General features: G+C 39.7%; 1 non-coding gene across 1 annotated transcript; it reads left to right on the forward strand.

Moving 5' to 3' along the window:
- The first annotated feature begins 40,361 nt into the window (after positions 1 to 40,361).
- Positions 40,362 to 40,425, forward strand: LOC113835567. The gene has a single exon (XR_003485213.1). It is a non-coding gene; the product is annotated as a small nucleolar RNA SNORD62 (small nucleolar RNA).
- The last annotated feature ends 31,664 nt before the right edge of the window (positions 40,426 to 72,089 follow it).

Below are 72,089 nucleotides of genomic sequence, written 5' to 3' on the forward strand. Positions count from 1 at the left end.
CAAGAGAACTGTTTTAGAAAAATCATGATCCAGGTTGAGTTGTATAGGCCTACGATTTCAGGTGTTTGGGAGGCCAGGACTAAAGGATCTTACATTAAAGATCAGAGTGGGCAATGGGCAAATACATTTTTTGGAAAAGAGCTTGTTATGTATGTATCTCAGTGATGGGTGTGTTTTGCCTCAATACCAAAAGGCAAAAAGAAACCATATAGTTGAAAGAATCTTGGTTTTACATGCAATGCATCATATTATAAATCCCATCCCCTCTACTCATTAGCAGTGAGATCTTTGGCAGATAGATCCCTAGTATGTCTTAGGTTTGTCAGTAGTAAAACATAGGTTTTGATATGGGAGGTACAGATTCTCATGAGAATTAAGTGACACAATAGTAAATATAAACTAAAACCATACAATCAATAAAGTACAAATGTACATTGATTCGTGCTATAAATTCAGACTTAAGTTATGAGCATAATATTAAGATAGTCATGTTAACAGTGAATTTTTTTCCACTTGGAGATTTTTATTCTTGTTTCATAATATTACCCATAAAGCTGATGTCCCACTGAAAGCACACACTAGTACTTGGCCATACTCTGCAAAACAGTTTTTGATAATCCCCCAAACAGTGAGCAGAATAGCCCCAAAGGAATACCCTCTCTTTATTTAAAAAAAAATGGCTGGAGGAAAAAACTCTGCCTGATTCTGTTCACAAAACAAAACAAAACAAAAAATGTTGCAACATAATCCTGGAGTAGTTGGAAAGGACACAGCTAGCTTAGGATTTATGTCTGGTCTTTAAACTCTGGAATAAGCTGAATTGTGTAAACATTTTGGCACAGTGTGCAGGGAGGGAAATGCATTACTCTTGGCATTATTAACAGGTGGTGTGGGAATAAGCAGCTATGGAGAGTTCACGCTGCTGTGTCAGCAGAAGAAAATGTATTTTATAGGCTTAAAGGGATAGAGGAGGGCCAGCAAGAGCCCACAGGTCTCATGCATGAAGATGGCTGACAAATACTTTCCAGCTGTCACAACTGCACATGGGGTCTCATGATTTCTTGTAGTGTTATGAATGTAAACGGTATTCAATTAACTGTTTCAAACACAGAAAGACTGCTTCTAAATGAGAGCAATTTCTCAGTGCCTGACATGCCTGCAACCTCTGTTGTTTTCTGTGTTGCTCTATCTCAGGAGAGAGATCACCTCTGTTCTAACAACACTCGCCTGTGCTCAGAAAATATAAAAATAGAGATACAAGAAGTGTGTTCTCTTCAAGAAGCAGAACAGGCATCACCTTCTAAAAGGCTGAGCCTCAGTCAAGATTTAGTCTGTCCAAATAGCATCTCAACCTGTACATCGGCCCCCTTCTCACCTGGCACCAGACTCCCAACCATTAGCAAGTAGCATGAGAGAGAAAGAGCTTAATAATGCTCAGGAGGATGCAGCTAGGAAGACAACACTGCATGGAGGACCATCGAGAATGATGGAAGCTCTCCTTCTGAGAGTACCTTCCAAAATCCAAGGGGTCCTGGCTGGTTATATAACATGTTTTAAGAATGAGCAAAAGGAAATGTGCCCTGGGTATTAGGGCAGGTTAGCTGGGAGACCAATCATCACTCACCTCTTCTTCCAGTTGATTCAGATGGTGCTTGTGCCTCTAGGGGCTGCTGCTCTTGCAGGGGATGTTTGACCAGGGGGACGATGATGGGTTCAGTGGGTTTGGGTGGCAGAGTGGGTCTTGTTGGTTACAGTGTCCAATGGGTGTGGACAGTGGTGGAGCAGCCTGCCAGCAGGACTGTTACCTACTAGCACAGCTGTAGAGCCTCCCTGGGACCTAGCTAGGCCCTATGCATGTGAGAGACAGTTGTGTAGCTTGGTCTATCTGCGGGTCCCCTGACAGCAGGACCAGGATGTATCCCTGGTGCATGAGCTAGCTTATGGGAACCCATTCCCTAAGGTGGGATGCTATGCTCACCCTTAATGCAGAGGGGAGGGACTTGGTTCTGCCTCAACTTAATGGGTCAGGTTTTGTTGACTCCCCATGAGAGCCCTTAACCTTTGGGTGGAATGGATGGGGGGGTGGGCTGGTGTGGAAGGCAAGTGGGGATGGGAGGGAGAGCTGTGGTTGGAACATAAAATGAAATTAAAATAAATAAAATGGGGAAAAAAAGGAATGAGTAAAAGGAAATTGTGATCTTCTAGAAAGGAGAGCCACATGCTAGAAATTATGGTCTTGGTGACAACAGAACATGACATGACACTCTCCCCTGTAGTTGAAAGAGCTGTAGTGAAGACAGATGTTGTGGGTCCTGTATATAAGTGAAGCTCTGAGTTGTGGGATTAGGGCCCTTGGAACCCCAGCCATCCAATGGTTCCTCCAGGAACTCCGATGGCCCCAGCCAAGCTGGGGATGTGTTTCCACGGTTCCTGTTCCTCCATTACTCCAAGGGAAGGATGAAAGGTAAGCTTTTCATTAAGATGACCCGTGACCCACACAGCTCACTCCGTATGGAAGTCATAAGATCTTGTTTCAAAGATTCATCTCCTGGCACTGAGAGACAGTGGAGGCCCCATAGCTGTTTGCCATTCTGTTTAACAACACTTTAATGCTTGACAGTCTCTAGGCTGTAAACTCTGAGCAGTTCAGTCTGGAGTTAAGAATATCAACTTTGAAATGTAAGAAACCTGAGTTCAGGTTCCAGTCTTATGTCTGCCAAGAGCCATGGGATTTTGGAGAAGATCCGTAACATCTCTGCAAAGTTATTTCCATAGCTCTCTACTCACAGAGTTTTCTTGGGATTGAGTGAGATAATTTATATGAAACACTTAGCAAATAATAAATGGTGGGTGAGTACCATTTTTAAAGTTCTTGGTCTCTGCAGGGAAATGATTCTTAAATGCTTGTCATGACCTTATGAAGATAAGCAGGCCACAGTCTATGGGCAAACAGGTTACCATTCCTATGTTTATAAATTAATTAGTTAATTAGGGGTATTTTTTAGATAAGGTCTCACATAGCCCATACTGTCCTCAAACCCATTATGTAGCCAACACTGGCCTTGAACCCCTGATCTTCTTGCTTTCACTTCATAAGTGTTAGGATTACAGGCATGTATCTCCACACCTGGCTAGTCTCTAGTCTCATTACTATAGAAGTTAGAAGGGGGATGGTGCAAGAAGCACCTAGTTAACTCAAATTGCTTTCCTCTGACCTACATCCCAGGCCTAGGCCAGATATCCTGACTTATTAGCATTTATGACAGCTGAACAGAGCGGAGACTATATCCTCATTAGGCAATTGAAATTACTATCTCCAAGTTTCTAACAGCATGTTTTGGGGATAGCATAGGACCTGCCAACACACATCTGTGTTTTTCAAATGAGAATTATTCTGTTGGCAGGGGGGAAAACCAAGCTCTTGTAACCAGGAAATATGATTATAGCATTCAAAGTTGTCATTTAATGTGTTTTAATACTCAGTCTATTCTTCAGCATCCAGAAATTCTACACCACGGTGATGAGCGAATGAGGTCAATTTGTATCTGTTGTCATTACATTAGGGATATAATATATTTGCCTTGGCTCATCTGGGCATTGAGATGGTGTGTGAAAGCCCAAACCAAAACTTTAACCACAAATATAACTTTGAAGCCTCCCCCAGATTCCCACTAACTGCCATGTGGTTAGCCTCACTGTTGGTACCCAGATCCCTGCCTGCCATGTGTTTACCCACATTGGAGTCTGGGCTCCTTCAGTAACAAGGAAGATTAGAGCCATTTCTATGTAATGTCAAAGCTACCATTCTAATTAAATCAGGAGACCAAATTGATTTTCTCATAAGATATCAGGCAATTATGTGATTTTTGTTTTTCAAAACAAAAGAGGCTTAGTTGGCCTCTCAGAGATTCCCTGAACATTCTAGTCTTGAAGACCTAGTAAGACAATGTCATGAAGCGCTTTACCCAGTACATGGTAAGCTGTTATGATTAATCTTTCCGCCAAAAACGGAAAGCCCCACTGACTGCCATGTGTGTGCCAGCCGCCCGCCTGAGTTAGGGTCAGTTTTAGTGGTCATTAGATAGAACTCAAAACCTAAGTTTTTTGTTTATTTGTTTTTTTTTTTTTTTTTGGTTTTTCAAGACAGGGTTTCTCTGTGTAGCTTTAGAGCCTATCCTGGCACTCGCTCTGGAGACCAGGCTGGCCTCAGACTCACAGAGATCCACCTGCCTCTGCCTCCCGAGTGCTGGGATTAAAGGCGAGTGCCACCAATGCCTGGCAAAACCCGAGTTTTTAAACCTTTATTTTAGCATCTACAACTTCTCAGGATCAATGTTCTGACCCTTCCTTTGCACCTCCAGATGCCAAAACACCTGTCACTTAAAAGTACTATTAGTGTTAAAGCCACTCAATAACGGTACTACTAGTAATAAAGATGAAACAATTGATTAATTCAATGTTTCCCTTTTCAAACTGTTTAATATTATGCATCCTACTCCTAGCTTATCCTAACAACTGACACTTACATGTTTATGCCCATTGTCATTCTGTGTTTCTTGATGTTTGGTTTACTTCAGTTCAGTCTCTGTTAATCACTTCTTTTGTGTATCACACTCCCATAGCTGAGGTCTCAGGCAATAGACAATACTTAAGGACTATGGAGAAACTGCCCTTCTGAACCTACATGAAAGATGTGGGACTGGGAAAGTAGGCCATGCTTACTGATGGGGGAAGTACTTCTGTGTATGTTTATCTTATTGATTGTTAAATAAAGTTCTGTTTGGCCAATGAAACAGCAAGTTAGACAGGACTAGGAGTCAAAGAGGATTCTGGGAAATGTAGTAGAGAAGTGGTGTTCTAGGCAGGAAGTGACATAGCAAGGAGACTCATGAGCAAGGAGAAAAAGGAAGTGTCCCCCTTTCCCCTTCCTCCTCCAGCGGCGCCATGTGAGCCACCGGCAAGAGAGGGTGCCAATGAAAGGCATCCTCTATAAGATAAGTCTTATAAAATATATAGATTTATGATAATTGAAACTGAGCTAACAGATGAGAATCCTAGTCATTGGCCAAGCAGCATTGTACCTAATACAAATCTTTCTGTGTATTAATTTGGGCCCTAACTCAGGCAGGCGGCTGGCACACACATGGCAGTCAGTGGGGCTTTCCGTTTTTGGCGGAAAGATTAATCATAACAGCTTACCATGTACTGGGTAAAGCGCTTCATGACATTGTCTTACTAGGTCTTCAAGACTAGAATGTTCAGGGAATCTCTGAGAGGCCAATTAAGCCCTTTTAAAATCCATGCCCAATTTAGCTACTCAACCTCATCTCATGTAAGAATTCATGAAGCATTACTTCAATTAGGCTGCTTTGAGCAAACAAGAATACTTTTTCAAAGGGTAAGCTGAGGGCCAGTTGCTATAACAACTATAAACCACATGTTAAGTTACAGGGTTCCAATGTAGAGAGTTAAGGAAGACGGTCACTGCACTAGGTTTGCTTTGCATGATAACCATTGACCTGGCTTTTGAACAGAAGATCTTCAGGGACAACTTGGACCTTGAAGTTAAAAGACTATGATACTGACATTCTTTAAAATATCCATGATCCTAGACTTCAAGCAAATGTTGTGATCCCCTGGAGCCCTGAATCCTCATCTATAAAATGGGTTGGTACTCCTTAATAACCATGCATATGATAGGGACAGTTTGGAAATTAGTGAGTTGATGCATAAGAGTACAAACATAGCCTTTCATGAGACTGTGTGCATTTTGTGGTTTCCAATATCATGGAAACTAGTTTAAGGTCTACTTTTCTTTTAGACATTTCTAGATATGTCAAGTATTCTATAGGGCATGAATAAAACATGTATAAATAGGAAGATGTTTAATATAAAGCATTTCATAAATAATATATAGCTCTATAATATGATACTAGTCTTGAATTAAAATTGCTAATTAGCAGTACAATTAGATGGCTGTGAAATTAGGTCCTATAGTTGCTGTGTAATGGGGCTTGGTAACATTTTTCTTTCTTTACATCAGTATCCTATAGCTCAGATGGTTATATTATAATTAATTATAAATGTTGAGAGAAGAAGCATACTCTGTGGTGGATTTTCCTTATGAAATTTTTGTACACAGGCTTTATCTTTTTCAGGTTCACTCTCCACAGTGGACAGAAGCATTTAAGCAATGGTCAAAGGCAGAGTGCTTTTACTGTCATTGGTGAGGCTGAAGTCTGGCTCACCTTTTAGTTGCTCAGACTAATTTCCTGGAATCTGAGGCTACCTACAGATAAGTAATAGTTGGGTTTTATTAAGGCAAGTTCCTGGAGCTCTGTTGCCTCAGGATCTTTCAGTGGCCTCTGGCTCATTCTTCTGTGAGTTTGGCTGTGGTATGAAGTATATATATGATGAGACTGGGGTGTGGTCTTCTAGTGAAAGCTCTCTGTAAGGAAAAGGAAAGCTTGGGGTTGAGAAGCATCATCGCTGGAGAGATATCATATGAGATATTCCTTAAGACCCCAAAGGTCCAAGGATATGTCTCAGTGGTAGAGTACTTGTCTCTTGTGTACAAGACCTGTTGTAATTTAAAAAGTGGCATGAGAGAGAAAGATGCCATGTGACAGAGCTCATGTGGAAGAGTTTTTATTAGGGAAAAGGAAGTGTGAAAAAGGGAGGGGAGAGGGGAGACTAGCCTCTGGGGACAGGAACCACAAAAGAGAAAAGAGATGGGGGAGGGAGGGAAACAGAGAGACAGGCAGAGAAGCAGAGAGAGAGAAAGAAAGGAACAGAGAGAGGGGGAGATGGGCAGGGCCCTTTTAAAAGGGAATATAGTAAACGTGCACAGCTGAGGCTGCAGCTGACAGCATATCCTGTCAGAACCCTAAGGGCAGCCCAGTACCGATGTGTGAATACTATCCAGATCTTGCGTGTGATTCCCAGTAACAAAAGAAAAAAAAGATTAAACAGAGGAGAGAATAAACTATCTTTCCACTAACAACATGGGGTTTTAAATGAGATTACATTAGTTTCATTTTGCAGGAATATGAATGTATACATAGGTAATTATTAAGACATGGAACATGCATGTACATATATACATATATGCATGTACATATATACACACATACACATGCACGCACGCACACACACACACACACACACACAGAAATACACATGCACTTGAACACACACATTCACAAACTATCCTATTACCCCTTTGTATAGTCTCCTGGTTGACTGATGTGTCAAAGGATATCAGTATTACCATATTTAACAGAGTTCAAAAATAGTGTAAATGGTTCATACAGTAATGCTGGGCTCTTGAGAGCTTGTTTGGAGGTTCTGGCAGGGGAGCATAGCTACTCTTGTATACGCTTGACCAAAGACTGGTCCTCCTCTATTCCTGGAAGGTTGTCCTCTTCAACCCAAGTGGGCAGCTTCAGGAGGGAAGCACATGGAGCGGGTGAGGGAGGAAGGGGACATCCGCCTAGCCAGCCAGATCAGCGGAATCAACCCTGGCGATCCATGGGGTAACAGATGTCACAGCCAGATTGCCCTCACATCCAGTAGTGCTGGGCTCTTAAGTCAAATCAGGAAGTGCTGTCCACCTGACTCATTCTGGTGGTTCCAGACTAAAGGAAGCCCATTAAGGGGAAGTTCTTCTAAGAAAGAAAGAAAAGAACTTCAAGAAATGCAGAATTGAAAGACCAGCCAGAACTTTGACTGCCTGCTGTTCAGCTCACTGCTTTTTTGTGTGTATGTGTTCTTATCACTTTTGTCTCTCAGTACTGGCTCCGTTTGTATTCTGTTCATGAATATTAGTTGTGCAAATAAATGGGTTTCATAGCATTCCTTTGTATCCACACAATGTGTTTATCACATTCACACCCTCAGTTTCTTTCTCATTTCTTCTCCTTATTATTCTTCCACATCCCTAAAAAATAATACTCCATATAATCTCATGTGCTTAAACAAATTACACCTGTTTCCATCCCTACAGAATCAACTAATCTGGGCTCATAGGGGCTCACAGAGAGTGAACCAGGAAGCCTGCATAGAATTGACGTAGGCCCTTTGCTTATATGATATGGTTGTGTAGCTTGGTCCTCCTGGTGGACTCCTAACAGTAGGTCCAGGGGCTGTCTCTGACTCTTTTACTGGCTTCTGGGAACATATTCCCTCATACTGGGTTGCCTTGCCCAGCCTTAATACATGGGGAGGTGCTTAGTCTTAGAGCAACTTGATATGCCATGTTTTGTTGGTATCCATGGGAGGCCTGCCTTTTCCTGAACAGAAGTGGAGGAGGAGTGGCTTGGTGGGGGGTGAGAACAGAACAGAAAAGGGTTTAGGGGAAGGAATTAGGAGCATAGGAAGGGGGGAGAACTGTGGCTGGGATGTAATTTTTTAAAAAAGTGTAGAAAAAAACTGAATTTCTCATTAGAGAGAAAACATGCAGTATTTATCTTTCTGGGCCTGGTTTATTTTGCTTAACATGATGATTTCCAGCTGTACTCATTTTCCTGTACATGATATGCTTTTATTCTTCTATATGGCTGAATAAAGCTCCATTGTGCATCTGCATTGTATTTTCCTTATCCTTTTGAATATTGATAGGCACTTAGTCTGGTTTCATAGCTTAGTTACTATGAAATAATGAATGCTACAATGAACATGACTATAAAGGTGTATCTACAACACACTGATTCATTATTTTGGATATACACCTGGAAGTGGCATAAATGGACTCTAACACAGTTTTTCATGAATGCTGGACAAATGTTCTAACGTGGAGATATGACCAAGCCCTATGTTTTAATTTTCTGAACAAACTCTATACCTATTTCCATACTGGCTAGACTCTTTACCTCCACACCAACAATGTGTAGGGTTCCTTTTCTTCCTGCATCCTCTCTAGCTAGTTCTTATTGTGTTACACAAGTTTCAATTTCCTCACCTATAAAAGGATAGCATGATAGTACCTATTTCATGGGTCAATGCATTTGATGGGATCCATTCAGTGATACAAATATGGTGTGATTATGTTCTCAATAACAGCAACAGTTCAAATCATTCTCTCTGCTTGTTTATTCTGCTGCACTCCCAGGACCCTTCCCTTCTCCCTCCTTCTCAAAGGCAGCCACTGCTAATGGGGCTCTAATACCCCTGGTTAAAGGAGAGAAAACTGGCAGAAAATAGCATGCAGAGTGTCATAGAGGTTGTGTTATTATTTTGGAATTGGTTAGGTTGTGATTCCTTTACTGTAGCAGAAATGAACAATAAGTAGAGCTGGCCTTATCCGTCACCATCTTTTGCCTGAAATGATTTCCTCTTCACTCACGTCTTCATAGGCTGGGTCCATCTCAACATCCCATCTCAGCTGAAATGTCACCTAAGTAGAAATGCTTTCCATGATCACCCTAGCTTCACAGTCCACTGGCTTAACCAATCACCACTATACAATGTTTCTGAATTTTGTGTTTTAAAATAGTTGTCACAAGCTGAAATTATCTTGGCTGTCTCGCCTCATGATAATGTAAACCCCCTGAGAATAGAATTCTTTTCATTCTTTGTGTGCTGTATCATCTACATCTGGCCAGAGTGAGCACTAAGTACATCATGAATAAATAAAACACACAGTCTTATGCCTTCCTTCCCAGGCAGGTTTGAAGCACCCCTGATGTGTTCAATAACAGCCACTTGCCTGACTCCACACCAGTGGCAAGGTCTTAGAGGGGATTTTCCTCCTCATAGTAGTGTAAGCGTGTCATCTAATCAGACATAATCTTCATTCCTTTTCACAAGATTTAGTATTTCTAATATGAAGATGAACTTGGAAAGTATATAATGGGGATGGTCCTTGAACACTCTCCTAGGAAACTGCATGAATTCACTGTGTCATCTTGGTGAGAAGAAAATGTCCCTTGTCTTAAAGTGCTAACCAGGTTTGAATGCCCAAATAGAGTTTCAAGAAGAGTGAAAGATCCAAAAGAATATCTATAAAGTAAATGAGTTTGGTCATGGGATCCTTGAACTGGCTCCTATAAAAATCATGAATGGGAATTAACTGAGACAACCTAAGGAATGCTAAGGTAGTACCTAAATGTTGGGTCATAGTTAAGAGGAGACATCAGTAGGAGGTTTCTTCTGCATTGATGCCAAATGCAAATATATATTCATGAATGACAATAGTTCAAGACTAATTGAAATTGGGTATATCACATCAGAAAAACCATCCACAATGATCAAGTAGGCTTCATCCCAGAGATGAAAGGATGGTTCAACATACGAAAATCCATCAATGTAATCCATCATATAAACAAACTGAAAAAGAAAAATCACATGATCATCTCACTAGATGCTGAAAAAGCCTTTGACAAAATCCAACACTCCTTCAAGATAAAGGTCTTGGAGAGATCAGGGATAACAGGAACATATATAAACATAATAAAAACAATATACAGTAAACCAACAGCCAACATCCAACTAAATGGAGAGAAACTCAAAGTGATTCCTCTAAAATCAGGAACAAGATAAGGCTGTCTACTCTCTCCATCTCTCTCCAATATTGTACTTGAAGTTCTATCCAGAGCAATAAGATAACAAAAGGAGATCAAGTTGATACAAATTGGAAAGGAACTGGGATTGACATGTAAAACAAGTTTCTAATTTAAATTTAAAAAAGGAAAAAAAGACTTTTTCACATTGTTTTTGCTTACGTAATGCTTACTTCACTGCAGTAAAATGCTAATTGCTTAATTGTAAAAGAACACCATGCCCATACTTTTACACCTGAAAGAAATTAAATGTTCTCTCTGAAGAGGATGGAGCCTCTGGAACCAGACAGATTGATATCATTCTGGTCCAAGGCCACAGATCAGTCATAAGGGTTTCAGACTGAGGCTCTGTTTTGCACAAGAATGTTGGGCTGTTTACTCAGGATGATCTCCGAGCATATATTGTAAGTCAGATTTTGCTTTCGATGTTGGAGACACCAGTGTATATTCATTAGAAATATTTCTGACCATCCTGGGGCTGACAGCTTGTATAGGGAGATACTGTTGCAATGTTATATGATGAACCTACGCAAGGGCACTGCAACATAGCCAGGAGAATGACAAACCAAAGCTCTAAGGAATGATTTCACAGAGGAGGTGTTGGAGAAGTAACCATCTGTCATTTGTCAAAGGCGGCAAACTTATGAACCTATTTTTCTTGCCAAATGAATCCAGCAACAGGAGAATGTTAAATTATTTGGAGGAATGTGTGCCAGTTCTGTGCCTGCTGCAGGCTTATATACACTGTCTTTTTCTTTCTCCAGCTGCAGTGTCTCAGTCCCCCACAAGACCATATTCATCTTTTGATTGAGATGTCATTTTCTAGGAGGAAGCACTCTGGCTCCCACACAGCAAAGGCTTCACATCTGTTGTATACCTCTGTAAAGTCCTTTGTCTTCCATTGGACTGGCACACGTATGTTCTGTTTGTGTCATGCGACACACTGAGTGCTCCATCTGCACTGTCCCATCCTCTGCACTATCTATAAGGTCTTTTCACTATCTGTCCTCACAGCAGAGCAAGCAGAGGTCCAAAGAGGTGAAGTTACTCACCCTAGGATGTGGCAGAGCCAAGAGATAAAGCCAGGAACATGGCTCCATGTCAGATTTCTTATTATCTACACTGTATCCTCAAGATAGTATGTAATGTTCTCTTCTGTCTCTCATTCCAGCAGTGCCAGCTGCTCGTTCATGAAGACCACAGCTCTTTGTGCTTTGATTCTTTGGTAATTTCATACAGGTTGACAATGTAGTTATATCATATCCATTGTATACTACCCGCTAACCTCTCTTAGACCCCTCCCAATTTTATGCCCTCTCAATTTTATTTCATATAACTGACCAAGTCCAATTAATGCTACCTATATGTGCATTGTTTAGGGATATCTTAGAAGCCTGAGAAAGCTATTATGGGCCACAATCATGAAGAAAATTAACTCTTCCTCCTCCAATAGTCATCACATGCCCATAGTTCTCAGCTAGGGCTGGAGCGCCATGAACCTCTCTCCTATCCATTCTGGAGTGTTGTCTGATTTGATATTGTACAGTTCTTGTGCAGGCAACTATGACTGCTGTTAATTCATGGGTGTAATGGCTCTGTAATATCCAGAAGACACTATTTTGTAGTAGTAATACCCAACATCTGGCTCTTACAGTCTTCCAATGCCCTTTTCCATACTGTCTCCTGAGCCTTCATTGAGAGGAGTTGTGATTTAGGTGTCCCATTTATGGCTGATCACCTCATGGTCACATATACTCTGCTCTTTAATCAGTTGTGAATTTCAGTTTGCATCATAGACTGTAAATTAATCTTCTTATAAGGCAGGAAAGCTGCATTAATCTATGAACATAAGAATAAATATTTAGAGCCAGGCATGATGATGCACACCCTTAATCACAGCACTCAGAAGGCAGAGGCAGGTGACTCTGTGAGTTCAAGTCCAGTCTGCTCTACAAAGCAAGTCCCAGGACAGCCATAACCCAGAGCTACACAGGGAAACCCTGTTTTAAAAAATAATATATAGATATAGTAATCTAAAAAGTTTATTTAGAAGGTAGTTTGATATTTTGTGGAGACCATCTTACTTACAGTTATACACCAGGGCCTGGGACACAGTAGACACTTGAAGATGCTTTATTAAGTAACTGTTTCAGCTAATGTTGAAATACAACATTGTCTCATCAAAGAGCCTACCTATACTTCTACTAGTGTCTTAATTGAAACTAGAAAGTCTTCTGTTCCCAAGTATATTGAAACATGAGATTTTCTGTAACTCAGGACCCAACTCAAATGATGGGGATTAGGACTCCTAAAATACAAAACCTGAAGAAGGGAGCCGGAGAGATGGTCTAGTATTTATATATAAGAGTGTGCTATACTTGCAAAAGGCAGGAGCTTGGGTCTCAGCACCCACCTCCAGCAGCTCATAACCAACTGGAACTCCAACTCCAGAGAATCTGATACCACTTTCTGGCCTTCCCAGGTACCTGCATTCATATACACATACCTCCACACAGACACCCACACATCATTATTTAAAGAATGTATTAAAACTGGACAAATACTTGGGAACCTCTTGCTGTGGATTACCATCAAATCCACCGCAGTCTTTCTTTCCATGAGTTTTCTTCTGCTGAGGTGATTCTGTATCACAAAGTGCTATCCACCCACAACCAGGAATAGAATTGTGTTTTTTCTCTAGTTTAGACTTGTGGTTAATTCAAGATGTAGAAGCAAATTGGATGCAGAACTGGCTTTGTGTTGTTAGCCACTTTCTGCCCTGCAGCTTTGAACTCTAATGGGTTAGGGATCCTCTCCCACCAGCTGCAGCCTTCTCTTTACTATGCATCTTACATAATTTTCCTCCACCACCTCCCTTTCCCAACATGGTCTATGCATTTCTAGCCTCAGCCTCTGTTCTGATTATCAACCCTATTTGAACCTTAGCATGTTCAGTTTCTCCACAGGCACCTTTTAGGAATCAGACTGGGTAGACAAGATGTCTCTTAATGTTTTTTTTTTCCAAATGTCAAAGGTGATCACATTTCAAAATCACTGAGAGCATCATTTTGGTACATGTGGTAAAGGAAGCAATAGCAACAGTTAAATGAATCTTACAGAGCAAAACACAACTTTTCTGGAGGTTTGAGAGATTTTGTTCTTTATAAAAATTCAGCCAAGAATCATCATCTGTTACTTGGGCATGTGTGAATTCAAAATGGGTCCCTGGGGAAAAAATGAGAGATATTTGTAAAGTAATTTTGTGAGACTAAGAATAGATGTCCATTGGCTTAATATAGAGAATAAGTAGTTCTGATAATTCTATACCATTAACTGAGTGACAAAGGAATTATTAATCTATACAGAATTAATATATATTCAGATTTATTCATCCCTGAACCAGACATCAGTTATTTCCTATTTAAAAGTCAGGTAATTCACATTATCTCATCTACCTTTGACACAGTAGGTAGAAGGGGAAGGATGGGCGAGAATAATCAAAGTTCATTGGCCTCCAGTATGAAATTATCAAAAACAAAGATAGCATCATTTATTTCTAGGTGAGGCTCACCTACAGATAGGGTAGACCACTACCCAAGTCAGTTCTTTTTTGCCCCAATGCTGTTAAGTGGAACTGGCTTACTCAGGTGGCAAGCACCAAGTGAAAATTGGTCTAAATGTTCCATTTCCATTTTTCTTATCTGTCTATGAATAGGAACCTGCTTCTCTGATACATGACATGGATTTTCTGACTGCCATCCATTCCTCTGTCATCCTCTTAGGATGAAAGTCACATTAACTTTCTCACTGACATGTAGGTGGCCTACTGTTTAAGACCAGCCTTGGCCTGTGGACCTCCACCTGATCTGTCCCTCAACAATGAGGTAGTGACAACAGGTTTAACCAGGCCCTCTCCCAATACACTTTAAAAGCTGTTTTCCTTCTCAAATATGCTTGGAAAAATGGTTGAAATATATCACAAATGATGTCATGTCTCCTATGCTGTAAATCCAGAATAGCCAAGGGAACATGCAAGGAAGGGTGAGTTTTCTGTTCATGATTTGGTCAATGCTGGGAACTCCTAATAGAACTGATCTGGTCAAAGCAATGACATTGTAACGGTTTAGACTGGTGCAGATCTGTTACAGTGCAACCCTCTTCAATTTCAGGAATATTTGAGATATACTAAAGATAAATCATTACAGAAGGAAATGGGACAAGTTCCCATAGGCATTGTCTTTTGCTTATAAGAGACTGAGAGATGTAAGTGATTGACAGCTTTGCAGTGGAATGAAAAGATGATGCATAGGCCCTGCATGACCCCAACCCATAAAATACTTTCATAAAGACATTCGCATGGAATGCATTTGAGATAATTTCCCCATACAAATAGGAAACTTGTCAAATACACCTGGCTGCAACCTTTACCTTCACTGTTTTTAAGGTCTTTGTGGTTTTTTAACACTTATGTTACATACCAATCCCAGTTCCCTCTCCCTCCTGTCCTCCTACTCCTCCCAACATCTACCCTCTCCCATCCATTCCTCAGAGAGGTGAGACCTCCCATGGGGACTCATCTAAGTCTCTCACATCGTTTGGGGCAGGACCAAGGCCATCCCCCCTGTATCTAGGCTGAACAAGGTATCCCTCCATAGGGAATGGGATCCAATCTACAGATTCAATGCAATCACCATCAAAATACCAACACAATTCTTCACAGAACTTGAAAGAACAATACTCGACTTTATATGAAAAAACAAAAGACCTAGGCTAGCCAAAACAACCCTGTACAATAGAGGAACTTCCGGAGGCATAACCATCCCTGACTTCAAGCTCTACTATAGAGCAATAGTCCTGAAAACAGCTTGGTATTGGCACAAAAGCAGACAGGTAAACCAATGGAATTTAATCAAAGACCCTGATAATCCACACACCTATGAACACCTGATTTTTACAAAGAAGGTAAAATTATACAACGGAAAAAAGAAAGCATCTTCAACAAATGGTGCTGGTATAACTGGATGCTGACATGTAGAAGAATTCAGATAGATCCATATCTATCCCCATGCCTTTGTGTTTTTAAATGGAGCTTCCCTGAGTTTTCTGGAACAGTCTTCTATAGCTACCTTAGAGTGCTAAGACTTCCTTCTAATCCCTATCTCAAGAGTTCTTCAGCAGTTATTTCTGACCAGTACATCAGCGACTGCACTCATGTATTTTACAGGTTAAGATGTTCCTATACACAGGACTGCAATTTCTTCAAACACCTCTGGCAGTGAGTTGGCCAGGCTTTCTAGGCTCTGTCTATTTACATGACTATTGTTCTTCCACTCTAAGAACTTCATTGACTTCTTTCCTGTTTGCCCAAGAAATTGAGGGTGGCTTTTAGGGGAGGTCACACTGTCACTTTTAATAGTCTAAATGGTTTCAATACACTTCTGCTACTGAGGACAGTGACCCATGGTGGTCATTTTTCTCTGGAATTTTTGCAAACATTGTTCACAGTTTGAGTTTTCTTGGACTGCTAGCAAATCACCACAAAGTTGGTAGCTTAAGACAGCAAAAATTTATTGTATCACAGTACCCAAGATACAAGAACAAAAATCAGTGTGTTGCAGGGCCTCATGTCCCCTTGAGGCTGTGGGGAGTGTCCTTCCTTGTCTCTCTCTACTTCCTGTTAGTTGTGGGCATTCTGTATTTCCAGCCTTTGTCTGGTGAGTATATCATCACTCTTTGGTGTACTTGTCATCTTCTCTCTTGTCTCCTACAAAGACATTTGTCACAGGGCCCACTGAGGTAATCAGAGTGATTTCATCTCAAGATCCTTAATGTAATTAGATCTACAATATCTCCTTGTTTTCCAAATAAAGTGATGTTTACACTGACCTAGCAATGCCTTTGGGGTCATTACTCCACTCACTGAAAAAGCAGCAAATTCAAAGAGAAACAGTTATAGAATGGATATGATATCCTTGCCCGAACTTCTGAGAACTGCTTGGTTTCATTTTCTCATTAGATTTTCTTCCCTTCAAGTAAGATATCTTTATTTGACATTGTTTTCTCTATTTTGTAGTCAATAAGTTAACATTTGTGGCAGCCACTTCTCTCTCCCAATGCACAGTGAGCCTATTGTGTGGTTTTGATATGCAATGTTCCCCGCAGGCTTATGTTTTGAACACTGGCTATCCAGCAGGTGAGGCTGCTTTTAGAAGACTGTGGATCCTTTAGGAGGTGGATCCTTGCTGGCAGAAGCAGGTCATAAAAGTGGGCCTTTGAGGACCACAACCAGACCTTGATGTTGGGCTTGTACTCTCTTTCCTGGCTTATAAGGAAGTAAACAGCCTATGCTACATACCCCACTTCCCTAGAATTAAAGAAATGGGCTGTATTTAACATCCATAAAGTAACCCTTATTAAAACAAAATCTCCAAACACCAGTGCTGCCTCAGAAAGAATAAACCTTTTTTCCTTATTGCTGTTGGTGTGTTTTCTTCTTCTTCTTCTTCTTCTTCTTCTTCTTCTTCTTCTTCTTCTTCTTCTTCTTCTTCTTCTTCTTCTTCTTCTTCTCCTCCTCTTCCCTCCTCCTCCTCCTCCTCCCTCCTCCTCCTCCTCCTCCTCCTCCTTTCTTTTTCTTCCTTTTTTTTCCTTTTTTTGAGACAGAGTCTCTCTGTGTGTGTAGTCCTGGCTGTCCTGGAACTCACTCTGTAGACCAGGCTGATCTTGAACTCAGACATCCACCTGCCTCTGCCTCCCAAGTGTTGGAATTAAAGGCATGTGCCACCACTGCCCAGCTACTGTTGATATGCTTTTTAAAGTATCCATTTAAGAAAAAAATAAACCCCAGCAGTTGCGGTGCATGCCTTTAATCCCAGCTAGGCTGGCTGTCTGCATCTGGAGGCTAAGGCTGGCCATATGCAGTGGGTGGGGCCTTGTGGTTAGACTTCCTCAGGGGCAGCACCTGACCGCTTGCACACCTTTAGGGCCTTATCTCCTCTATGAGACAACATGTATAAAAATAATTTTAGGTTCTGTGGATGAAGTTTCAGGAATTCTCTCCTCTTTATACAAAAACAACAACAAAAAAAGCACACTGAATTTTCTAACAAGTTAGCTTTGACTTTGGAACCTTTGGGAAGTTTTCAATAAAAGATACTGCAAAAGAAAGTTGACCACTTAAGAAAGTGAATGTGAGACAAGACCATGAAGAATTTAACATGAGTTCAACCACTTGTAGTACACGGGAACTCTCGAACATGCCATGGTGAATAAGAAAGGCACAGCAAGGAAACGGTCAGATGCAAGTACAGGAGATTTCGAATGATGAGCTGTTTACTCGCATGGACCAATCAGGATAATCTGCTTGGTGATGATCACTGAAATAATTCAACAAAATATTAAGATGGTTCACTGTGTTAGACTTAATTCTAATGTATTTTAAAAAGAAACTTTCAATATTCCACATAGAAAGTGTTACTCATTAATCACTTAGAATTACCAGCCTTTTCAAAAACAAACAAACAAAAAAAGAGACCAGGAGGTGTTGAGTCTCCTAGAGTTGGAGTTACAGGAGTTTGTGAGCCCCCACGACATGGTACTGGGAAAAGAAACTTGGGTCCTCTGGAAGAATTAGGAAGTATTCTTAACTGCTGTGACATCTTACAGCCCTGAATTTAATTATCTACTTTAAATTATTGAGACATCGTCTGCCTTTTGTGTTCATATATGTATAAACCTAGATTTTCCCATTGTTAGGAAGATCTTGGCCTAATAATGTAGGCAGAATGTGTGGGTTTTTATTAAGTAAAACTTTCCCTGTGTTGGACTTCCTAACAATGAGAAGCCCAGCTAGTCTTAGGAGCCTTGGATGTAGCAGTAACCCCAAATGGCTAAATATTACAGGTACTTCTCCACAATATTTAAAAATTTTTCTTCTATTTTTTTCTAGCTTCCTTGATTCATTTTTAATTCTGTTTCTGAATTATGCTACTGAATATGTGCATCTCTTATGATTTAAATCTGCAAAATGGCTCTGTGTCTGTTACCTTTAAAATAAATACAAACAAAGCTGTCTTTAAAAAAACTAGATTTCTCAATAAATATATCCAACACCAAGCTCCTTATCTACTTATAACATTGGGATGCGAATGAGCCTTTGAGGTCCATATGCTTTCTAGTTATGAAAATTTTTAAATGAAATATTGCATGAAAGTTTCACTTGTGTAGGAAATATATCAAAATCTGACTGCTCTAGTTGAGATAGAGATCTAGCTCTTGAAGGCTCCACAAACCAAGTCTATCTACATGGAGGCTGACAACTGGACCACATGATACACTGTATACCACTTGGCCTTGTTTAGTTCACAATTGACTAAGTCAATCAGAGCACTGAGAACAGTGGTGTGTTCTAAATTGTAGTCAACATGCAGAGAAATCAGATCGCCTGTGAAGCTTCTAGCTTGACATTTTGTATTCCCTTGTGGAAATCTAATCATTATTAAAACATTAATATTCCATAGGCCTCAAATTTTCAGCAAGCATTTACAAAAGGGATCTTTGCTCTGAAGTAACTTAGGAGCTCTTCCTAGGTTGTCCTTGGATGTACAACAGTTCCAGCTACCATTTTAACAAGTTTACTGACTCTCCTGAATGGAAACAGTTTAAAAATATATAGCAACTGTTGCTGTGCCCTACACTGTGGAACTAGGAAAAGCATGGCAAGAGACTTCTGTAAGTAAAGCTTCTTTGAAGACACAGGACCAACTGTAATAGAGGTAAAGAGTTTTTTTTTTTTTTTTAAGAATAAGGAGGTCAGCAAGCTGGCTTAGAAAGTAAAGGTTGATAACGTGAGTTCCAGTCCCCACTATCCACTGGATGGAAGATGAGAACTGATTCTCACAAGTTGTGGTCTGACTCCATAGGCATACTGCAGAATGCATGGGGCCTCTACCCACACACAAGTAAGTAAAGGTAATTAAAATTTGTTTAAAGAATGAGGTTCATAGGATTGTGGAGGTTGAGAAAATTTGACATCTGTAGTCTGGAGACCTGAGAGTGAGGAGAGCCAGCAGTGTAAATTATAGTTCCAGTGTAGAGTTCCAGTGTAGAGACAAGAAATTACTGAAGTTCCTTCTCTCATTCCTTATGTCCACTCTTACCTTCCATTCCATCTGGTAAGCCCATGAAGGAATTGGTGCATTTGTGCTGGATTCGATGATTTAGAGAACAGATCTAATGTGTTACGCATATTTGGAGGAAACGCTATCAAAATAAAAGTTCTTGCCTTTGTCAGCAACAGGTGTATGTTAAGTACACAGTTCTTGAGCCTTTTGTTCAAAACTTATGAGTTGAATAAAGTCCATTCATGTTAGGGAAATCCCTGTGGTTGGTTTACTCTGTTTACCAACTCACCTGTTACCTTCACCCAGAAGCATCCTCACTAGGAGTAATGGTTCACCAAATATCTTGCCTTCCTATGTTCCAGAAAAATTGAAAGATTCATCGTCAAAAGGCTTAAGTAGGGAGGAAGGGCCTTAGCAGGTGACCCTGAAACATTGCCACAAACTAAAGATGAATTTACAATGTGTTCATCTAACAGTGTCTACCTTTCAGAGCTCACTCTGCATCCATGTGTTGTACATGCAGATGCTTTGATAACCTCTAGCTTCAACTTTCATGTTGCTTTCCAAAGATGCAATTGCCCAGCTGTGAAGAAATATGTGTTTTCAATCACTAATCCCGTTAGGGAAGAAAAGAATGTTCTGAAACATTTTATGATAGTCTATTGGTTTATAACACATTTGGGAAGACAGGGAAAGAAAAGTTATAAGGCCATTGTATCTCATGATTTGGCAAGAGAAATAGCATACTGTCGGCAGCCCTTTACATAGTTTCAGTGGCATAGTAAGAGAATGCCAGCGTCATGCATTCATGCACAAACAGGGTCCCAGGGCTTGGAGGTTGATCAAAGGCTGGTTTCTCTTTGGAGAAAGTTGATTATTTGGTATGGTGGGGTCCAACCAACCATTTCTCCTAAGAAGCTGCTTCAGAATATAATAGCCTAGAGGAATCTACCCCTTTGGCCGGCAAAGGCAGAGCATGGGTGGTTAATGATCATTTTTAAAAGGACTTACACTGTCCTGGTTAGTCTAAGTTTGTCTCTTGGGTGTGTGATTTGGCAAAGAGCCGTCACTCAATTTTCTCACTTGCTACAGTGATCTAATTTCCCACTGACCTAGAATATCTCTGACCCAGAGCAGACCTCAGCCCTGCAGAGAAGCAGTGAGGCTTGAAGGCAGGTGAATTAAAATATCATGTCCCTTTAATTCTGTGCTTTAATGTATATTTAGAGAAGGACTTTCCTTATTTAGTAAACACTCGGATCTGGGGGCGGGAAGGGGGGTTGGTATAAGTCATTCCTAGGCTAGTTTGTAAGAATCTGTGGCTGGCAAATTTATTTTAGCATAGATTAAATTGGAAGTCTAAAATAGAAATTATTAAGTCAATGAAGTACCTTTCAATTATGGGAAAACAGCACATGTACCTAAAAGAAAACAAGCTGAGCAAGCCAGAGGAAATAATCCAGTAAGCAGCTCCCCTCAATGACCTCTGTATCAGCTCTCGCCTCCAGGATCCTGCCCTCCTGGAGTTCTGTTCTGATTTCCTCCAATGATGGACTGTGATCTGGAAGTGTAAGCCAAATAAATCCTTTCCTCCCCAACTTGCTTTTTGGTCATGATGGTCTGTCACAGCAAAAGAAACCTTGACTAGGACTGTTGGAACTCCAAAGCTGAGTGCCTAGCTCACAACGAAGAAGCCGAAGGACATTTTACAAAGCATCTGGCCTTGAGAAGCTCTCAGGGTAGCTTTCACCATTTTGTGTTGGTTACGAGCAACTGGTATTTGAGAAGAGTTAACTAACTCGTCTGGTGATGCGGCAGTGGCGGGGCTGTAAATAGCATGTTACACAGAAGACACTGACATTTGACACTGGAGAGTGTAATGTATCCCTATCCCCATGCCCATCCGCTCATGGTGTACATATATAAAGATGAGTTCTTATTGCTATGTTTCCTGTTTCCCTTCATGCTTTGTTCACATTAGACAACTTTCTTGGATTGTAGCTCACCAACACCACTTTGTTGTTTTTATTTTTATGGACGAGCATGTGCCTGTTTATTTGTGTGTGTGCCACATGCATGAAAGTACCCAAGGGGAGCAAAAGAGGGTGTCAGGTTTCCCTGGAACTAGAGTTACAAGAAGTTATGAACACCCCAATGTGGTTGCTGGAATTCAAACCTGAGCCCTGTGCAAGAGCACATCAAGTATTCTTAACTATTGAGTCATCTCTCTACCTCTCTCTAGCCACCTTTTTTTTTTTCCGAGACAGAGTTTCTCTGTATTGCTTTGGAGGTTGTCCTAGGACTCTCTCTGTACACCAGGCTGGGCTGAAACTCACAGAGATCTGCCTGTCTTTGCCTCCCGAGTGCTGAGATTAAAGGCGTGAGCCATCAACACCCGGCTCTAGCCACCTTTTTAAAAGATTGTTTTGGGCTAGTTATTTGAGAATTTTATAAAAGTTTTGATCATTTTAATACCACCTCCCCATCTCTCCGAAGGTCTCCTTCCCTGTACACCCGACTTAGTGTTCATTTTTTTTTCTTTTATTTAAACCATTAAGGCCAATTTGTGCTTCCCAAATATTCTTGAGTGTGTGGCCTTCCCTGGACTATGTATGCTTGATGCATCATAGGCTACACCTTAGAGAAAAATTGATTCATTCTCTCCTTGAAGCTACCAATTACCAATGTAGCTCCTTGGCTCAGGGTAGGATTTTGTGTCCATCTCCTGTCTCCCTGCTGGGATGTGGTCTGGCTTGGGCTTGCACAGGTCTTGTGCATATTATCACAACTGCTGTGGGTTCATATTGCAGCTGCCCTGCTGTGTCCAGACACTGTTCCTTGTAACATCCCCCATCTCTGGCTCTTGTGCTCCTTCCACTCCCATCTCTGGCCATGATTTCTGAGCCTTGGGAGGAGAAAGTGAGAATATAGATTTTATTTAGAGCTCTGCATTCCACAGTCTCTTGTTCTCTGACCCTTGGGCAGTTGTGAGTCTCTGTGTTAATTACCATCTGTAACTAGAAGCCTCTCTGATGAGGCTTGAGAGATGCATTAATCTGTGGCTACAAAGCTAAGTGCTTAGAGGATGGTTTAACACTGTACCCATTTAGCACCTCTAATGCCAAGAAGCTATGCTGCTAAAAAATGCCTCAAATAAAGATAGCCTTCCTGAACTATGTTTAATCTATGACCACCCATTATATACAGTTCTGTGGTTTCTTGATTCAATGACTATAACAAGTGCCTGACATTTTATTTGCTTGGGATGTTCTTTGGTTAGCATAGGTAATTCTCTCTCTCTCTCTCTCTCTCTCTCTCTCTCTCTCTCTCTCTCTCTCTCTCTCTGTGTGTGTGTGTGTGTGTGTGTGTGTCTGTCTGTCTGTCTGTCTGTCTGTCTCTGTCTCTGTCTCTCTTGTTTTTGTTTGTTTGTTTGTTTTTTGAGATAAAGTTTCTCTGTGTAGATTTGTAGACCAGGCTGGCCTCAAACTCACAGAGATTCGCCTGCCTCTGCCTCCCAAGTGCTAGGATTAAAGGCTTGCACCACCACCTCCTGGCTAATTATTTCTTACCAAACACATCCTTTTGTACCAATGTGATAAAAGAATAGTTCTGGTTTCAGAGGAGAGCATTTAATTTATTGCCTCTCCACCCAGGGTTACCTTTCTTTCTGCTCATAATCCTTACAAAGTAAAGCCACTAGTTCAGCCTGATTCAGTGATCACGCATGGCCTCTCTTTGGTTCCATTATCCTCCATACTTGGGCTCACGAAGATATGATCAGCCCCAGGGATTGAATATAAGATTCTCCAAAATCATCCTTCAGTACACAACAGACCCAACTGAAATATTTGTAATCAAAGAAGCATATTCTTATGGTGATTTGATGGTTTGGTTTGTTTGCTTGCTTGTTCATTTGTTTGTTTTTCTTATGTGTGTTCAGATTTCTTGTTTGTTTGACATTTCGGTCTTTTGCTTAGTTTCTTTGAATTTTTCCAATTTTCCAGGCAGTTACCATTTCTACATTTTTGTGGATAAGTTGAGTGTCTTATTTGTTATTACTCCAGAGAAGGAAGTGAGTTTGATATTGTTTATGTGTGAAATTGGCCAAAATATCAGTTCCATACCAGATTGAGAAGACTGAAGAAGGGGCATGGAAATGAGAGAGACAAACTGAGAGAGAGAGAATTTGCTGTTGATTTGGTGCATGTAAGATCCTTTGGACACCGAGTCATTCAGAGATAAATGAGTTAGCTGCCATCAGAGGCAGTGAGTCTCCATTCTCCATGTGGATTTAGGCTTATTCAATCACTGGATAAGTTATAAAGACTATCAAAGAATCGTTGGATTAAGAATATCTTATTCTTTCCAGATTTCATAATGAAATACCAATACTTAAGGGCAATATACCCTAACCCATGGGTGTTGGACAGTGTCTCCATCCTGGATGTTAGGGCTCCAAAGGGAGAGAGACATAGGAGAGACATCTCTATGCACAACAATTTTTGTAAATTTGGTTAGACAACAAAGAAAAAATGATTTGAATTCTGTAGCTTGATCTAATGACCTGTATTCTGTAATTGCTTGATTGCAACAAGATCTGTTTGTAGGAAGAGCCTAATTAGAATTCTGTGAAGCTCATCTTTCATCTTCAAAATCATACTTGTCTCTATAACCAAAAGTATGTCCATAATGTTTTTTTTTTGTACTAACATAGGGGGTGTTTCTTAATGAGTTAGCAGAGGAGGCCACCAACAAAGAACACCCAAGAACTTAGAAAAAGAAGGTGAAGCAGGTACTGAAATACCGCAACCACACAAACCCCAGTCCTCAGATGCTCTTGGGTAGAGCAGCACGGAACAACCTTGCATACCACTTGTCAAAGTGCCATCTGTGATTATAACAGAAGGTACCAACTTCATTCATATTGGAAAGTGATCGAAGCAAAAGCCTATGGTCATTTCTATATGCATATCTTCAGCATGGCAATAATTTTAGAATGGAAATCAAACAGGCAAACTAAAGTCTTCATATGTTACAAATGAAGTAACTGGCAGATAACATGACATGAGGAAAACATGGGAATATGTATAGGATAAACAGCACAATTGAAACCATGACTCTCCATCATGCTTTTAATTGACTGTATGGTGTGGCTAGGACACTTCTCTGAGAGCCAAAGAGCCTCAATTTGGGTTCCAGCTGTGACAGAAAAGGCCAAGCAGGTACCTCTACATCTCCTTTGTAAAACAGGGCAAGTGAGCTAAATGCTTAGGACTCTGCCTGTTTCTCCTCATTACCCAGGATAATATTTTAAACATCTGTTTGAAGCAGGGATTAATCATCTTGCCTTTGTTGTTCTTAACCTGTAACAAAATATCACAGACAGTTTAGTCTGCTGAACTATTTCAAGGATTGCAGGAAATCTTACAAAATTTCATCTGCCAATTTAGCACAATTTCTGAAGTTACAAATGCATTAAAATCTGTATGGTGGTGAGTTAGAACCTATTGTCACAAAACAATTATCTACACATCCCATTGTATACCTTTGGGGGTAATTATACCTATACCCTAGAACAAATGGATTTCCTCATAATATAAAATGAATCACAAGTGGCGTTATGTATTAGTCAGCTTGGACTACTGTGCAATAACAAAATAGCACAGACTGTGGGGCTTAAACCAACAGAAATTTGTTCTCTCTATACTGGAGGCTAGACTTCAAGGACCAGAGTGTTGGTAGATTTAGTTTCTTCTGACACCTCCCTCATTGGCTTGCAGACTGCCATCTTCTTACTGTGTCTTCACATGGTCTCTCTTCTAAAGCAAGAGCATCTGTCAAGGGTCTCCTATATCCCTTCTTTTTTTTCTTTCTTTTCTTTTCTTTCTTTCTTTTTTTTTTTTCGAGACAGGGTTTCTCTGTGTAGCTTTGGAGCCTATCCTGGCACACACTCTGGAGACCAGGCTGGCCTCGAACTCACAGAGATCCCACTGCCTCTGCCTCCCGAGTGCTGGGATTAAAGGCATGCACCACCAACGCCTGCCCCTTCTTCTTCTAAGTACATTAGTCATCTGGGACTAAGAATCACTTTAATCTTTTCAGTTTTGCTAAATTGTCTCTTTGAAGACCCTGTGTCTAAATACAATCACTTTCTATGATGCTAAGGAGTTAGCATGTGATGGGAGGTGTCCTTCTGTATGCTGTGAATATGTGTTTCTCTTATTGGTTGGTGAATAAATGGCGATTGGCCAGTAGTCAGGCAGGAAGTATAGGTGGGGCTACCAGACTAGGAATGCTGGGAAGAGGGAGACAGACAGGGAGATGCCTGGAAGACTCTATGTAGCTGCTGAAGGAGTAACATGCTGGAGCATTATGGGTAAGCCACAACCTCATGGCAATACATAGTTTAATAGAAATAGGTTAATAATTAAGAGAGATCTAGCCAATAAGAAGCGTGAGCCATTGACCAGTTTATAATTAATATAAGCCTCTGTGTGTTTATTTGGGACTAAACGGCTTCAGGACCAAGCAGAACAGAAAACACCATCCTCAAGCATATATGAATGTGAGAGCTACAATTAAGTAAGCTTCTAAAAGACATGTTAACCTCAACAGCCAGGGAAGAAAATTTTTAACCTAAATACTAGCCATGTAGTCTGTGCCCTCTATCTGCTAAGTGAACACAGTGACAAATTGTATTTGAGCCCCATTCCTAGTGTTCAGACTTTCTGTAAGCCAATCAAACAATGCAGAGTCCCGTTGCTCAGTTAGTCCTCTTGTCCTCACTGTCATGTCTTCCCTACCACATAAAGACACTCCATAGGAAGAAATGAAACCTTGCCCCTTTTGAATAAAACCCCATCTTTGTGATTTTATAATCTTCAAGGTTTATAATCTTCAAGGAGGTTTTCACATGACTATGAGCTCATGACCACATCTCACAAAGTCTATGAGCAGGATGTGATATCTGTAATATTTTTACAGACAGACAGTCAGACAGAGGGGTATGCAGCTTTCTGCACATCTAGGAAGGCTGGTGAATGAGTCAGGCATGGGAATGAAAAGCATTCAATTCTTTATCTTCGGTCTCTGTTTCTGAGTCAAAACGTCATTTACTATTAATGGAAGCCTAATTGACTTTACAGTGAAGGTTCCAATCTGCTTGGATAAGAGAAAACATGAATTTGAGCACCTACTTTGGCAGTTCCTGTTCCTTGGGTGACATTACTCCATGGTTCCATCTTTTGGCAATATTTACCAAGCAACCTCCTTGTGCCAGGCACTGTTCTGGGATCTGGTGATACAGCAGTAACAAAGCACATATGGACATTGCTTCCAAAGAATTGACAATGTAGTGGAGAAGATAGGAAGTACAGTACATTACCAAAGTAATTCCCAAGAGTCACAACTCCTGTGAACAAAATAATCTTGGGAAGAGTAATGGATTTTGAGAAGGAGGCAAGAGCTAATTACAATGTAGTAATCAGGAACAGCCCCTTTAAGAGAAAATTATACTGTCAACCTGACTGATTTAAAAAGAGAGAGAGAGAGAGAGAGAGAGAGAGAGAGAGAGAGAGAGAGACAAGACTGTCAAAGGAAGACTAGGTGTGATTTGTGCACACTGTGTATCTGTGTAATTCACTAATATAGATAATTATTCATCTTGACCATGTTTTAATTTTGATTCTCTCCCTCCCCTCCTTTCTGCCTTCTATCCCCTCAACTCCTCTGAGTGTGTGTGTGTGTGTGTGTGTGTGTGTGTGTGTGTGTGTGTGTGTGTGTTTGCATTGAAGTGAGAAAACAACTTGTAGGAGTCAGTCTGTTAGTTCTCTCCTTTAACCATGTGGGATCTAGGTCATCAGTTGCTCTTCCAGAGGACCTCGGTTCAATTCCCAGCACCCTCTGTAACTCACGTTCCAGAGATTCCAACAATACCTTCTTCTGGCCTCCATGGCATCAGGCACATACCTAGTGCACAGACATACATACAGGCAAAATATCCATACACATTAAATAAAATAAGATAAAATAAAATAAAATAAAAATTTAAACAAAAATAAAGGATCTAGACATCCAAAGACATGGAGCTAAGAAAAGAAAGTTTGGACGCTCTGAGACAACACTGACTGGAGTTCAGGACAGAAAGAAAACCAAGACTGAAGGAGGGGAAGATGATCAAGACAACAGGTCAGCTGATTTCATGTGTGACCTGTAGGCCAAATCGAGAGGATCTACTTTTACTCCAGTCGAGACCATCAGAGGCCACTTAATCTTTGAGAGACAGCATTATCTGATTTGTATTAACATCTCATAATCCAACTTCGTTTGCTTCAGTTGTATTGCCTGCAAAATTCTTGTAATTGCAGCTACTACTCTGCATGTTATTTGAGAGGATTTGATATATTTTTTGCCAATCTAATATGTGTTAATTCTGTCATTGTTAAATTATGGACATATATAAGACACTTTTAAATGCAAGTCATGCCCATGCTTTCAACAATTTCATTTTCCACACCATTAATTTAGTCTTCCTGTTAATTTCTTTTACTTTTAAAATCACATTTATTTATTGTGTATGTATGCATGTGGGTGCATGTGTTTAGGAGTGGGGGTGTGTGCATGATATAGCATATGTGTGGAGGTCAGAGGACACCTGGAGAAAGTTGGTCCTCCTTTTCTACCATGTAGGCCCCAGGGATTTCCTTTTAGAAATGAATATTCTCCTGACCATAATTGAGGATCCTATTTTATAAACTTCAGGAATCTATTTTGTTACTAAGAACACTCCAGATCCTTCCAGACTTGTGTCATGCTGCAAGGGCAAGGGTATCCATGAGGTTAATACAGAATGGGGCTAAATCAACAGTGATGATTCTTCAAAAGGATGGAACACTCCAATTATTTATCCAGTGTGTATTCAATGCCTGATCAAGTGTGTTGTGCTGGATGTGCCCTACCAGATTCTGTGCCTGTGGTCCCTGCTCTGGAGGGAAATAGAATTTTGCTGAGCTGATAATATACACCCACACATACCTCACATACATATACACACACCACACACTGTCAAATAATACAAATCACTATTTTATAATATCAAGGGCCAGAAAATAAATCCTCCAAACAGGAGGAACAATGAACAACTTAGATTTGGTATCTCCCCAGAACCTAGACTTTGTTTCACACTGTCTGAATACTTTGTCATCTTTCAAGGTTTTCCCAGTGAACAACAAGTTTTTGCTGTTGTTTCAAAATGTTGCAAATCCATCTCCTCAAAACTATGTAGCTAGCTGGAACTGGAGCTGAGACTGTCTTGTTTCCTAACCAATTTAGTAGGTCCAGTCCTGGGAAGAAAGTCACACCATCAGGTTTGAGAGCATCCACAGATACTTTGGGGAACTGATTCTTTTTTCCCGAAGCTAGTTTTATTTATTATTTTTCCCTATGGTAAAAGAAATGTTCATGATTGGAAATGGCAGAAAATGAAAACAATAGAACATAAGCACTTGAGAATCAACTCACAGTCATATATCTGATATATAATATGTAGCTAAACAAACGCGAGATGCCACACACTGGTTTGTAACCTGATGCCATTACTTACCTAATATATGATGAATCTTTTTCCATACTTGAAAATATATCTCTGTAGCATTTTAATGTTAGTATAATATTTCATATTCTGTGTATTTTTATATCAAAGCCAATGGCTTTCATACATTTTGGTCTCAGGACTCCTGAGTTAAAAATATTTTTTTCTCAGTTAAAAATTATTGAGAGCTTTGAAGAAAATATTGGCATTTTTTATGGTAGGGTCTAACTCTGTATCTTGGAGTATCCTGGAATTTCTTTTGTGCTCCATCTTGGCTTTGAACTTATAGCAGTCTGCCTGCCTCAGCCTCCATGTGCTGAGACTACAGTCATCAAATAACTTCTATTTTTATTTTATTCTTTGAATATTTCATTCATGTACATCATACATTTGGTTATATCCAACCCCCTTTCCTCTAACTCTCTATGTCCCCCACCGCTACACACTAAATCCAATTAGTGCTGCTCTTGTATACATGGGTTGCACACTGGGGCGTGGGCAACTTACCATTGGCCAGCCTCCCACAAAGTGACTCTCCCCCCGTCAGCCAGCCACCAGCTGCCAATAACTGCTTAGCTAGGGGTGGGGTCTTTTTTGAGCCCTCTCTGACCTGTGATAGATTTTTAACTCTCTTAATGCAAGTTTCCTGTAGATAACCACAGCTTTTATAGGTTCTTGTATACAACAACCATGTCATGTTCAGATGACAGCATCTCACAGCACCCCTCCCCATCCTTTGACTTTTACATTCTCTTTGTCCTCTTCCTTGATCTTCTCTAGGCCTTGAGATGAGGAAGGGCTTTATGCAGTTGCCCCCTTATGACTGAGAACCCATAATCACTTATTCCTAGAATTTTGATTACTGCCCACTGCAAAAAGAAGCTTATGTGACTAAGGTTAAGAGCAACCTCAGTCTATAATTATAAGCGTAAAAAAAAATTAGAAAGCAATTGGTAACAGGATCATTTGGCAAAATAACAATAGTAGGTTTCACTGGCACCTGTGACATCCTCAACTATAGGCTTTTGACTAGGTTTACAGCACAAGACATATATTCTCCCTGAATAGAGCAGGACCCAAATTCATTCATAAGACGTTGGTTACCCCAGAACAGCCATACCACTGTACCAGTAGTACATCTTGTCTTGAAAGTCAGTATTGTAGCCTGCAAGGTCTTGTGCTCAGTAAAACTATTAATATCTTTTCTTCCCAAGCAAACTAATAACATGTGCTGCTATGAAATCTTGCCAGCAGGGAAGATGTTCCCTAGTCATTTGAGATTTGTTTCTCTATACCCTGTAATCAAAGTGTGTGGTGGCTTAAGCAGTTAGGCTCTACCTTCTTTCTCTGGTTAGCAACAGCAAGCAATGTCAATAGACTGTGTTATTATGAAGACCTCTGGAGCCCATCACACATTTTCTTAGTAAATTCCTGTGGCAACACTGTAAGATACATGATCTTTAGTTTTGATTGTTGTTTATTTTTAAGACTGTATTTTAATTGCAATATCTCTCCCTTCCCTTTCCTCCCTTCAAACACTTCCATACTTCTTTCCACTCTCCTTCAAATCCATGGCCCCTTTTTGAATCAGTTGTTATTGGAAATATGCCCAGAAGAGGTGTCTGTATTTCAGCCTTCCTAACTTGAAATCTCATGCTATCAGTTGTAACAGTATCTGCTGCATCTATGGCCAGAGGGTGTGGAGGGCAGGAGGCAAGTGACCATTTAAGCTGAGTCATATGTAAAAGTATGATTTGGAAAATGGTCATGGTATTTCTTAGAGCTTAACCTATTGTGAGAGCTTCATTTTTCAGAAAAATTTAATTTCTCTGCTAGATGCTTGGGTTACTGTACATACAGCAGCAAGATCAGAGTATTGACATGCAATTATTGCATGATACATGTCACTTTTGTATAGATGTGTTCTGCTACATTGGACCTAGTTTTACTATAATGTATTGCTATTTATTTATACATGTGTGTCTTATAGAAATAAGTTCATTGATGCATTGGTGGTGACAGTAATCACACCATCCCTCTCCTTATTGAGAGGTACCTAAGCCAATCTTACATGCATCATCTCTGCTTTCTCTTTATGGCAATTATAGGAGGGTAGGTATTAGCACCATTTTATACAGAAACTAGGGAAAAGGGAGGAAAGTTAAATAGGAAAGAGGCTTAAAGTAGGGAAAATAGAACAAGCCCAAACCTGCATCTTTTAACTGCTTTCAGCTGCTGCCATGAAGCTAGATTTTCTTTACTTTTTTATTTTATGTAGCACAGCACAAAGAAACTTGCCATCAGACTAAATAATCAGGATAAAATAGAAACAACCAGCATCCCCACATACTGTCATCCTCCAGTTTGTGACTGTATCCTACCAAGGAGAGCAGCTCTGTGCTCAGGTAGCATCTGGCCAGTGTCTCTCTCCTGTCCTAGGATGGTGACAAGCAAGAGCAGAGCAGACACTGTAATGGCTTCTCTTTTTAGAATAGCATCAATCATTTCCAAAAGGTTGGCTTATACAATATGTTAGAAATCCATAGCACGTATTTCAGTTGATACTGACCATTGGCTTGGATATCTATATCAAGTTCTGGCGTGGAGCCATGTTTGCAGAAGGAAAACAATTTCCTGTGAGAGCATCCAAGAAACTTTGTTCATAACAACCTCATGACAGTTATAGGAGATATGCATGGTGACTCAAATATAGGTCAAATTTTATAAAATACATATAATCTGTTAAAAATAAGGTCAAAAGTCAGCTTTGGAGATAAGGTTCTTTATAAGAAAAAGAATTCCATATATAAAGCCAGGAGGGTAACTCCTATATATGTACATGGGTATTTATTAATTTTAACACATGAATGGAGTACAGTAAAATAATCTATTTATAAAATAAAATATGTGAATATGTTCTTGATATCATCGGACCCTCTTGCCCTTGGGTGGAAGTGAATCAATATGATCTAAACCCCAAATCTCCTGCCTGGGAAGTGTCAAGCTGACACCGTCTGTGACTTGGAGAATGTTCCATCAGCCCCTTCTCTTGCTTTCCATTCATGTCACCTCAATTCTGTATCAACTGAGGCACCAAGCCCCGCCTTTCGGAACAACTCTGGCTCCTTTCCCTCCCAACCCCTCACAAGCCATCATACACAGGCACTGTAAAATGTTCACAACTTTTCAAATGACTTAGGGCTTATGCCCTTGGCACTATTTGGATACCTCATACCTCTAACTTACCCACCCCATTAGTTCCTCCTCTCTTCCTCCAGATTTAATGAGGAAAACTATTCCTTTTCACACGATCAACAGTTCTACCCCAGCGCTCTCAAGTCTGTCTATCTCAGACTGTCTCTGCTTTCTAAATAGAAATTGAGGAAAATGAAATCATCTTCTTCTTCCTTTGTATCTACCGCATGGACGTTGTAAGTGATATCTGACTCTTCACAGCTTTAATATTTGTGGGATGACTAACTTCTTTGACACTAACTAGATAACGGGATCTAACTGACATAAGCATACAAGAGACCCTGTGTTTCATGAGATTAAGAAGTTCAAGGGATGCTAACCTAAGGGAAGTTTGATGCAGGGACTCAAATGAGTGTTCAGGATCTCTCTGTATCCCACAGCTCTTTCCTCTTCAGGGAAGGTCCTCACTATGCAGAGGCCCTTAAAACATCCAATCCAGTCCTGAAAGGGGATATATCCTATGTTACAATGATCTGACCTTTAGTTACATAATGCTTGTATATTCTTGTATTTAGTTTAGGATGTTGCTTGGCATATAATGAGTATCCAATGCCTATTTGTGAAATTTAATTGTTTACTTAACTGATGTTTATTTCCTACCTGTACTCCTTATACCTTAAGAGTATAATAGTAAACTGCATCAAGCCTGGTATCTTCTAGCAACTATTACCCTGAAGAATACAGATAATAAAGTTCAAATTTTTTACATACTATAAAGCCTATAAATAAATTAAGAAGACACTGATGACAGGCACTGAGTAAGGTGAGACAGAGGAAGGACTCCCTTAGGATGCTGGAAGAGCCTGTTTAAGAAGAAACATTTAGGCGTAGATCTAAACAATAAGAAGAACCCATCCAAATGAAGATAGAGGAGAACATCTCAGCCAAGGGAAAAGTGGTGTGAGGGCCCTGTGGAGTGGAGTTAGCAGGTTAACTACAGAAGGGAAAGTTGGAAACACTGAAACACAACCAGAAAAGAGAAGAGTGTCACTCAAGTCAGGAAGGTAGACAATGGCCCACTGATAGAACATATATATGTGAGAAGCCACTTGGATTTTATTCTGCTAGGCAATGAGAAGCTACCAGAAGAGTGTGCATGTAACAGTGATGTGATTGTACATTTATTTTTTTCATTCCTGGTGAAGTAGACATAACGTAAAACTTGCCATCTTAACCCATAGACTATTGAGTACTGCTAAGTGTGTTTATTGTGTCCTGAAGCCCAATGCCAGAACTGTTTTATCTTGTAAAACTAAAAGCCACATCTGTTAAATAAATCACATTTCTATAGCCCCTGGAAACCATTGTTCCTGTTTCTCTGTGGATGTGATTGCTCTGCACACTTATGGCTCATTAGTGTACTCGTACAGTCTGGGAATTTTGGTCACTGGCTTATTTTACTTAGCATGTCATCAAACTTGTTCATTGTGTAGCCTTTCTATTGGGAGTGAAGAAGTATCATTTCCTCAAGGAATATATGCACTTATTTTCCATTTGTGTGTCATTTGATGGTCTGCTTTAATTATTTGTCCCCTTTTTAATAGGGTTATTTTGTCATGGACGCTCCTTACATATTCTGGATAGTCACTCTTATGGGACTCATGATTTATAAATATTTCCACTTTCCTGTAGAGTCCCATTTCATTCTATTAGTTATGTCACTTGGTCATTGAAAGGTTTTCATTTAGATATACTCTAATTATTCTGATTTTTTTTCTTTAGTTGATAAAGCTCTTGGTGTTATATCCAAGAAGAGTCATTGCCAAATCTAATGTCATATAACTTTTCCCTCTGGTTTTTATCTCATGAGTGAGTGCATGTTTGTGTGCATGAGTGTGTGTGTGTGTGTGCATGTGTATGTTAAAATCAGGTGTCTTCCTCAACCTTCTCCATATTACCTTTTGAGAAAGGTTCTCACTGAACCTGGAGCTTACTGATTAACTAGACTAATTGGTCAGCAAGTCCCAGGCGTTCTCCTCTTCCCAACAACCCAGCACTGGGATTGTAAGAGCATACTACCAAGCCTGGCTCTTTCATATAGTGCTGGAGAGCCTAACTCAGGTCCTCATGGCCATGTGTCAAGCTTTCCCAACAGAACCACCTCCCTAGCCCTTCCCCAAATGTGCTTTTGTATGAATGTTACAGTTTTAGCTTTCATATTTAGGTCAATTTATCTTTTTAAAAATTCACTGTGACTTCTATTTGGAAACAGATGGTAGAGAGGGAGGCCAATGAGGGAGGTCTCTTTGTAGCAAGAGATGATGATGACTTGGATCAGAACAGCAAGTTGGAGAAGGCTCAATTCACCTTAACATAAAGCTTCAGGTTTATTTCCATAGTAATACCAACTGCCAAGTATTGTGTGTCAGGCTGAGTGGAGACTGCTGCTGGGCTAGCTTTCTTAGGACACCCAAACACCTAACCAAAATATTTACCCCCCCATTCAAGTTCCATTACAGTTTGAGGAGGGCACTTGGAAAGCACTGGCACATGAAACATAAGCAGAAATCTAATAAAGATTTTGAAATTAATTTTTGCTTTCTTTATAAAAGCACCACACTTGCATTCTTCCTGAACAAGACATAAGACTAGAGTCAGAACATCCACTTGCTATAAAAGGTAAAGCGGGAAGCAGGCCAATCCCAGGATGCTAGCCTGAACCCTGGGACTCCGTGCTTCTAAAATCCAAGGGAAACAAAACCCAGCTTGGTTCAGCCCCCTGTGCTGGAGTTGTGTGATACACATCTGGGCACAAATTCCTCTCAGACACAGGCATGTGCTAAAAACTTAGGCATGTTGCTTTTTTTTAATTTTCAAAACAGCTCTATAATGTAGAGAAATTTTTCTCATTTTAAAGATGGTAACACTGGAAGTTATATGTACAGCTATTTGACACATTGGGTAGAAAACATAGAAAGTCTAAATGTTAAAGAAAAATAACATAAAATTCATGCATATCATGAGTTGAAATAATAAAACTAAATAATGAAGAGAGACAAGGGATCATGTTCCTTGTCTGGAAAACTCCTACAAGTCTGCCAGCCCCAGCTGAAAAACCCACCCATCTCTCAGTAAAACCTCATCAGCTGTCTTGAGATAATATCAGATCCTCCATTGTCTTTGCCCACACATCTCTCTATAATAGCATTTTGTTTTCTTAGAAATGGTATTCTTATACATCTTAGCCTCTAAACTGTGGGTGATTTGGGGTGAATAGCCAGGTCTTACTCTTTTATACAATGACTGGTACAACAATTGCCATGCAAGGGTTTGAATTAGCAAAGCCTTGTGAGTAGCAGCAATAAAAAAATCTAAAGTTTACTTGCTTTTATACTGGAAACCACAGAAAATGATGGTCTGCTACAAGCAGCTCTCATAACCAAAGAAAAAATACAAATATAGGAAGGTATCAGTCAGAAGGAATCAAGAAGAAATAAACTTCAGAAACTAAAACAACTGCAATAATGCAAATTAGGATCTTCCACTAGATTTATTTGACAAGATGGGGGCCTGCAGAATTTCCAGGAGGGTGAGCCATGTCTCCTTTGGTTTTGGTTAGACTGTTAAAAATATCCTTTTTTTTCTTAAAGCTACTTTAATAAGACCCAAGTTTGAATACATTTCTGCTTTTTCTTCTCTGTGAAATCTGCAAAAGTAAATATTTGAATATTCTGGCTCAAGACAGATATTGAAAGGTAGATCAGGGATCATCCATCTTGTAGGAACATACACAATCTCATTTTTCCACTGAGAATTTTAAGACACACAGCAGAAGACCCTGTTGATTGACATTACTGTTGAGCATAAGGCCAGTGGGACCCTTCCTTTAGCACTCAACACTCTAACCTCCCCCATCTGCTCCTGTCCACTGGAAGCAAAGGTTATGTCTACCTAGAGCCTGTGTCCCCACTTTTAGACCATACCTCAACTATGTGGAAGCCAAAATTTCTTCACGTGACCCCAATCCTGTTTCTATGGCCAAAACAGCCTCACCTGGGTTGACCCTTCTCTCAGAAGACTAAGTTATAGCTGCAGGATAGCCAAGAAGTAGTTCCTAATGAGGTGTGGTCAGGTAAACATGCTTCCACACCAAGGTGACGATGTCACCTGACCAGTTCTGACGATGCTGTACTGAAGGCATGAGGTACCGGAAGATGCAGAGCAGGCTGATGCCAGCTCCAAGCCGCCATGTTATGTTCCACAGCTTCCCCTCAGCTGTACAACTGAAAACTCAAATCTTGCCTTCCGGGTCATTATTAGAAATTTTGTTTTCTAAAATAAAGGAAGATAGGATACATTTTACTTAATAGTTGGTTGTCCAGATTTCTGACTTTCATACTGGGGCAGGTATAGAATCTAGACTCCGTTTATGCTCTGGCTCGGGACACCAGTGATGTTAGCCATGAGTCATGACAATAGTCAGTAAATATAATCAAGAAAGAAGATGATAAAAACTCATAGAAGACTGTTAGATGAAACGGTTTTCTCTTCCCAAACCGTGGTACATGGGATGAGAGACGATCTCAGAGTCTGCCCAAGAGCTATGATCCAAAATAAATGTTTATTAAACACTTGCGGATGAGTTAATGAAGAACAAACATGTTCACTGCTGTTTGCATCCATAAATAGCACTGTGTATATGCTATAACTTGTGGGATGCAAGGAGGCTCGGCATGGTCAGCCCCACCCCCAACTCTACCCAGCAGAGTCTGCATACCGAGTTATTTTCTTCCCTGGTCACACTGGTTCTCTGGATCCCTCACTGCTTGACTTCTCAGCATTGTCTTTGCCCAGTTTCATCATTCTTCCTCATCCTAATCTAATAGTAGCCAATACCAGTAACTCCTAGTCCCTAGAAATCCCCAGTTCCTGTGAGAATCATCACATCACTCATTACAGTGGTGCTGGGAATCCCTTTTTCCAGTGAGATTTGGGCGTGATTGTGTTTACATTCCTATAGCCTCTAGCACAGAGATTCACACCCACCAGCATGGAGGAGAATTGATTGAATCTTCATTGAATGGATTCTGGGTGTGGTAGAACTATTTTAAGACAGGTTTGTTTGTTTTGTTGTTTGTTTGTTTGTCTGTCTGTCCCAGAATTGGTGCATGAATGCTTTTTGCTAAGGGCCTAGGTTCTGGCATCAGGCTGTCTGAATTTTTACCCTTGCTCTGCTATTTCCTATGTATATTATCTCAAGCAAATCATTCTGTTTCTTTCTGATACCCAAAACAACACATTTTTACCTAAAAGTCGTGATACATTGATAGAGAATAGAATCAATATCATGGGCCAAAAGTGCATTTTTGTTTTTTAAAACACAATAACATAGCAAAGGGTAGGTGATCAGAATGCATAGTGCCTGGTTAGGACTTACTTCCAAGACAATTTTTTTGTAAGATTTCCTTTAAGTATTTACTTATTATTTATTTTTAAATAACAAAATATTTTATTACCTATAAAATCAGAGCACAATAATATTGATTGTCAAAATTGATGACATTTGTATAAAGCTCATAAATGGGGAAATAGTGCAGGATTATGTTTTTGTTTTTCAAAAACATTTTTTGTGCATTAAACTAGATGATGTGAAGTAATTTTCTGTCTCCATTTACTAGACATATAACAAAGGAACACAGTCACTCCATGTGCTTAAGCATCCAATTCTTGTTTTGTCAATGCTGTTCTCATAAATAATCATAAAAGTATATGACCTCAATCAGGGAAGTAGGATAAGTAGATGAAGGGAAATTGTCTTTTCAATTGCATAACTGTTAAAGGGCTAACTTTAAATATCGCTGAATTTCAAGATTATACTTATAATGTTCCAAACAATTGTACAAATGAAACATTATGCAAGAGATGGCAGCAATTATAAAGTAAGATTTGGTGAATTAATTAATAAAAATGATGAATTATGTTGTATATCTGTCAGGTGCCAGGTGCTACTTTCATACTGAGCCTGTTTCAGGCATCACTTCTACTAGACACAGCCTTTCCTTTGATAGTTGTATATGTTGGGTTTCCTGCCTTCCAAGGTATGAAACAAAGGTAGTGTAAACATTTTTCCTTTTATTGAAAATAGATTTTTTTCTCATATAAATGTCCTGATTAATGGTTTTCTCACCCTTTACTCCTCTTAGTTCCACATTTCCCCTCCCATCTGGGTCCACTCCCTTTCTGTTCACATATTTTAATAGGCAATGGGCTGTGATAGAAAGTATTTTATAGTGAGTTACTCTTAAATACTGTTTGAATGCCATGCTGTATAGAATGACCTTGGAACTGGAACCATCTTCTACATATCTTCTTTATATGGTGAACACATACAGTGTAGTTAAGTGAGTTAACAAAAGCTTCTTGAATAGCTACATGTGAACTGGCTCATTACATGAGATTCTTGCCTATGGTCAAGTACCCTTGCTTAGGATGGTGTATGTTCACCATCACATAGCACATTTCAACATGAATCAAGATGAAGAGGGCTGACTGAAGGGTAGGTGGAAAGTTGAATTGACTGGGAAACTCCATTGTTCAAGTGTGCTCATTGTTGTTGACAAAAGCCCTTTGGAAAGTTGAAACTGAATACTATTTCCTTGCTTTTCCCCCTCTGCCCTGTACACACACTGATAAGTTTTAGGCATAGCAAAGAGCATAGGAAGGATATGAGCTGGCAGTGAGTTTTCATTCAAGAAAAATAAGGGTAACTTTGTTTTGAGAAGAAATGTCATGTATGAATTGCATAGACTCATAACCTTTAAGCAGGGCGTGCTCTCTCATGCTTGATGATGACCTTTAGGTATAATTTCTCTAAACGTTTTATTATATTTAGAAATTGATTTTCAAGTTAGACTTCTATCATGGGTGCATATATATTATTAAAAACTTCTCTACTTTAGAGTACCCAAGTCACTGAAAGAGTTTGCGTTTGTGATTAAAAAAAAAATGTTGGTAGAGAAAATGAGTAGAAAGCATAATCAAGAGGTTGTTAAAATTTGTGAATGACTTTAATTTGGGAAATTGAAAGTCATTGGTGGTGCCTCATGTGGCTTTTGTAAAGAACCTCGCAGAGAGTAAGCCCTGAAGAAATGTTAATTGAATCACATCTGTGAAATTCATAAGTAAAGTGATCATAGATGCTATAAAGATAGTTAAACTATATGGAGCACTTGTGATGTGCCTGCAGCAAGCTGAGCACATTGCAAGCCTTTCCGCATTTAACCTCAGGGGACTGCAGAGGTTGACAGACCGCATTAGACCGTTACACACATGAAACGCTGAGGCTTAACAGCTAGTAAGTACAGGAATGGGATGTGGGTTCCGAGGTGGGAAGTAAAAGTCAGTATTGGATCCAGTTCTAACATCTTAGGGGAAATTCCTTGGGCTACTTTCCTTTTACTAGAGCCTTCTGTCCCCACCTACTGTGGCCTCACCAGAATTATTTTCCCAGTTATTTTTAGAGTTTTGAGAAACTGGATGTGCATTTCAGAGAGACAGAAAAAGGTAGACTGACATGTATCTGCCTACAGGAGCCACTTGCTGGGAGTAGAGGTTGGAGGAGGTGAGGGTTGCAACTGTGAGATTTGAGGGGGTGACTCGGGCTAAGACACTGATCTACTTAAAGAGGTCTCTCTCCCTCCTATTCAATGGGCCCTGACACCTCTGTGCCCTGGATCTGCCAGTCATGTTTCTCCTTTTTGGAAAGAGTCATTTCAGAGAGAATAGCCTGAGAATAGTCTTTGTGGAGAATAGCCTGGCTCAGCTTGACCTGCTGGCTGATGTAAGGGCAGGTGGAGACCTGTGAGGTGACTTTATGCAGAATGATCCATTACACAAGGGTCTTGATGATGCACTTCCAATAGATCCTTCTGACCCTCCACTGTGGACTCTCCATTCCACAAGGGTAGTAATGGCGAGCTAGACAGCCAAGCAAATGATGGAGGGGAGTGGAAGGAAAGCTCAGATAGTAGGAAAGAAATTGTTTGAGGCCATGATAGGGAAGTTGGCCAAATTATTCTCTTCAAGATGTCTTGGCTCCAATCAATGCCTGTTTTCCACATTTAATTTTACATTTTCAGACATTCTTTTTCCTTAAAGAATACATTGTCTTTTCTTCTGAGTAATGTGTTTAAGTCTTCACTTAAGACAGAATTCTGACATAAGACAGAATTAAAGCCACAGACACCACTCCATGGGCTTCTATGAATGATGATCTCAGGGTGTCTGTCACATAGAACTTGTCAAAGAGGAAGACAGGTTTGTGCTTTTTCCAGATGATTCCTGGGATCTGTAAAACTGTCATAATACCTGTACACAGTTTGTAGAGAAGTAAAAAAAAAAAAAACTGCCTTGTGACCTTTTGCTTTCTTACTCTTCATAGTAGAGTTCTGTGGCCATGTAAATTTTGTCCAAACTCCATGTATAAACCCACCATTTGAGGCTCTGAGGGAGTACAAAAAAAAAAAAAAAAAAAAAAAAAAAAAAAAAAAAAAAAAAAAAAACACTTTGGCTCCCACTGCGCAAGGCCTTTTTGTTTTAGAAAGAGAAGGTGGATCCTCAGCTGGGAAGGAACATAGAAAAAACAGATGCATAGGGCAGAGGGAAGAAATATCCCCAGTTTGTGATGTAAGACACCTTCAGCAGGTGACTGAACAATCAAGCTGGGGATCTGTGTTGGCAGGGTCGGGAAAGCAGGGAGCATTTCAACAAAGGGCAGCTGGAAGGAGTCAGCACCACACTGCTCACTGTGTTAGCATTAGAATCAGTCTCCTCTTTCTAGGGAGTCCACCTTGTAACTGGAGTCTCAGAACACCAGTATCTGCACCGGACTTTAAAGTCTGTCCAATCCCATAGCTAAATTTAATTCAAACATCAAGAAAAGGACAATATTGTTAGTCCTCCACTTCTCCGATGGTACAATAGAGGCCAAGGTTGTTAACTCTGAGTGACATAGGACTAGCTACTTCCCAAATCATGGGTCATTTCTATTGTTTGGAAACAGGCAGATAAAAAAGGTTTCTAGCCAATTAGACTATGCCTATCCATGTGAATCCAAGCTAAAAGGGTCTCACTTCTCTAGACACCACAAGCTAACTTCAATATAAATAGATATTTCTGCTGTGGTTATTTTATATCCAAGACTTTTTAAAGTATTCGCCCACTGAAGATTCTATCCCTACTTAGTGCCAAACTATATGAGTGCCAAATTCTTATTTTGACACCAAAGATGAATATTTTATCTAGGCAGCAGGATGATTGGGAAAGGTAATTCACTATCTTGGTTGCCCTACTTAAGAAGAGATTCTTTATACTTAAAATTAAAAATAGCTGGATTTTGCAGCAAAAGCCTAATGCCACACACCCACTGTAAAAAGTCTACCAGCTCAGACCCCAAGCCCTGCATTCTCTACTATCTCTGCTTTGTTATAGGTTCCATGCCCAACCTCAAAGATTATTGATGAAAAAATAATTTTCCTTTAGGTTCATTTTTAATATCCACAAGTATATGGAATTTTCACTGTGAGGAAAAATGACAGGTAACATATATGTGTAAATTCGTGTTTTAGAGAACATTTGTTCTAGTTTAATACATAGAAGAATCATAAATGAATGTTTTCCATGTATAAATGTTGCTACTCAGAATTAGAAACAGTGAATGACTTGCTCAGAATTTAGCAGCCAGTTGCTGTCAGATCTTGGACCAGAATCCAATTCTCTGGATAGTTCATTGAGTGTCTCTTAAATATTCCACAATGATTCCTTCTCTGATGGGAAATTCTAATGGAATAATTTACTTTATAAACAAGCAATGAAGCTCTTTTAATTCATACATTTACTCACTCATCCAATCAGTATTTTCTGAGCCCTAAGCATATGCTCTAATCTAGACACCAAGAATGCAGCAATTAATAAGTGGATGAGGACTATACTATACTACTGAAATCTATGTAAATATGCATACTTCTATGCCTATGTATATTATTTGTATGTCCACTTGTGATGGATATTAATAAAATATTTCTAACTCTGCATGGCTGAAAGAATGAAATTTTCTTATTCCTGTATACTAGGAGAGGATAAGACTTCATCATGGATATTTTAGTTTTATGGCTTTAGTAGGAAACCACTGTTTCCAAATGTTCACACTAATGAAGATGAGTGACATGGATATGGATCCATATCCATAAGCTAAAATATGGCTTTGTGATAAAATTATTAACATTGAGTCTCAGAGACTAAGAACAACATGTTGAGGACATTTTAACAAAGCCAACAAGAAACCAAGCAAAACTAAACAAGATAACAATTGGGGCCATATGTGTATGAGGAAAAGCTATTTTTTAGAATTAGAAACACAAATTGGGGAGGCAGAGGTTAGTACAGAGGAAAACATCCAGGGCTATTTTAATTGTATTAGCAATGTTCTAGTGCCTAGAATATGTAGTGATTTCAGGGTTGTCCATTTTACCATTATGATTTAAAGCTTTTTAAGTCAAGCATAGATATCAAATGTTATAAGATAGAATTCCAATGCAGGAAGAATGATGAGAGTAACAGCAACTACATTGCTTATACCACAAAGTGGCATTGGTTTGTGATGGGGAATGTATTGTGTATGTTTATCTTATTGATTGTTAAATAAAATACTGTTTGGCCAATGAGACAGCAAGTAGGCGGGACTAGGAGTCAAAGAGGATTCTGGGAAATGTAGTAGAGAAGTGCTGATCCAGGCAGGAAGTGACATAGCAAGGAGACTTATATTTAAGTGAAGGAGAAACAGGAAGGGCCCTCTTTTCCCCTCCGCTCCTGCTCCAGCGGCACAGTGTGATCCACCAGCAAGGAGGGACACCAATAAGATAAGTCTTATAAAATATATAGGTTTATGATAATTAAGACTGAGCTAACAGATGAGAATCCTAGTCATTGGCCAAGCAGCTTTGAACCTAATACAAGTTTCTGTGTATTCATTTGGGCCTAACTCGGGTTGGCAGCTGGCGTAAAGCTCACATGTGGCGGTGGGGCTCGGGCGGCTTTTGGCAGAAAGATTTATCGTAACAGGTTTGTACAGCCAAACCATCTCATCAAAACCTACAGTTGATAAGGGATGAATTACCACAGGATATAAAAAGAGAGGTTAGAGACAGTTCTATGGGCAGAGCCAACATCTGGGTAAAATAGCAGGTATGTGATTTACTTGCTATCTAGGGTCTTTGATCCTTGACAAACCAATACATAAGGTTGTGATGGTAATAACTGCCTGTCTTAGGGTTTCTGTTGCTGTGAAGAGATACTATGACCACAGCAACTCTTATAAAGTGAAACATTTAATTGTCATAGGTTTCAGTTTCAGAGATTTAGTTCATTATCATCATGGTGGGACATGGTGGCGTACAGGCAGGTGTGGTGCTGGAGAAAGAGCTGAGAGTTCTATATCTTCATCTACAGGCAACAGGAAGTGAACTATGACACTGGGCATAGCTTGAGCATAAGATTTCAAAGCCCACCGCAACAGTGACCACTCTCTCCAGCAAAACCATACCTCCTAACAGTTCCACTCCCTTTGGGGGCCATTTTCTTTCAAACAACCACACTACCATACAGAATTAAGAAATGTAATAATGTACTAGAACTATCATGATAGACTGAATTTGTAAATGATACAAATATCCTTAAAGCTTCTATTCAATCCCACAATCCCATAAATCAAGCACTCAATGTGCAATCATCCATTTGATAAACATATTGAATATTTGTTCAGTGACAAGATGCTAATATTCTTGAGGCTGTGATGTGTCCCAGTAAGAAGAAGATCTAGTCTCAGCCCTGCGGGAACTGAAGACATTTTCCCCTTTCATTTGTAAATATGAATCTTATTGAACCATATGTGATTAACTCCCATAATACAGAACAAAAAAAGTAAGATGGGAGGGCTGGGAGAGGCCAATTCTAACTATAATGTTACATGATACACTTCCTATAGAAGGTGGCATGCGTGGGTTAATTCTTAAGGGTAGGATTTCTAAAGGACAGTGACATCCCAGAGAGGGGAAAGGGTGAACGAGGTTTTAAGAAACAAAAGCCCATCTCCCTGCGTCCTCACCATCATAGGAACCTCTGACATTTGCTTATGTAGACATGTGGCCTTATGAGTGTTCTCCTTTAAGTCTGCTCATCCCAAGTACCATGAGATGGATTAAGACATGATGATGTCTTGAGGACACTAAGCTGCACTGGGTCTCTAGTGAGGGTCCAGGAAATGAATTAATAGTGGAAAGGAAGATTCATGTGAATTTTCCAGATTGAAAAACAAAAACAAACAAAAAACTTCACACAGGATTTAAATGAGTAAACTGTACTTATTATATAGGAGTCAGTATGTTTGTCCATCAGTTGCCATTTCCCTTAAATCCTGTGTTTTCTGTTTTGCAAAGTAAAACAATTAGTAATTTAATTTGGAAAGAAAATGTGCACAGAGAGAGAGAGAGAGAGAGAGAGAGAGAGAGAGAGAGAGAGAGAGAGAACACAAAACTTGTTCTTCTAAGCTGATGTGTAATTTGTGATCTGGTTGCCAAAAATGATAAAAATAAACAAAAATCTGACAAATACAGTTACAGTTGAAGTTTTAAAGACTCTTTTTCATGAATGACCTTTTAAAACCCAAAGTCATAGGTACATTGCAACAAGTCCAATGCTAATTTTGTATATATTGAATTCTCTGGAAACATCTTTTCCCTAGTTTTGAATTTTTTTTCTCATAACTCTATTTCCAAATTATCTGAGATGTCAATCTGACTTTCATGCAAGCCAGTTCAAAGGCTGAACTCAGATAGTAAATTCAGAATATATTATTTGTATTACAAACCACAGGAAGATTATTCCCCCATATAAGATCATTTGTAGAAAAAATATTCCAAGATAGTCTGTGTAAATTATCAAATACAGTCCCAGTGAGTTCTCTTTCTACCCTTTTGGCTCCGTGGAACAGCAGGGGAAGTACATTGCCAATGGCAATATTTGTATAATTTTATTTTTATTGCCTCTGATTTAAATCTCAGAGTATAATTTTTTGAAAATCTGTGATCATAAAGAACAATTTATATTATATATACTAACATTTATTTTATCATTTGACTTTCTATAAAAGAATATAAAACCCAAGCATTGAAGAGTGGATATTGGTATTTTTTGTGAAGAGATGCAAAGCAATCATTTAATATTACTTAAGGGAAGTTTTCTGATCTGAGGGTTCAAAAGTATTCTTATGTATGTAAAAGTACCAACTAATATCAATTTTGTTTCCTTCAAGCTAGATAGCAGTGGGCAATTTGTCTACATTGTATTTGAGAGATGTTTGTCTTTTTGCTTTGACAGTCATATGGAATTGCCCTAAAGATGATAGCAATGAATAGAAAACTTAAATCACATATTGGGTTCTTGAAAAGGGCTCCAAATTGATTTTTGTTGTTTAAAAGTACTGTGCAGTGCCTGGGCAAGGTAGACAATAAAAATTTGTCAATAATGTAAACTCCATGCAGTTCATTGGATAATTCAAGGAGAAAGAACATCACTTGCTAACTCCTTCATTTATTCACTTCCCGAGGCTGGCTGCTGGGGGCATATCTGCAGTCCAGTCATCAACATGAGAACACAACAGTGTCCTTTTAGGACTCCTCCTGCTAGCCAGGGATGGAGAGGGCATAATCAAGAAATCCAAATAATGACAATGACAGTTCTGTAAGGAGCATTTGTGCTTCATCTCACAAGCTCACTCTGCTCTCACATTAGTCAAAAGAGTGTCTGCTGGAACCCCTTTACTTCCCAGCCAAGGTGCTTTACAAGGACAGCGAAGCTGGTTATTAAATAATCGTTCTTTATACATTTGACATTCCCATATATTTAACTTTTCAAGCATAGCTTGATGTACTATCTTATATACAGAATCATCTCTGGACAGCTGATTGCAGGGCAGGACATGGTAATTTAAACAGACCATCTAACATCTAACCTGGTTTTCTTCTGATAATGACAGTAGTAGTAGTAGTGTAGCAGTAGTAACCTCATCTCCCAGTATCTTCTTAAGGTCTCACTCACATAAAATGTAAGTATTCACATAATATATACATGTCTTCTCGTATAATTCCATCCCCCTTTGGCAGTTCTGGGATTGAACTCTGGACCTTGACCATGCTGGGGAAGTGCTCTTCCATAAAGCTACATTCCCAGATTTTTAGGATGATGTATCTTAAGCTGGTTTTGAACTTCAAATTCCTTCTGCCCATACTCCTTATGTATTCACCTCTAAGCTAAATATAGTAGTTGTTATACTGTATTGGTTGGGGAATATTGACAAGGAGGAAAGTGTAAATTCCAACCTGCAGTTGGTTATGTCTACGTATTGAGAACTCACAAATCTGGAAGGAGGCTATACACATAATCTAAGAAAGCCTACCATATAGAATAAGGTTAGGAAACCTGTGTTACCCGTGTTTCCTCCCCAGTGAACTTTAGTTTGTGATAAAGTTTCAATCATTTTCATTCAATTCAACCCTGAACACCCCTTCTTGACTAGAAAGGGGAAATATGACCACACTTGGCTCTTCTGAATAGCAATGACCTCTTTGCATGCAGTGTGCTGACTCAAATTAAGGGGCTGCTGTTATCCTTCTCTGAGGCCTTCTCATTGTCCCAACTGAAGAAGACTGGTAGTGACCACTTATCCATGGGATGTAATCTAGGTGTCTTCCTATGACCCAACTATCCATTGGAACCACTGGAGATATGTAAACATATGCCTTCAAGGCTTCATTTAGCAAGTAGAATTAATGTCGCTTCCTCCATTACTAAATGTCCACAAATTTTATGAGACTAGATGAGTGAGAACTCTACATGATTAGGATGAACAATTAAGGAACATGAAGCTTAGATGTCACATGTCACTCATGACTTTTACTTCCAGTGTATTGGATAGTTTATGGTTCTGAGATTCCAGGCCAATGTTCTGTCAATGTGCTAATCCTTAACTGCTGGTTGTACTTGAAGTAGATTATTAGCAACTAGGGTTTACTGTTATGACCATCACAATTGTAAAATAGCAAAGGTCATTGTCAAAAATTGTCGCAGAGATTTAGGGATTAGAGAAGAAAATCACTCAATTATCATATTGTTCTGCTACATGAGCTATCACTGATAGAATACCTATCTCAATGCCTTACAGCACTGGGATTTAGAATAAGCATAGGGTCCTGCAGACAGCGCTCAGTGGTAGAATACTTACCTGCATATGTCCAGCCCTGGATTCATTCTCTAACCCTGTAAGAAATTAAAAACCCAAATAGCATGACATTTCAGTTCACCTGACATAAACTTGATTTTAGTCAACCATACCTCAAGTAAACTTCTCATATTAAAAAAGTTTTATTTTAAATAATAATAGCAGCATTATAATATTTACATTGATACCAAGTGCTGCTTATAAACATAAATCATGTTCACTTTTTAGGAATAGTGCATTTTTAATTAATGTAGAATAACATCACTTTCCCCCTTTGCTTTCTTCCTTCCAGCCCCTCCCAGATAGCCTCCCTCCAAACCTCCCATGCACCTCCTCTCAAATTGTTGACCTCTTTTTCTTTGATTATTATTGTCATGTACATACGTGTGTGTGTGTGTGTGTGTGTGTGTGTGTGTGTGTGTGTGTGTGTGTGTGTACGTGTGTGTGTGTGTGTACGTGTGTATACAAATAAACCTGCTGGGTCTGCTTTTATTAGAAGTGACCACTCTGTGTTAGACTACCAGTCAGGGTGCTCGTCTCTGGGAGAGGCTATTTCTCCCTCTCTTGGCAGTCATTGAAGTCATTAGTTGCCTGTAGTTCTTGTCTATGTGAATGTTCCCCTTCCACATCAGCCTGTCTTTTGATGTTGCCATTGTTCTAATTTGTTTATGTACCATTTCTAGGAGATAGTTTCAAAACAGACGTTCTGGGATTCTGGCTCTTACAGCCTTCCTGACTTCTTTTCTGAGATTCTCCCTGATCCTTAGATGCAAGAGCTGTGACCCATAAATATCCTTGGGCCATCTAATGGATTAGTGTGGGGCCATAGAGAAACCAAGACAGAAGCTTCCAGGAATCTAATGTTCTGGGCCCAAGATAGCTGTATATTTTAATGGTCAGAACAGTCAATTTCAAGGGTAGAAATAAACTCACCACTCTATGAGAGGTGTCTCAAAGATGGCTGCCACCTTTGTCCTCTATACTTCCCATCTCTTTTTCCATTATTCCCTGCCATTCACCACAAAGGCTTTGTTTTTGTTTATGAAGCAAGCTTGTGCCAGGCATCTTCTTCTCTGGCTGACCTTCCCATCATTCACATCTCAAATGACATTTCATAAAGGCTATACCCTTGCCATCTTGTAAAAGCTTTCCCTGGTCATCCAGCCTAGCACCCTGATTTGTTCTCATAATGATGTCACCGTCACTTTCAGATCATCTCTCTGACCTTTAGTTTGGGATTTTTTTTTCCTCCTTACATTTAGAAAATAACCACAGGAGAAGAGCAATCCTGTAATTCTAGCTCACCCTCAATCTCAGCACTTAGTAAGGGCAATGCCAATTGCAAAATTGGTCCTTCCTAAATATTAGTCAAGTGAAAATACAAAATAGCAATTGGGATTCAAAACTAAATCTCACTGACTCCAGAGCTAAAACCAAATGCCCTTGTAATATCTAATATTTAGACTCTGTAGTCTAGATAGATAAGGTCAACCTTGGTCCTAGAGCAAAGGCATGCTATGAAGAAGACAGATGCAAAGGCATCTGCCATTCAGGAAGTTTCAGCCACACCAAACACTGCAGAGTCAAAAAATGTTCTGTTCCTTCAAGGCCCCCTTTTCTTTGTTTCATTTCAGGCATTGTTTGGACTCTTGGAGATGAAAGATCACCATGGAATGCTGTTGTCTTAAGGCCACTTGCAGCCCAGGTCTTGTTTCTAGGAAGGCCCCTGTAACACCAGTTTGCCAAGGGGCCACCCCAGTAAGAGTGTTACCCTGTCCAATCTGGAACAGAGCCACATCCATGTTTGTACTGAGACTTTGGGGGAAGCGCAGTTTATAAACGCTTGTTTCCTCTGAGTCACTGCTCAGACTTGTCCTTTCTGTGCAAACATTCCACTGTGTTTTATAACTGGCGTAAGAGGGGTGGAAGCCAAGGCTAACTGGACCAGCTTTGAAAGGAAAGGGGAAGTGAGAAAATTTAAATAGCTTTTTCTGTATTAGTGAGAGCCATGAGGAACTCTTATCTGGACTTCAGATACATACACAATTTCATCTTTATTTATTTTCTTGCTGTAATAAGAAAAGAAAAAGTTCACAGGGAAACTTTTTCCCATCAAGTTTCCATGAAAATTCTGGAAGGTGGCAAGGTTAAGAACAATTAAGCCACATATAACCAGTTTTAAAGGCCCTTTATAAATTGCCTTTGACTAAATATGAAGGAATTTTACTTCTAATTTCCAGGCAGTGTTGATCTTAGGATCTTTTTATCATTGCTGCAAGTTTTCTGTAAATTATGTAATCCAGAGTAAAAGCATTAACTCTTCATTCTGTGCTTTCTAACCTCATGCCCTGTGTCAGATTTCTCAGCTATTCCATATGGTTCATTATAATTGCACTTGTGCATAAATAACTTAAATTTGCTAGAGTCAGATATAACTAAATCATAGGCAAAAACTATGATTTCTCATTCATTAAACACTTGCTTTTTGTAAATCGTCATCATATTGAAGAATCATCTTTCAGCCACAGGGTCCTAATCCTTCGCATTGTGAATCTACAAGATGCAAGCCAACTGGAGATAACACTACAGCTCAGAAAATAGCTATGCCCTATCTGAATCCTGGGTTCTTTGGCACTAGAGGAAAATCCTTAATTCTGTGTTTTGTTATAGAGGTCTATTTCTGTGTCTGAGAGTTTCTCCAGGAGGCTGCATTATAGCTAAATCAGGATACATACATACCCACTGCCCCACTACCACACACATACACAGAGCAAGCTGGAGTACAAATAATGAATGCTCCACCTCTAAAAGTTTTAGAGCAATGGGAATAAATGCACAAATGTCCTCAGCTCTGGTGGCCAAACAGTAGGTAGCTACAGACATGTATTGTACAGTATGTCTAGAGTCTTCCTACACGATTAGACTACAGTCACAGCTTTCTTTGCCTGTATCTCTTCCATTTCCTCCTGTTGTTGCTTCATGGAATCATTTCATAAGTTAAATACTTGCAACTAAACCCTTGTCTTAGGGACAGCGTCCAGGGGAAAACCCACATGGAGATAATTTTCTTCCTTATAGAGTTATGCTTAGTGCTCAGAGGAGCAAGCTAGCATTTTATTTAAAAAAAAATTAATTCGCTTCCAGAGCTAACTTATTTGTGGATCTTGGCACTTAGAACCATGTTATCTTATAAATAGCTAAAAATAGAGTAACAACAAATGTATATGTGATGGCTAGTTTTATATTAACTTGACACAAACTATAGTCATCAGAGAGGACAGAGCCTTGATTGAGAAATGCCTCCTCCATAGGATGCAGGCAATTAATTAGTGATTGATGGAGGAGGGTCCAGCCCAATGTGGATGGGGCTATCCCTGGGCTGCTGGTCCTGGGTACATAAGAAAGCAGCCTGAGCAAGCCATGGGAAGCAAGACAGTAAGCAGCATGGCCTCTACATCAGCTCCTGCTTCCAGATTCCTGCCCTGCTTGAGTTCCTGTCCTGACTTTCTTTGGTGATGAACAGTGCTGTGGAAGAGTAAGCCAAATAAACCTTTCCTCCCCAAGTTGTTTGGTCATGGTGTTTCATCACTGCAACAATAAACTCAAATAAGATATATATATATATATATATATATATATATATATATATATATATATGCCTTATATATATAATCTTCACAAGCACCCCAAACAGATAGAGAAAACTGAGATGGGGAGAAGTAATCATAGAGGAAAGTTAAACCATCTGTAACTTAAAACACACTGAACTGCAAAGCAACTGGGACGGTAATCCTGAAAGACACGATTGCTAATGCCAGATTCTAAAAGCTGAAATGCCAGAAGATCAAAATCAGTATAATCCTAGAAAAATACATTGACTTGTACTTTAAAGGGGGGATTTATTTTTGAAACATAAAAGCATGGCAGAACATGCAATCTGCTTTAAAGTAACATATTTTTTGCAAATATAAACATGTGTACTAATGAAATTTCTTGGATATAGCAGTCGCATGCTACTACACTTAAGAAAAAAATGGGTCAAACCTGGGTATGGTGGTACACATCAGTGATTCCAGACTCACACTGAGGCAGAAGGAACATGAATTTGGTAGACTACATAGTAACATCCCAGCTATAAAACAACCATAAAAAAATAGTTTGGAAACTAAATACTTAAATATATGTCATTGAAGTCATCTGAAACCCCTCTCTGACAATCCTAATCATTTGATGAAATCAAACACAGGATGTGTTGTCCCTGCAACAGCAGTCACCCACAGTGTCACAAATTCAAGCTTCCTTGATAAGTGAGGTGATTAATGTATTTTTAAGAAGCTTTAACATCTTATTAACATTTTACAGTAAGATATAATGTTTCCATGAGTCAACATTGTGGCCATATCCTTTTGCCAAATCACACATTTAATAAGGTAGAATTCTCTAAAAGGCTAAACATTCCATAGTTTCAGTATTAGAAATACATACAGAAGAGTGAAGAATGTCGTTGGCATTGTGATGGGAATTACACTGCATCAAAGATAACTTAGTATGGACATCTTAGTAATCTATACTTTGAATCTGTGAATGTGAGAGAGCTTTTTATTGTGTGTGGGAGTGGAGCATCATGTGTTCTTCAAGTTATTCCATTACTGATTTGTGCTTTTCATTATAGAAGGCCTTAAAAATCTTGTTTCAACTTGTCCCTGAGTATTTTCCAATTATGGTGGATGGCATTGTTTTCATTTTCTTTTTCAGACATCTCATTATTGATTTATAAATATGATACTATTTTTCAATTGTGTATTCAGCAAGCCTATTGAATTTGTTCACCAGTCTCTTTAGGTGTGTGTGTGTGTGTGTGTGTGTGTGTGTGTGTGTGTGTGTGTGTGTGTAAAATCTCCCTACAAGGATGATTTTACTACCTCCATTCCTAGTTGAATAGCTTTTCTATATAGCTTTATCTTATCTAATTGCTCCAGATAAGACTTTGAGTGCTATATTGTGAAAGAGCAGTGAGAGTGGATATTTTTGTATTGTTTGTTTTTTAGGTGTTTGTGGTTAGACCAGGAACCCTACACTGTGTATCTCTAGGACAGCTGTTTGGGGACCAGGGCAGGACTGTATTCCCTATGCCTTTGACAGGACTTGATGACCCTTGGAATTTGCCAAACCCCACTCACCTGAGATCTCCTCTAAGAGCACAAATGTAAATGAGACCTCTTTGTTGTCTTGGGAGCTATTCTAAGACCCCAGACAGAGCAGAAGGAAGTTAGAGCCCTGGGGGAAGTGGAAGTAACAAAGACTCTGATGGGGCAGAGTTCAGGAATCAAGCTCAGCTGGGTACAAAATCTCTCTGTAAAAGTGAGTGTTTACATCTCAAATTAAACAATTAGTTGAGATAAGTCAACAAACCTTATTCAATAGGTCACACAAAAAAGGAAATGGATGTGGAAAAGGAACTTTTAGGGAGGAGGGGGTAGCAGAATGGGAAGAGTTTAAGAGTGAGGAGGTGTGTGTGAAAGTAATCAAAGTGCATTTTATACATTTATGAATTATCAAAGAACAAATTTGATCAATGTTTAAATATTGTTATTGAGCAGTCCCTGTGTTGCTGTGTTGAACTAGATATTGATGCAAGGAATGTGAAGATTAATTCATTCATTCAGAAAGTATTTTCCAAGTACCTATTCATCTAATGAAAAAGCAGAAGCTCTAGCCTATGTTTTACTGAAGGAGAGAGGCAAAGATAAACCTAACTCAGTACGAGTATGTTCATTCTTACTTCCTGAGGAGGTGACATTAGAACACATGCTGGACAGATGTGAAGGGGCAGACCCTAAAGTGGAGCAACCCAGCAAAGGAGATAGGAAATGGGAACCCTTGTGTTTAGAGCCTGTTTGGCTTCTCCGAGGGGAAGCTAGGCTACCTCTGTGGTTGAAGGATATCAAGAAGGACAGGTATCACAGGAAATGACTTTATTCTGTAGAAGATTTAGACCAGAGATTTCAAAATATCACTGTGACTGTTTCGTGGAAGAAGACCTGATGCAGCAGGGTCAGATGGAAGTCCAGGAAGAATTAGGACAGCTTAGACGGGAGGATGACAGAGAGGGATGCAGGCTAGTTTTAGAGTTGCCTAGAAGTAGAAGATAGCAAGTATGTTTTGAAGATAAAACTAATGGGATTTTCTGATAGTGAAGTGTGGAAGACAGAAGTCAGAAAGGAATCCAGGGGTTTTAATGTGAGCAATTGGGTGATCATTGGCAATATTTATAAAGCCTGGGAAGAACTTCTATGAGAAAAGGAAGACAACGGTTGACTTGCATTGGGGCTGACTTTCAGATGTCCAGTGGATACAGCTGATGGGATACCTATGTGATTCTGGAGTCCTAGAAAGATGTAGGAGCTGATGATGTAACTTGTGGGCCAACAGGATATAGATGACATTGCAAACCATGACTGAATATGATTGTCTAAGACTTAGCACAGCTGGAGATGAGAAATATATGAATCAAGCCTTTGGAAGCATTCTGTTTAGTATTGGGGAGACAAAAATGATACAAATATGAGTGAGTTTGCATCTCAAAGAACTCGCCAGCTTACAAAGTATCTTACACTGTGTCTGGGATGTATCAGATGACCAGAAAACACTGCTTTTCTCTATCTGTGGTTGAATCACTGACTTCAGTACAGGCAGGAAACAGTGGCTTGAAACAGCAAAGGCATCTGTCTGCACACTGGGGGAAGGAAGCCATGTGAAACAAAAGCCATGATGGAGGCCAAAAGGAGCGTTATTTTGTAGCCACCAGGACAAGTTTTGGCCAGTTTCTTAAGGTCACCAAATTTCACATTCTTTTGCTATAAATGGAAACAAAAACAACAACAATAATAAAGATTTCCTATTTTGCAGTGCCTTTGTGACATTCAAGTAATAGGGTATATAAGGAAAGACACTTCTAAAACTTGTTTTTCTGAGAAAAGTTCTCACCATATAGGCCTAGCTAGTTTACCACTTGCTGTTGATTTTCTGTTGATACTGTTAAAATATCACAAAGGTAGATATTAAAAACAACACAATTTTATTTTCTTCATTTCAGTAGAGCAGAAGTTCAAAATGAATTTGTGTTTTGAAACCATGACCTCCTGAGATTTCTAGTGCAGGATCTATTTCCCTGCGTTTTCTGAATTCTGGAGAGTACTTGCATTCCCTAGTTTGTAGTGTTGAAGCTATGCTTTGGTTGTCATAACTCCCTTGATACCTCTGACCCCACTGACTCTCTTTTATGATTATACTGGGTCCACTCTAATCCAACACAGTCTCTTCAAAGCCCTTAACTTAATCACATACACAAAGCCCCTTTTACCCTATAATGTAGCAATTCTAAAACTTGCTGTCTGCCTTCTAAGAAATATATTGTTTAAGAAGCATAAAAGTCTCTCTCTCTCTCTCTCTCTCTCTCTCTCTCTCTCTCTCTCTCTCTGCTCTGTGTGTGTATGTGCGTGTGCATGTGCATGCACACGTACATACAGATGTTCGAACTCATGTAAAATGAAGAGGAAGACATCTGGTGTCCTATTTTATCACACTCTTTTGTATTCTTTTTAGTTTCTTTTATTTTATTCTGAGTGTCTGTCACATCATGCAGCTCCATCCCATCCCTTCATATCTACCATCTGACCTTGCAGCCTACCTGCCAAAATAAAATAAAATTTAAGAGAAAGAAGAAAAAAGGAAAAGAAGAAAGAGGGAGGAAAAGAGAATGAAAAAATTGATCTTTTCATGGAAGCTGTAGTGTGACACAGTGAGTCACATAGTAAACCCTTTTATCCATATATTTTTACTTGCAAGTGTCCATTGCAGAGAGTCATTGGTATGGTTTGAGGCTTCTTGTTTCTGCTACACTATTGATGCAGGGTCCTCACTGGAACTCCTCATGGTTATCCTGCTGTTGTTCTGTGTTGTGGGATCCTGCAACTTTGGGCCTACAGGTCCAGTCCCTTCCCATGCTCAGGCAGATCATAGATAGGGTGTATGTTGGGGTGTGCCATCATATAACTCTGGTTCTGGGCCTAAGTAATTGCAGGATTGTTCAGCCCACCAGATGTCCCCTGTCCTCACCACCAGCGTGAGCTCTCCTGCATTGCCCTAGCTAGTTTACCCCTTGCAGCAATGAGCAAAAGGTTCTCGGCTTTCATGTCCTCATATCTGCACCTTCAGGGCCAGCTCTACTGTGTTGCCCAGGCATGGAACAGGGGCCTGAGTGCTGCAGTTGATGAAGGGCAGGGACAGCTCTCCCACTCTTCTGACCTCAGGGCCAGCTCTCCCACCTGCCTCGGGCCTTGATGGGAGGGGTGGTCCCCTGCCACATGAGAGATAAGTAATGGGAATAGCTCTCCCATGCTCACAACTTCAAGGCTGGTTCACACACATTTCTGCCAAGTCCACTTGACACAGAACCGTTCACTGAAGCTGGAGCGAGGCTGGCAGCCAGAAAGTCCCCAAATCCTCATATCTCTAATCCTGCAATGCTCTGAGATTGCAGACATACATGCCCAAACTTGGCATCTTACATGGGTGTTGCATATTTGCACTTAGGTCCTCATGCTCTCAAAGCAAGTGCTCTTACTCAAGTAAGGCACCTATCTTCCTAACTTAAGAGAACTGTGTTGGTTAACATTGCCATTTTGACATAGTCTAGACTTACCTGGGAAGAGAGTCAAAGAGAGATTGTCTACACTCACTTGGCCTGAGGACATGTCTATGGGGAGTTTGTGTGCTTTGGTTAATTGATATTCGAAGACCCAGCACACTGTAAACAGTACTATTTCCTAGGAAGGGATTCCTGAACTATGTAAAGTGGAGAAATTGAGCTGAGGACAAGTGAGAAAATGAGTGTGTATGCATTGATTTCTCTTTGCTCTTGAGTGCAGATGAGAAGTGACAAGCTGTTTGAAGAGTCTATCTTGAATTTCCCACTGTGATAGACTGTAACTTATAATTGTAAATGGAAATAAACCCCCTTTCTCCCCTAAGTTGCTTTTTGTCAGGGTGTTTTTTTTATCACAGCAACAGAAATTAAAATAGAACAAGGACCAAGAAAGAAATTTTAAGACACAGTTGAGAAAAAGTAGAAGAAAGATAAATGTTCAGATAAACAGAAAGTCAATAAAACTAACATCATAGACCCTAAAGAATCAAGTCAAAAAAAGAGAGATGATTGGAATGTGTGTGTGTATGTATGTGTGTGTGTGTGTGTGTGTGTGTGGTGTGTGTGTATGTTTGTGTGTGTGTGTGTGTGTGTGTGTGTGTGTGTGTGTGTCCTGTGTGTGTGTGTGTGTGTGTATGTGGCCCCAAGCGGATACTGGGAGTCTTCTCTGATTGCTTTCTACCTTATTCATTTATACAGGGTCTCTCAAACCCAGAGATCTCAAATATTTCTAGTCTAATTAGCCAACTTGCTCCAATGACCTCCATCTCTGTCCTCAGAGACCTGAAATTACAGTTGGGTCACTTCCACATCTGTCATTTATGTCCTCACACCTTCATGGCAAGCGCTCTACTCACCCCACTACCCTCCAACCCAATCTAATTTAGCTTTTAATAATAGTTGTATTTAGGAAGCACACATAATTCCTGTAAATATAATGACAAGTCTAAGATGGAAAGAAATTGTTCCAATACATTGATATCTGTCATAAGACCCCCAAATTAATTCAGTCCCATTGATTTCATACCTGCTCTTTGTTGGCTCTTGAACTAGTTGAAGAGAAAAATAAATGTAAATATGATACAATCTCTAGCCCTGAGAATTTAGGGTCAGTGAAGTTATGCTTGAATCAAACACAATCCAGAGGTATGATGGGTGTTTTGATAGAAGTCTGCACAGGTTTGACAAAAGCACAGAAGAGAAAAACCAGTATTTATGAAAAAGAAACCATGCTCTTTAGCATAAGATGCAACTTCTATGACCTCCTTACTTACCAGTCTTCCCTGATAATTACACTTGAGTCCAGATAGTGTAGCAGGATGTTTAGAGGTATAGACCATGCCCTTAGGTAGACCTGCATTCTGCTACTTAACATTATTTAATTGCTAAATAGGCTTCATTTGCGACAAGGAGTTCATAATGCCTATTCCACAAAGTTGTTACGAAGACCAATGGAGATGGTATCAATAAAACATTTAGCAAGTCCTTGATATATAACCTGCCCTAAAAAGGAGCAGATGTCAGTGACTTATTGGTCCCTGGTTTTGCTCCATTAATACCAAATTATTTATGTTTTTCTGAACACAACTGATTGTGTGAGATCTGTTCCTCTTCCTGGTGAACTTTTGCTTTTTCTTTGCAATTTAATGTAAACATCATTCAAGAAATAGGCATACTTCCATAAGTGCCCCTACTATTCCAAGCATGTATCTCATTTTAGCATTGATGGCAAGAAAACCTCAAACAGCGTTCCTTAAGGATAAGGACCATACATTGGCCCACTTGCTTCACCAGTGCCTGACAGAAACTGATGTACGATAAATGATACAATTTAAGAGATCCTGGCAAAAGTCCATATTCCAGTAATTTCACACATCTTCAATCATCTTGGCATTTGATCTGGTCATTCCAACTGAGAGTGTGAATTAGGAATTAATATGAGTTAGAAAAAATTTCCCAAATATAGCAACTTTCCAGTGCTATTTGTAATGCTGTAAACCATAAAAGAAGCCAGTAATATATGAATAGACACATGACTGCATAATAGAACTAGAATGGACTGTGCAGGGTTAATGGGATTTGAGTTCAGAGATTATAAGGAATCACATGACTTAATGACAGTTCTGTCCAGCATTCAAGAAGGAAACATTTTAAATCTTATTTTCTATGTATACTGTATTGATTTTACAAAGTTTTAAAATGACAATGTACTATGTACCCTGGTTTCCTGCATTTCCCTAGGAATAGTCAAAGTCCTGGGGACAGACAAGATCAGAGAAAGACATAGCTGCGCTTCCTCAGAAGGGAAATTATTTGGGGCTTCCAAGTAGAGCCTTGTGGGCATACCTGTCTATGAAGCATAGTCCTGTAGGAAAGAACATGACAGAGTAAGGTCATCCACAGTCTGGGAAAATGTGATTAGAGAAGAGAATATCAAAGCTTTGCATCCTAAAATGAAGCCATTTAGACAGCTAGGCTAAAATAAATGGACCTTCTGCTTGACCGTATTGTAAAATAGTCTCCTTATATGTTAATTCATCAGATTTCCTGGCCAGCAAAAGGTTAGAACCATGGAGCTGAAAGAAGCATGTGCTATAAACCAGGTTAGCTGGTCCACATTGCTGGAAACAGCTTCTCTGGTAATGAAAAGTAGATGCTGATTCAATACAGTGAGTAGGCACTAAGACACAGAAAGCCCAGTGAACAATGGGGAACCTTAGGCCAATATCAAATATGAGTAAGATGCCATTGTATGACACTGTGCCATGGACTACAGCATCGCAACTCATGCTTGAAACCATATTTCCCAGCAAACAGAAACTTAGTGCCTTCCTTCTAAAGTCATTAAAGCCAATGAGAAAATGCATAGGGAAGCTTTTTGTAATGTGTAAAATCTCACATTATTGGTTAGTTACAATGATGTTACCTCTGTGTATGAAAATAGTCATAGATAGAAAAGATTCTTAAATACTTCTCTTAAAGCCAATCAAGGGTTTAATTGACACTTTGGGTCATGGTTTTCATTTATCTAGAAATTTTATTTATGTACAATGCCTCATTTTCTAATGTGGCTGAATAAAAAATGCATTATAGCCCCACTGGGATAATGTCTCAAAACTTAGAACAAATGATTTATTCAAAGTCTTTCTTGAGCACATTTGGAGGGTGGTGGCAAAATAGCTTGGGGCATGGGGGAGGAGATGCCACAGATGTGGAAAGAAAGAGCAAAGAGAGGCAGCAGGTTGTCTAAAACAAACTTGCGTTACTCCCCACTTTCATAAGTTAGCCAGGGACTGGCTGTCAGGCTGTCCGCCAAATTCCAAAGGACAAGTAAATAAACAGTTAAGGCAAGTTACTCTGCAAATTTGCACACGGCCACCCACACAAGCACTAAATTAAACTCATGCCAACTGAAAGCAGGCTGCATGCAGCCAAATAAGAGCTGTTAACCTGCCCTGTCTTCATTAGGGACTTGAGCTCAGGCATATTTCCATAATGTCCAGAAGTGAGATAGTTAATGTGAGCCCCCACCCCCACCCCACCCCAGCACTGATTTTTTTCCTTTCTTTCTTTCTTTCTTTCTTTCTTTCTTTCTTTCTTTCTTTCTTTCTTTCTTTTTTTCTTTTTTTGCTTCAGGCAGATCCACTGGTGCATATGGCAAGCTCTTCGTCCTTGAGGAGGGGCTACAGTTGACAGTGGTGTGGTCAGATTTATGCTTGTAGAAAAAAAAAAACAATCCATATTTCCTGAAATGTCTTAACTTAGGCCAGCTCTAACTGGATTCTATTGCTGTTTGATTTCCAGAAGAGCATGTGCCCGATTGCCCAAGGGAGTAGGCAATACTCAGAATGAATATTGAAATACCCAGTCATTATTTGCTCTGGGGGACTGCCAGAGAGCCGCCTGCTGCCTGGGTTTTAGTGGAACTGAATAAGGGGCACCTATTTTGAATACTCAAAGTCGTTCTCTTCCGTTCCTTTCAGAAAGATTGAAATGAAGACCCTGGTCAAACATAGTTGAGTCACAACAACCTGTATAATGAGAAAGAACATTATACCTGTGATCACAAAATTGACAGTGACTCCCAGGGTCAATCCTTGGACCAGATCCCTCACCTGCATTTCCCGACTTGCATCTGAAGATAAATTGGTGAAAACTCAATGCCAAGGGCAGGTTTTAGAAAAGAGTTGTGCACTAAGCAACCTACCAGCAAGGCATATGAACAGCACATCCAGCAACACACACCTCCAGGGAGGTGGTTATTCGTCTGTGAACTGCATGCTTGTTTGGAAAGTATCTTACTGGGCATCCTTTGCAAAGGCAGAATTTGTGAGAGGCAGAGGCAGCAGAGCATGGAGCAATGGAATGGGCTGAGGATTCCCTGGGCATTTTTCTGAAGACCGTAGTTCTAAAGGTCATCCTGCTCACTGGGAAGGAATTTCATGGACTGGTAGTGAGTCTGCCTCAGGAAATGATACAGTTGAGACTAATCATGGCATTTAGGATCCCCCTTCTCTGTAGTGATAGGTTGTGATTGCTTTGAAGGAAAAAAAATGAAAAGAAAACAAATTTTCTCTTGGAGGAATTGTGAATCTTCTCACCACTGGAGGACAGTGGCTCCTCTCAAAGCAGGTCCCAAGCCCCCATTAGGTGAAATATCTTGTATTATTTTTGAGAAGTAACATTTTATTTAATTATAAAAGTATACTATATATTTTAAAAATGGCTCCACATTACTCAGTCTGCTTCCCTTAAAGACTGCAAGGCATAGGGGTGTAGAGCCTTGCTTGCATGGGGAAAATTTGGGATGCTGGGCTTGACTACAGCATTCCCATGAATAAAAGACTGGACCCTGATTTAGGGAGAAGCTAGAGTTGGAGTTTCCTGTAACCATGACAACCAAATCAGAAGCACATATTAACAGGAGGCAAAAGCAATTGGCTGTTTGCCTGGGCATCACTTGGAAGCATTAGCTTCCTAAAGTGAGTGCTGTAAATAAGAGTGCAGAGCAGCCACTCAGGACCAGAATCAAGTTCAACAGCCTTCACTCATGCTGCCTGAGAAGGCTGTTTCGCTGTTGGTGGCAAAGGTGTGCCCAGGACTAGATCCTTGGGACTCATTTCTGAAATTTAATGCATCTTTCTCATTGAGTGTACAAGTACAGGGTCATGTTTCCCCAGCACAGTCTTTTATTGTGATCTAGTTGTATGGTGCTCCTGGTGTGGGCCAGTTTCTGCCATGGAAGCATCAAGGTATATCCAGACCCATCTAAACACAGATATTGCCTTTTCATGGTATGTGTAAGGTGTTATGGGCCCTACAGTGACTGCTTTCAGATCTGCAATCTAGGGTTGGGATTATCAGTTAGATATGGTGGATGGGCCCTACTTTTGGCCTTTGAAGACCTAACTTCAGAGCCAAGTATAGCTTTAGGCAACTTGTTTTAGGCCCAGCTACCCTATATATCAGATGAGGATAATCAGTTTTCACCCTGACTTCCCAGGATTAAATAAAGTATCACAAGTCAAGGGAACTAACTATCTCCACCAGAAAACAATTGCTCTTTCTACTATACCCTCTTCACCCATTTATTTTTGCCATGGTTGAGAACCCTACAACCTAGCTGTTACTGTCAATTTTATTTAATTCTATCTCACTAAATTGTGAGTTCTTTGAAGACAGGAAAGCTACTTTAACTTGCACCCCTACTCTGAACATTTCTCCTTTATATAGATTAGTATACTTGTACAATAGCAAGGAGCTCAATAAATGTTGGTTTAACTGAATTTAGTTTCATTAGATTTAATTGGGTATATTTGAATAGAATTGCATTTACTGCCTTCTAATTTCTTCAGTTACTCCTTCCTGCTAGGTGTATCTATAGTGGACAATAGAGAGGGCTGGGCAGCTAGGTGAGTAGAATCTAAAATGGATTCCAGAGTTTGGGCTGGGGTGGAAGCAACACCATGGGTTTGGAGGAGTAAGCCCAATGTCTACTCAGTTTAAGGCCATGCAGCCCAATCCTTTTGAGCAATGTTTCAGAAGCCACCACTAATGTATTAGCTAAGACAATCCTTTTAATAAGTCTTTCTTAATCTGTTTCCCTACTTATGAGCCCTCCCAAAATACTTACCCATGTCTAAGAAAGAATATGCCCTCATTGGCAAAGAGAGAAAGATTAACAATGACTTTTCAGTTGATATCTGTCTTTTGATACTTGTGTTTACATTGTGAAATTTAAATACAGACACTCACCCTTTATTTTATAGATGAAATAACAGGATGCAGCTTTTATAAACTTAAAAATATCACCCTGAGTTAAATGGTTTTAAGAATAAAACTGTAGCATGGTTTTCCATTATTTTTAACTTAAGGAATTTGTAAACATGACCCCTGGTCCTAGAGGCACCAACTCTGCCGAGCTGCCAGAATGTCATAGCAGAGACAAGGGACTGTAGCACCATCCTCCCATCCCCAGGGCTCTTTAACCATCCATCAGTTGGATGCTTGTCTGCCTCTAGCCATTTATGTACTCAAACATGGGGACAATCTAAACTAAATTCTTCTTGGTATTCTTGACGGTGCAATCCTGTGATAATTATTTGCTATGACCCTTGCTTTTGTGGTCAGCATTGCTCCAGAAATGGCAGTGTGCCCTCACTAAAGTAAGCACTGATGTGTCTCCAGTTCTTCTAGAAGGGCAAAAAATGACTAGAAGTTGATATTATGGACTTTGCAGTGCAAACTGAAGAATCCAGTATTTCAATAACAGGATCCAGAATAAAAGCAAATATTTCAACAGTTCTTCCTCTGGAGTCAGTATCACTGCAGACTGTTTCAAAGCCATGCATCTTTAGTTGATCCACTCCATGGACCCACCTGCAGGTGCTTTTTTTGTTACACTACCCTGTAGATGAAAAGACTGGGACCCAGCGAGAGAGATACCTTAAGTCAGGTAGCTGTGGAGCACTTCTGCCAGCCTCAGCCCAAGTTGTAAGATTCCATACTCTTAATTATTGGCTATTTTTGGAAAGAGGCTTGCAAAAGTAAAACACTCATGCTCCAGGATCTCATTATGTTAAATGATATTTTCCCATTTTCTTCTCATTAAGACTTTTTCATGATGCAAATTTTGTCACCTCAATTTTTCTTCTACAATCTCTTTAATAATAACCATTAGTTAAATGGCCATTAAGGGAAGAATTATAATCCATCTTGCCTTTCCTTTTTACCTTTCTTCCCATAATTACTGAATTCTTTATTCCAAGAACTGAATTAATCCTGAGGATATGCACAAACAAAACAAAATAAAACAAAGCAAACCCACAAAAAAGTAATCCCCACATTCAAGAATTTCACATTTGGTGGGAGATACACCAAAACAAATAATCCTAATATCATTCTTGTATCTGCTAAATTAGTGGCATGCACAAGCATGCTTACATTTGCATTATACTTTCTGTCATAGGGAAGGACTGTGTGTTCCATTAAGCTGATGCCAACTAAAACTTCAGGATTCTCACAATGCTCTCCAACCTTCACTGTGCAATCCAGTTTCTAAGGTAATTTTTTTTAGATTAAATATTTCTAACTTTTTTCAGCACAACAAACATGAACTGCATGTAAGTTGTAATTAAAACAGAAGCATATTAAAATAATTTAAAAACTTACCTTCAAGTAAGTATATTTATAAAGCAAGTATTAAGAAACATGAGTGAATTTTGTGTTGGACTTGGTTCCCATCTCTGATAAATATCATTAGGTATATGCAAACTTTCTAGAAATAATGTGAATATTTCTTGTCTAAAGCTTTTCCCATAAAGAATGCCAGAGTTTTATTTTCTTCCATCTGCTTTAAGCCTGTCAGTCCACAACTTGTTAGCTTTGCTTTATATCTTTGATATCCTCCCTGGAATGTTCTCTTCCTTCACCCGTTTGCAGAACTACTGAGTGCATCTTGTCCATTTCTAGCAGCTTTATGGAGGAGAACAATGTTCAGGTCAAAGCCCCAAGACACTATGAAATACGCCACTCCCTGTCGATGCCTAGGAATTAACCACCCTTCTTTGGTCATGTGAACTTTACTTCTTGGTGCTTGCTTTCATCTTTTCTAAATATGATATGTTACTTGTGGGCCTCTTTAGGTTATAAGAAATCATGACATTTTGCTAAAATCAAGATATGTTACCTATATATAGTACTCTTTGGTCTACCAGTGACACTTCATTGGAGAAAACTGATTTTCTGTTTGTCAGTGGATATCAATTACAAATATCTTCTTGGCTAGCAGTGGACCCTGTACCCAGTTCTCCCTCTCAGTTATGGCACCCCACCTGGCTGGAACTTGAGCAGGTCTTAGCGATGCTGGGAGAGTATCTGCAAGTTCATATGTACATCAGCCTGTTGCATGTGGAAGACAGTTTCCTTGGAGTCATCCACCACCTCTGGCTCTTACAATCTTTCTGCCTTCTCTTCTGCATAGACCCCTGAGGCTTGGAGGAAGGACTTTGACAAATATATCCCATTTAGGACTGAGTATTCCAAAGTCTCTCACTCTCTACACACTGTTCTGGTGTGTCTCTGTGCTAACTGCCATCTACATGGAAACAAAGCTTCTCTGGTGATTATTGAGTGAAAAGCTCAAGTCTGTGTTTCAAAGATACAGACTTTCAGGAAGAAATGGCTGTTCCCCAGATGCCTACCCAAGTTCCACTGATCAAACTCCAAAGGTTCTACCAAGATTCCCAATTGGTTGAGAGGTGACACCCAAAGCATGGCCCAGGAAACTCCAGAGGGAGCTTAGTCAAGACCTGTGGTGTGTGAAAGAGCAAGGATGATATGGCAGCCATAGACCCAGAGACAACTTCCTTTCGAAACTAGGAAATCTTGTAATTGTTCGGCTTCAGTCTCAGATATACTAAGGGAAGTCCCTGCTAGGGCACTTCCTCAGATAAGCACAGTGAGCAAATGATTCATCCCCTGGGAGCTGCAGAGAAATAGAAATATAGGTAAAGATAGATAACTATATTGATATTTAGACAGACAGACAGATAGATGATAGATTATAGTGAGACAAACAGGCATGTAGATATAGAGATGTTAGAGATAGATAATAGAAATTTTAGAAATTATAAAGACTAATATGGATAAATAGACAGATAGATAGATAGATGATAGATTGACTGACTGACTCTGGGTCCATCCCATCTGTAGTAATGTCTTATCCTCTGTACGTGCTGCCCAGATCCATTTAATATCTCCATAACCATCCATGCTAGAATAACACCATAAACTCTTATTTATTCATAGTCTTCATATACAATCTAGAGGACATAGTTAAGAAAAAATAAACATTCCATGGAAGATATGGGTAGGTTTATGTACTGATCAGCCCAGGATTCCATCCTTCTTTGTTTTAATCACAGCATGCCCCCTGCACAACTGTAGTCCCTGGAAGAATCTCATACATGATTTTTGTTCTCTTTATTTTTAATGTCCTTCAGAGCATTATTTTATGCAAATGCAGATTAAAAACACATTTACAAAATTTCATTGTTAGGTAAACTGTTTTCAGCTTAGAGTGTACCCCCTCTTCTATTTATCATTCACCAAAATAGCATTTATAAAGCTATCTTCTATACCTGTTAGCAATGGTCTTTATACAAGAAGACTGGGGGTAAGATTAATGAGGCTGGAATTAAACAGTTAGGAAAGCAGATTCAAAAGGGGGCAGATTAAGAACTTGCTTAGAGAGCCCCCCAAGAACTGGCTGTGGAGCTTAGCCCTTAGCCTTGCTCCTTCATTGTATTTGCCAAAATATGGATGTAAACAGTGAAGAAAAATACTCAAGTATCTCTTCTAGCTCTACCTGTTAATTGTAATTTTTAATTTTTTATTTTGATTAGAAAGAAAATTATTTTACATGTCAATCCCAGTTCCCTTTCCCTCCTCTCCTCCCCTGCCCCCACCCCCCCGCAACAAACACCCTACCTATCCCATACCCTTTCTGCTTCCCAGGAAGGTTGAGACCTTCCATAGGGGGTCTTCAAAGTCTGTCATAGTCTTTGGGATAGGGCCTAGGGCGACCCCCTTGTGCCTACGCTCAGGGAGTATCCCTCCATGTGGGATGGGCTCCCAAAGTCCATTCCTATGCTAGGGATAATTACTGATCCAGTACAAGAGACCCCCATAGATTTCCAAGGTCTCCTCACTGACACCCACATTCAGGGGGTCTGGATCAGTCCCATGCTGGTTTCCCAGCTATCAGTGCGGGGACCAAGAGCTCTCACTTGTTCATGTCAGCTGTTTCTGTGGGTTTCAACAGCCTGGTATGGACCCCTATGCTCATGAGTCTTCCTTCTCTGCAACTGGATTTCAGTTCAAGGTTTAGCTGTGGGTGTCTGCTTCTACTTCCACCAGCTGCTGGATGAAGGCTATAGGATGGTATATAAGTCACTCATCAATCTCATTATCAGGAGAGGGCACTTAAGGTAGCCTCTCCTCTGTTGCTTAGATTGTTGTTAGTGTCATTTTTGTAGATCTCCAGACATTTCCCTAGTGCCTGATTTCTCTTTAAACCTATAATGTCTCCCTCTATTTTGTTATCTCTTATCTTGCTCTCTTCTGTTCTTCCCCCAGGTCAACCTCCCTGCCCCATCATGTCTTCCTCATCCGTCCTCTTCTCCCCTTCTCATTCTTCTAGTTCCCTCCCCCAAGGGGGTCTTGTCCCTTTCCCCTTCTCCAGGGGACCATGTATGTCTCTCTTAGGGTCCTCCTTGTTTACCAGCCTCTTTGGCAGCCTGGGCTGCAGGCTGGCAATCCTTACTCTATGTCTAAAATCCACATATGAGTGAGTACATACCATGTTTGTCTTTTTGTGCCTGGGTTACCTCGCTCAGAATGGTTTCTTCTAGTTCCATCCATTTGCCTGTGAATTTCAAGATTCCATTGTCTTTTTTTTTCCCACTGAGTAGTACTCCATTGTGTAAATATACCATATTTTCTCTATCCATTCTTCAGTTGAGGGGCATCTAGGCTGCTTCCAGGTTCTGGCTATTACAAATAACGCTACAATGAGCATCTTTGAACAGATGTCCTTGTTGTATGAATGTGCTTCTTTTGGGTGTATGCCCAAGAGTGGAATTGCTGGATCTTGTGGTAGCCTGATTCCCATTTTCCTGAGGAGTCACCATACTGATTTCCACAGTGGCTGAACGAGTTTGCACTCCCACCAGCAGTGGAGAAGTGTTCCCCTTTCTCCACATACTCTCCAGCATAAACTGTCCTTGGTGTTTTTTATTTTAGCCATTCTGACAGGTGTAAGATGGTATCTCAGAGTTGTTTTGATTTGCATTTCCCTAATGGCTAAGGATATTGAACACTTTCTTTTTTATCATTTTTATTTGAATTACAAACAAGATTGAATTACATGACAATCCCCGTTCCCTTCTCCCTCCCTTCCTCCCCTACACCCCTGTTGAATACTTTCTTATGTGTCTTTCAGTCATTTTAGATTCCTCTATTGAGAATTGCCTATTTAGTTCTGTACCCCACTTTTTAATTGGATTAGTTGGTGTTTTGGAGACTAGCTTCTTGAGTTCTTTGTAAATTCATTGTATTTTTGTGTGTGGGGGGGTAGGTTTTCGAGGCAGGGTTTCTCTGTTGCTTTAGAGGCTGTCCTGGAACTAGCTCTTGTAGACCAGGCTAGTCTCGAACTCATAGAGATCCGCCTGCCTCTGCCTCCCAAGTGCTGGGAGTAAAGGTGTGAGCCACCATCGCCCGGCTGTTCATTGTATTTTTTAATCTGTCACATTTGGTTTCTCCTCGATAGTCATCTTCACTGAAGACTTCTTAGGAAGTGAAATGGAATTTTTCCCCTCTCTCCATGTTCCTAAGAACTAATTAACGATTGTTATGAGATCTGTTACTTTAAAGAAGTAATATCAAGATAAGTGAGAGATTTAACCATGCTTTTCCAGTGCCATAATGGTTACAGTTCCTAGTCTGTGTTTAATTCATTTTGATTTAATAAGTCTGCCTCTGAGCAAGACGACTCCAGAGACATGAACAGGATAAAACGGTCACCTGCCTTCAAGCAAGCTGATGAATCTCCTTTGATTAGAGCTGATGATGCCCATAGGGAGGCCACCAGTCCATAAGGCATTCCTCCAAATCATAGCTTGTGGATATTGACTTTTCCTGGGGACCTCATACTTGTGTGAGTCTGTTGTCAAAGGACCTCAGCAAAGTGAGGGAGCAGTCCTCTAGGGCATTTCTTCAATACTATTTAGCAGTGTATAGATGGCCAACACACATACAATCAACAACAATTTGTATGTGACTTGAATCTTGAAAAGAAAATACAGAAAAGAAAAAGTTAGGATCCGTTCCATAAATTCAAATATAATAGCTAGGATATTCATTGGGCTGGTTTATTTTGATGTTTATGTATTATTTGACTACATCATCTTTAGACTATCCAATTTCTATGTTTGCTTATTGAAATAGCTTTTTATTTATAATGATTCCAAGTGGTTGGGTGTAATGACTCAAGCCAGTAATCACTGTAGTCTGAGCCAGGAAAATTGATAGGAATTTGAAACTAGGATGAGCTACATTGTGAGTCTTCCTTAAAAAAAAAAAAAAAAAAACAAAACTATACCAGGTGGCTTGTGCAGAAGGTAGGGGATAAAGGGATGGCAGTTTATTGTTCAATGAGTTACAGGGTAAAATGGTACCATGGTTATATGACCCTATGAATGTACACTCTCCTGAGCTGCACACTTAAATGAATATAATAAATCATGCTCTATGCAATTTGCCATAATCAAAAATTGAGAAAATATTCAAAAGTTCTAAGGCAACACAAATACCTCATTTTGGTGAAATTTTATCATTTCTTATTCTGCCAAAGTCATCTATCATACTCGTTACATACATAGACATCTATTAACAAAATATATTTAACAATAATTAATATAGATCCTGCTTTCAAGAGTCCTCACTCCAAAAGTGAAAGTTAAATTTCTCAATATTGTGGGTTTTCATGATCTATATATAACCTTAACACAATGTGCTTTCAAAACATAGAGTAGCTACAAGCGTAAGAGTTTAGGATGATGAATGGTTGGTTTCCAATGAAGATTTGCTATTTCCTAGCTGAGTAGCTTTTAGTACAGATACTAAAGATACATGACCTTCAGTAAATTATGGTATTAATATATACTTCATGGACTTGATATAAGGATAGGTTAAGGTAATATATATGAAGTCACTGGCCCAGAGTATGTTCCATGAGTAGTGTTGACCATTATCTGTGTGTACTGTTCTTTTTATCTGTGCTTCTCCTTTCTCCATACACTTAGCCAAGTGAAAGAGAAGAGCTACTTCCAGAAAGCCTAATGACCTAAACACATTCATTTCAATTCCTAGGACACTGGGGTGTGTTGGATTCTGTAATTTCTTTTACCACATGAATTTCAATTGCTTGCGTATGTTCCTCTCTCGCTAGTTTATGAACTCCCAAATGAGGAATTCTCTTGTGTCTTTATGTCTTCAAATTTAGTGATGTATAAATATAATCTTAACAATCATTGTGATTTGGTCACTGAAAGATCTCATGTAATCTTGAAGAATATTTCTAGAAATAGTGTGATTTCTCTTTAAACACTTTGGCACATGCATTCTTCACATTTGATGGGAACTTATAGAATTAGCTGCATGGTGGGATTACAGCTACATGTCTCAAGTGTTTTGAGAATGTGGCTAGGGAGAAAACAAGGGTGTCAAGCATTCATCCTTTAGAAACTAATCTGAGTCTGTTATTATGTTCTTCTGTGATAAATTATCCTTTTGGAAAAATGAAAAGATAATAGTACATGAATATTTAAGGTTATTTGTTCAACTTGGTTTAATGTGTCCCCTATTTTATTACTATATATTAATTATACAAAGAATGGATCTGGGGTGATATTTTCACCTATACATTTATTTTAGTTTACAGGTATTTTACATACATACATATCATATCGTATCATATCATATCATATCATATCATATACCTTGGCTATAATCAACCCTCACTTCCATTTCATATCCCTTTTTTTCTAATTCCTCCCTGATCCCAATCCTTTTCCTTAATAAGCTCTCCTTTTCCTTTCATATCCTCCAAGGTATTAAAACTAAGCCCCTTTATACCACGAGATCATGCATTGGAAGGAGACACTAGCCATGGAAGCATATGGGATCTTGAAATAACAGGCACACTGGGAAAGGGGATGCCCCAGCAGAGCAGGCCACAGCTGTTAGGCTAATTTTGTTTTCTAAAAATAACGTCTTGCTTGAGTAAAACCAATCCAGCTATTCTGTGGAAGAAATGGTGCCTCAAACAGACTGGTTCGTCTTTACAAAAATCCACTAAGCTATTGTGTGCTTTTCCACTATTTTCTTTCCCATCATTACTAACAAGCAAGATGCATTATTATAAAAACCACATAATTGACTCAGTAATCTTACTAACACCAAGATGTCAAAGGCCAGTGTTTAAATATTTCAGTAATGTTCCGTTACTGAATTGGCTGATGATAAATAGCTAGGTGCAAATGGAAAGGTCTGCTGAGTTATCAAGTAGGCAAGAACTATAGGAAGGTGGACAATTCAGGGTTGGAGTGTTCTTGAGAACCTTTAGTACTTTTTATTTGGTGTGTGTTTGTGTGTGTGTGTGTGTGTGTGTGTGTGTGTGTGTGTGTGTGTGTGTGTAATATGTGTATGGAGGTATGCATGCAGTTCTGTATGATACTGAACTTCATGTGTATAAGTATAGGCACATGCATGCCTCAGCACACCTGTAGGAGTCAGAGAACAACCTTAGGCTTGAATCTTAACCTTCCACCTCCTTTGAGACAGGGACTCTCTATTGTTTGCCAAAACTGTCTACACACCCATCTCTACTTGTCTACCTCCCAACTACTTTTAAACTTACCCTAATAGTGTTCTCCTGTGGCCTAACCTTCATTGCCATTCTGGCAGTTCTACCACATCATGAAATTGGGTTCTTCTCACACAACCCTTCTTAAGATGACAGCAATACATTTTAAACCGAGTTCAGAAAGGTCCTGAGAACATAACTAAGTTGGTATGGGAATCTTTGGGAAGTTCACTGGTTGCCTACCTTGTATAAAAAAATAATTGAACCAAAGTTGGAATATAAACTCATAAGCAGTGATGATGGACTTGACTAGTTGGTCAGAGATCTAGGAGATAGATGAGAAAACTATTCACAATTGTATGGAAGAAACTTGTCAGTAGTTGTGGTGGTTTAAATAGGAATGGCCCCCAAAGAATGCTTTAGCCCATAGGAAGTTTGAATGCTTGGCCCATAGGGAGTGGCACTATTAGGAAATGTGGCCTTGTTGGAGTAGGTATGGCCTTATTGGAGGAAGTATGTCATTGTGGAGGCAGACTTTGAGGTATTCTATGCTCAAGCTAAGCCCAGTGTGACACACAGTCTCCTTCTGCTGCCTGTGGATCAAGATATAGAACTCTCAGCTCCTTCATCAGCACCATGTCTGCCTGCATGCTGCCATGTCCC

This window comes from Cricetulus griseus, chromosome 4 (genome assembly GCF_003668045.3).
Source record: "Cricetulus griseus strain 17A/GY chromosome 4, alternate assembly CriGri-PICRH-1.0, whole genome shotgun sequence".
Lineage (NCBI taxonomy): Eukaryota > Metazoa > Chordata > Mammalia > Rodentia > Cricetidae > Cricetulus > Cricetulus griseus.